This window comes from Pieris rapae, chromosome 1 (genome assembly GCF_905147795.1).
Source record: "Pieris rapae chromosome 1, ilPieRapa1.1, whole genome shotgun sequence".
Lineage (NCBI taxonomy): Eukaryota > Metazoa > Arthropoda > Insecta > Lepidoptera > Pieridae > Pieris > Pieris rapae.
The window spans coordinates 9,548,917-9,621,005 of NC_059509.1; the positions used below are offsets into that span (position 1 = coordinate 9,548,917).

The 72,089-nt window shown below is 32.4% G+C and overlaps 4 protein-coding genes and 1 long non-coding RNA gene across 5 annotated transcripts; 2 read left to right on the plus strand and 3 right to left on the minus strand.

Moving 5' to 3' along the window:
* Positions 1-4,855: 4,855 nt before the first annotated feature.
* LOC111000856 (collagenase) lies at positions 4,856-6,924 on the minus strand. Its single transcript, XM_022270449.2, has 5 exons — positions 6,696-6,924; positions 6,361-6,628; positions 5,908-5,997; positions 5,383-5,567; positions 4,856-5,133 (listed from the first exon to the last, which is right to left on the minus strand). Exons 1-5 carry the CDS (start codon positions 6,894-6,896, stop codon positions 5,029-5,031), a joined length of 849 nt encoding a protein of 282 aa, XP_022126141.2. The 5' UTR covers positions 6,897-6,924; the 3' UTR covers positions 4,856-5,028.
* A 5,360-nt stretch (positions 6,925-12,284) lies between these two features.
* Positions 12,285-15,085, minus strand: LOC111000876 (collagenase-like). The gene is made up of 5 exons (XM_045629535.1): positions 14,850-15,085; positions 14,511-14,778; positions 13,676-13,765; positions 12,929-13,125; positions 12,285-12,433 (listed from the first exon to the last, which is right to left on the minus strand). The coding sequence occupies exons 1-5, from the start codon at positions 15,051-15,053 to the stop codon at positions 12,329-12,331; spliced, it is 864 nt and encodes a 287-aa protein (XP_045485491.1). The 5' UTR covers positions 15,054-15,085; the 3' UTR covers positions 12,285-12,328.
* A 3,305-nt stretch (positions 15,086-18,390) lies between these two features.
* Positions 18,391-33,680, plus strand: LOC111000877 (hemicentin-2). Its single transcript, XM_045630890.1, has 15 exons — positions 18,391-18,635; positions 18,995-19,203; positions 22,079-22,189; positions 22,730-22,933; positions 23,686-23,837; positions 25,955-26,102; positions 26,488-26,618; positions 27,860-28,019; positions 28,718-28,821; positions 29,596-29,785; positions 30,536-30,669; positions 30,829-31,009; positions 31,422-31,669; positions 32,773-32,931; positions 33,284-33,680. Exons 1-15 carry the CDS (start codon positions 18,391-18,393, stop codon positions 33,476-33,478), a joined length of 2,571 nt encoding a protein of 856 aa, XP_045486846.1. The 3' UTR covers positions 33,479-33,680.
* Positions 33,681-54,979: 21,299 nt separating this feature from the next.
* On the minus strand, positions 54,980-59,300 carry LOC123689340. The gene is made up of 4 exons (XR_006750338.1): positions 59,191-59,300; positions 58,633-58,728; positions 57,705-57,904; positions 54,980-55,932 (listed from the first exon to the last, which is right to left on the minus strand). It is a non-coding gene; the product is annotated as an uncharacterized LOC123689340 (long non-coding RNA).
* A 6,065-nt stretch (positions 59,301-65,365) lies between these two features.
* LOC123689614 (THAP domain-containing protein 1-like) lies at positions 65,366-67,358 on the plus strand. Its single transcript, XM_045630620.1, has 5 exons — positions 65,366-65,623; positions 66,189-66,369; positions 66,448-66,516; positions 66,602-66,679; positions 66,783-67,358. The coding sequence occupies exons 1-5, from the start codon at positions 65,544-65,546 to the stop codon at positions 66,981-66,983; spliced, it is 609 nt and encodes a 202-aa protein (XP_045486576.1). The 5' UTR covers positions 65,366-65,543; the 3' UTR covers positions 66,984-67,358.
* The last annotated feature ends 4,731 nt before the right edge of the window (positions 67,359-72,089 follow it).

Sequence of the window (72,089 nt, forward strand, 5' to 3'; positions counted from 1 at the left end):
TTATTAAAAAAAATATTCATATACTAACCTAACCTAACCGAACTAGATAATAATTCGGGTTTTGAACGGCTCCGATTATTTATATACACTCTAGGGGTAGGACAGACAAGACCACGTGGATAGTGGGGTGCTTTGATTCGGTGTTGGGTACTTTTAGGTTATTAAATAAAATGTTATTAAAAAAAATATTCATATACTAACCTAACCTAACCGAACTAGATAATAATTAAGTTTTTTGATTACAAATAATTAATTTGATCATAAGTTACAAATAATCTATGGTCCATATTGGAAAGTTTAGTAGTATCGATACGTCAAATTTTTAAAACCCTTCACTAATCGATACGTGAAATGGTTGATGTTTGACATCAGTTATTTGTCAAATTCATTGTGTTATGGCGTGTTATGGAATGATATTTGTCCATTTGTATGGAAAGTATAAATAAATATATCTCATGAACCGTAAGTTTCCGCAACTTAATACTTTACAAAACGCTTTCTTATGGTGAGTACTATCTACAAAAAAAATTTGAGCATTCAAATCGACGGGTCATATTGGAAAGTTTATCCAATGAAATAAACAAAAATTTTAAACAAGTAAAATTTTGAGGTGGGGAAAAATGTGAGTGGAAAAAATTGAAAAATTTTAATAGCGAACTATCCTTTTTTCTCTGTGTTTTTGCTTTTGTTTGTGTTTGTGCTTCCGCATTCGCTTCCGCATTATGCATATGTTTTTGCTCTGGCTCTTCGCTGTTGACATCGTGTTTGCTAAGGCTGCCTTTCTTGCAAGTTACCATAATAAGCAGTGATATTGACTTTGAGTTTTATATTTTTTGAGTGTTTATTTTAAGTTCCTTTAGTGTTTTAAATTTAGATTTAAGTTATTTATTTTTTGAATGCAGACCGTGACCCTTTCATATGATGGCACGTCGAACGCAACCCATACATGTACACAGTGCAATGTCATTTAAATCATTAAAAGGCCTCAACATTCACATTACCAAAACACACAAGAAATGCCTTAGTCAAACCTGTTCAATCTCTAAAACCTATCCCATTATTGCGAGTGCGCCCACTTATGTAGCCAACGATCCAAGTCCTTTTCATACATATCTTAGCCATTTAAAAAATAGTATACCAATAGTTAAAAGAATCCCTCGAGGAGCACGAATAACTGTTGCCACACATTTGACAAAATTAATCAAGAAATGTTACATCAACAATTGTACTCAAGACTGGCAGAACCTATTTTTATTTACATACAGCACACTACATACAATAAAAACTGTTGAACAGAATTTATCATTGACACAAAAAATTAAAAATAACTGTGATGTAAGCTCCTTGCCTTCTCTTGCACCTTTAATCAAGCATGATGCCCCTCGTAATCGCAACAAACTTATAGAAAACAAAATTTGTGACGGAGATCTTAAAGGTGCCGCTCGCCTTTTGTTCTCCAACGACGTGCTATCACCAGACACCCCTGACACCCTCCAGGCTTTACGGACAAAACATCCCTCAGCTCCAATAAACCCATATTTTCTCGACCCACCAACAGCAGGTCAAGCATGCCTACACATTCAAAATAAAGATGTTAATTATGCCATTTTATCATTTAAACCTGGTTCGGCATCAGGATTGGATGGGATAACACCCCAACATTTAAAAGACTTAACATCGCATTCTGTGGGTGATGCAGGCGAGCAACTAGTAAATTCGTTAACAAAATTAATCAATTTTATGTATTCAGGTAAAATCAATGCAGAAATTGTTCCCATTCTTTTCGGCGCGAACCTCATTGCCCTGACAAAAAAGGATGGAGGCGTGAGACCAATTGCTGTTGGTTCAACACTAAGACGTCTGGCTTCAAAAATTGCTGTTCGACATATTTTACCAAAATTAAATTCAGAATTTGAACCCGTACAGTTAGGTTTCGGTGTAAAAGGAGGGTGTGAGGCAGCCGTCAATTGATGTAAAAAATGCTTTTAATTCAGTTAATAGGGATACCCTGTTGACGGAAGTAAAACAACATATACCTGAAATATATAATTATCTTCTTCTCAGTTACGCTGATCCAACAAAATTGTTATATCGTACAAATGAACTGTCCTCAGAAGTAGGTTGTCAACAGGGTGATCCCCTTGGGCCTGCAATTTTTAGTTTGGCAATAAATAAAATAATCAAAAATTTAAATTCAAATTTCAACGTTTGGTATTTGGTTAATAGTTAATAGTAATTCCCTTTACCTTTTAGGTTCTCCAATTTTTGATGAATCTATTTTTGAATATATTAATAATTCTATTAATAAGTTTAAAAATTCTGCTGATCGTCTCCTTGAAATTAGTCCGCATTATGCACTTTGCATCTTAAAAAACTGTCTTTTTGTCCCAAAATTTACATATGTGCTCCGTTGCTGCTCCTTTTGGAATCACCCAGATCTTTTGACACAAGTAGACGAGGTAATCAAAATTAGCTTAGAATCGCTTCTTAATATACAGCTGAACGAGCAATCGTGGACCCAAGCATCATTACCAATCCGTTATGGTGGTTTGGGGATTCGCAAAATTTCCAGTGTCGCTTTACCAGCCTTCCTATCTTCTGTCCATAGTTCAGCAAATCTCATAAGTCAAATTTTAAGGGCATCCCCTTCAAACTTTGAGATTGCTGGCTTGGAAGAAGCTAGAAACGCTTTCTTAATTGCATGCCCAGGTCAAAATTTTCCATTTTCTCTAAATTCACAGAGGAGCTGGGACGATATAGACAGTAAAATGACTTATGACAATCTTTTGAGCCGTAGTACAGGTTCAGCACGTGCCAGGCTTTTGGCCGTGGGTACGCATGAGGCCGGCTATTGGCTTCACGCTTACCCTTCGTCAAATACAGGAACATTTCTTGAACCTGACACGCTCCGAATCGCAACCTGTCTGCGGCTTGGGGTACCGGTCTGCGCTCCTCATACTTGTCCCTGTGGCAGTGATGTCGACAAACTAGGACATCACGGACTATCATGTCAAAAAAGTGCTGGCCGCTTCTCGAGACATGCTGCACTCAACGATATCATACATCGGTCCCTTGCCACCGTCAACGTGCCTAATCTACTTGAGCCGACTGGAATTGCTAGAGACGATGGCAAGAGACCGGACGGTATGAGTTTGATTCCATGGAAGATGGGTCGGGTTTTGGTATGGGATGCCACCTGTTCAGACACACTGGCCCCTTCCAATCTTCATGGAACTAACAAGAGAGCTGGTGCGGCTTGTGATGCGGCTGAAAAAGCTAAAGTCTGCAAATACAGGGGTCTAGGCTCTGAATATGATTTTGTCCCATTCGGTGTCGAGACCCTTGGTCCGTGGGGTCCTAGCGCATTAAAGCTTTTTAGGGAATTATCAAAAAGGTTAGTCGACATCACAGGAGAACGAAGAGCTGGCAGCTACCTCGCACAAAGAATTAGTCTAGCAATTCAAAGGGGGAACGCTGCTAGTATCTTCGGAACCTTGCCTAAAGGGACTCCTTTTAATAATATTTTTTAATAATTAAATTTTAAGGCTAGTTATTAGATATTTTTTAGTTTGTAATTGTATAATTTTAACTTATATATTGTATAATTAAGGGTCACTAATAATTTCACTTAGTTTTTGTGTTTTTATACATTTAAATATAAAAAGTGGCTGCCTGCACTTTTTATATTTCGTAGGAGTCTATTATACCGTTGCACTCCCCCAACGCTCAATGTTTTTTTGCCGTAATTGGTTCTATACTTAGGTAGAATTAAATTATGAGGGCGTCGTAAATTATATATTGAATTTGATTTATTTTAGTGAAAGTAATGTTAGTGTGTATATAATCATTAAATTTTTTGTTGTTTATTGAAATAATTGTTTAATATTCATAATTTTTGTTTCTCTGTAAAGTTTTTGTGTAGAAGTTAAGTATGGGTAGTGGAAAAGCAATTTGAAGGTGTGATATGTTACCTTATTGAACTTTGAGATTCCCCAAATTTCAATAACGTAAAGAAGGTGTGATTTTGCCAGATAACTATAATCAAGAATACGAGGAAGGCTTCGAACTATGCGTCTAAGGTAACTAATTTAGTTATTAAATTATGTATATGCGTTGTCCATGTTAAGTTATTGTCATTGTATTACTAATGTATAATATAAGATAATTTTCACTTTTCTTTTCAATTAGATGTACATTATTTACTGTTATAGGCAAATAAGGTGGAATTTTAAAATTTTTAGGTTTAAAAATTAAGTACGAAGTTTTAGCAATGTTAATAGTGAGCAATTTCGACTGAAAACACAAATATAGCTGGTTTCGCATCGTTCGGCATCCTTCCTGCATGATTTATTATTTTAATTTTCTAATACATAATGGTTAATTTTAATTATCATTCGTGATTATTTACAATGCGCCGAAAAATAAATTCTGCGCGATCAAAGACGCGTGTTTTTAAGCGAATATAATTTTTCATGTAGACGACCAGGTGTTTAATTTAGAAAACAAATCAATAGATAACGATCACACACCTTACGTTATATTTTAATTATAAATTGAGGAACCAAATATTGTGTTCTTTCGCAGAATACATATATTGTCGGCTCGCAGTTTGCATAACTATGTGAGTCCGCTTAAGTATGTCCTCTACATTTCAATAACACATGATTAATGGGGTTTAAACATTTTTGCAAATGTAATTGCAACTCTATTTGAAGAATTTTATAGTATTAAAATAAACCTCGTTATTAATGAATTTAGTGAAAAAAAGAATTTACACGCAAGTCCGTAACTGGCAAGACCATAGTAACAAAAACGTAAGAATTAAATGTAATGATCGGCCGAATTAAAATTTAGAAAATGAAAAAATATATTTATTTTTTGAACAAGGAGTAATGCCAAAATTGTATAATTATGTTTTTATTAGGGGTGAGTGAGACTATGAAAAGCCCGTGAGAAATGAATAAACTCGGGTTTTTTTATAGCATATAATGGTAATGAAATAATAACACTAGGTTTTATGATCTCATTTTACAGACGGCTTGAAATCCACGATTGGAAAGAAGTGACTCTTGAAAATGCAGCGGGGTATCCACTTTCACAGCCGGCTACATGACCGAAAGATGTAATACCAATCTGAAAAAACGTGATAAAATTAATTTAAACAAAAATAATAATGGTAACTGTAAAAATATTAAACATATGACACAGTGTAAATACATGTGTAGACAAATGGGTGTTACTTTAAAATATTTAACCTTTTTAGCTGATAAATAAATAATAGAGAAAAAACTTTATTCTCATTACTATCTGACATCGGTTATACTTCTCTCTCTCTCTTTTCTTTGAATATAAAACACATAAAAATAAGTAATGCCATCTCACCAAACTACTGCCCACTGTAAGAGGACCACCAGAATCTCCGCCGCAGGTACTAACTGTTCCTCCTTCGGTATTAACACAGAGAATAGAGTCTTCGATGAATGCGTACGATCGTCGACACTCATCGTTTGAAATCACTCTGAGATTAACTTTTTTCTGAACCGTGTTGGTGGAAATGCCATTTTGAGCTAGAAAGACCGTTTTATGGTTATATATGTTTTTCCGAAAAATGGCTTGATTGAAAAAATAGCATGATATAATGTGGCTACACATATAAAAAACGTGTATTCTCATTTCTTTGTAATATGTATTATAAAATACAGCAACTGGCAATTATAATATTTATAAGTATTTTTTAAAATACTCGCAGGTAGTTTAAGTATAAAAACATTTAACTTTTTTTTCTTTATATGACTTAGACTGCCTCTTATACTTTAATTGTTTGCTTTTATAGTAAGATATATATGACTTTTATTACTTAAATATTTCTACGATAGTATGTTTTAATAAAAATAAAAGTTTACTAACAGTCGGAGGTGACACCATAGCCTGCAGCGACTGCAAAGGTTCCAACGAAGTTATTGTTGCCAGTAGCCATTGAGATGGGGCGAATATTGTCTGAAATGTTAACGTTTCTTTTAAAAATAAAAGTATGTAGTCTAAAGAAATAACCAGATTAAACCCATATTAATATATACTGTCAATATACCAGCCTCTCTTCCGCTAGCTCTTTGAAGCTACATTTAAACAAAGTTTTAACACAACTTGGTTAATTTTTTACTTTAAAAATCAAAATATGGCTGACATTATTGACAAATGGATTGGAAGTACAACAACGCGTATTAAGTTGAAGTAGATAATTTGTTAACCAATCATATTAAATCTAAACGTACATATATCGCCATATAACGTGACGTTTAAATTACAAATTTCAATATTAACTTCTACATCAAAGACTAAAACTTTATAAAATTAACTCACTATTGTAATTAATGTAGTTCATTGTAATGACGGCAACATCGCTGCTCGCTGTACGCGGGTTCCACTGCGGATGCATAACAACGTTAGCAGTGGTAACTCGAACACCACCAGAGAATAAACGCACTGAACCAAAGACAAGTGTGAAGCGACGGGCTTGGTTGTTTCCATCCCACCAGCAGTGAGCTGCAGTGACAGCCTTAGTGTTCGTTAGGAGCGATGATCCGCATACTGAACTCCGTCCACTGGTCAAGGCAATGATAAGTCCACCCTACAAAACAAATCTTAAAGAATCTTTGTAATAACGTGAAACACATAAATTCTTGAAAGATAATTACCAAGTGCGGGTTTTCTCCTAATCTTGAATCACTCCCTCCAATAATCCTGGAACCATCGAAATCTAAAGCTTCCTCAATATGCTTAATTCTTAGAGCTTCTTGGATACCAATAATAGCATGGTAGTTTTCGGCAGTGGTTCGAGCTGCCGGTCCACCGTATGCCAGAGCAAAAAGGCCAGCGAGAACTAACAATGATTTCATTTTCAGCGCAACTAACTAAAGCCGTAGTGTACAGTGCCTTATATTATAATTCGATATTATTATTTATTTGATAAATATATATTTATTAGTATTTTCACATGTGTGTTATCTATTGGAAAAAAATATTTACCGTTGATATGTGAAGTAGGTATCTTAGTTTATAGATAAAAATTATTATTAATATCTAACGCCTTTGATTAAAATTTAGTAGATGGGTAAATAATAATGAAACATGTTTATCAAAGATCTTATTATTTAACGAAATATAATTTTTATTGGACCTGTGCCCCTGCGTAACTCGCCTTTTTAATATACTTCTATCTAAACCTAAAGTCTACCAGTTTATCCAGGGTATCTGATTAGGTTAGGATGAAAAGTTTAAATATTGTTGCGTGTGAGACGGATATATTCCACACTGGCTGACTTCACAGGAATTGTATATATATAATTAGTTATAAAAAGGTTAGGTGTTATATATTTTTGCTTTTTTATATTATGTTTGTAGGTTTATTTTTATATTAATAAGTTTTATTTTTGTAACTTAATAATTTTTGCTAAGAAAGCTTATTCAAAATACTGGTTAAGAATCAACAAACAAATAGTCATTACTGTTATCATTGATATGGTCCATAGTGCATCGTGACGATTGTATATCTATTTATTATCATATGTTGTGCTTGTCGCTGTAGCAATCCTTACACCCGAAGAAAAAGCCGTGTAGACGCAAGAACCAGAGTAAATTGACGAGCTTCGAATGTGCCATCTGTAGAGTAGTAAGCCGCTGTCACAACTTTAGTGTGAACAAGAAAAGAACATCATGCAGACGTTTATCCGTCGGTCAGGAGAACTATAAGATCACCCGGAAAATGCATATAATTATTATATCAATAAAACTAATTATTAGTATTACTATATAATTAGTGTTACAAAACAATAAACGACAAGTGTAAAAACTTTTATTTTATTTTCAACTATAATACTATATATATATAATATATAATTTTCAATTATATACTTTAATATATAAAATTCTTGTGTCACGGGGTTAGTAACCGAACTCCTCCGAAACGGCTCGGCTCATGAAATTTTGTGTGCGTATTGGGTAGGTCTGAGAATCGAACAACATCTATTTTTCATCCCCCTAAATTTTAAGGGTGGTCCACCCCTTAATTTTTTTATTTATCTTTAAGACAAAATTTTTCGTTTTTATTTTTTACGATACACCATACAAAAATACATGCAACCCTAAATTTTCACCCCTCTACAATCATCCCTTATGTTTTTTTTGTTAATTATAAACTTTAATTTTTTGGCACAAAAACATGGCAAAGCAACGTTTGCCGGGTCAGCTAGTATATATATAAATTTTGTAATTGGATACGTGTTCCAATTTAATAATTAATAATTTAAAAACTTCTTTCGATTTTGAGCCATTTACATATTTTTTCGTCTTCATTATATTTCAGGAATGGACTCTGTTAAGTATTTTAGGACATGCCGTAAATCTTAAAAATTAAAGTGGATCGATCAAAATGCCTTCTGTCGTTGATATGATTAAAAAAAATTCACGACTTAATAACAATAAGTTAAATCACTACATATTATAAAACAAAGTCGCTTTCTCTGTCCCTATGTCCCTTTGTATGCTTAAATCTTTGAAACTACGCAACGGATTTTGATGCGGTTTTTTTAACAGATAGAGTGATTCAAGAGGAAGGTTTATATGCATAATAACATCCATTAAATAGTGGAGAAGTACTGTTATTTTTGAGGTTTCTAATGTGATGTCGTAAATAATTACATTTTTTCCGCCTACATTGCAAACGCAGGCTGAACCCTACGAGTTTTATCAAAATAATGCACTAAGTATTGTACATATTGAAAAGGTCTACAGAAAAGTCCATGATGGTATGTATGTGTCTATCTCTTATGGATAACCCACATTTTTATATACAACGTTCACAGATTTTCTGTAGTGTATTTAGTATTAGCGTTGCACCCGTGCGAAGCCGGGGCGGGTCGCTAGTGTATATATATAATGTATGTGTTCGCTCACACTTCTAAAGAACCTGTTGCATAGTATAAATATTTTTTATTTTTACTATTACTTTAATAAATATGTGGGTATAAATGTTAATAATATTACATTACTTAATAAAAAAAAAAGAATTTTCATCTGTAACAGAATTTATGGCTGGTACTAAAGACATGCAGAAAATTACCAATCAATTGATTAATATTCAGTGTTTCCCAGAATAGGAGTGCCGTGCTACCTACAATGCGTGACCCAACGAAATAGAGAGCTGGTTAGTCCTTATTGATTCAGGAATACCAATGTTTCATGACAGTTTTATAATGATGTAATTTCAATAAAACGGTTAGTATAAGCCAAGAAAAGCAATTGATTTAAGCTTTCCGCCGATCTAACTGTTGATTAAAACATACATTTTAATTATATAATCACTCCTATGAAATGAGCATCGACCTACTACTGTTGGTATATTTCCGAATATAATCACCGATTTATAAAGATAAGTTTAATTCTGTTTTATTTTAGTAGATAAAGTTGTTTTTTTATACGATTTTCATGGTAATTGGAAATATATTGATATAAAAATAAAAATAAATGTAATGTAAAAGGATAGTTTTAAAACAATATTAAAACATATAACCAATGTTGCAATGAAAAAAAAACATAATAATTAAGTAAAAAATAGTTATAAAAAGTATTGAATTCCACACAATTTTATTCAATCAAAGATATACAAATGCTATGAATACTAAGATAGGCATTAATGTTTCATAAATATGTATTTTAATTTTTCTGTTGTTTACCAATTTACTTCGAACTACACAGAAATAAATTAAGAGCAAGAAATTAATTTAATTTAATCATGTAATTAATTGCGTATTCTATATCGGTCCTCAATCCAACTTAAGTTTTACAGTTTAAAATATCGGGGTTAATTTTATTCAAGATATTTTGCAAAAACACCAACTATGAAGTAATGCTACAACATATTAATTACTATCTATTCTATATCTTCCTTAATCGTATCATAATCATAAAAATAATGTTTTAATCGTACTGCTTAAACTGATATTAAATACATACGTCAAATCGCTAAATTAATCGAAGTGGGTCCGATACCTGAATATAATATGTAAAACATAGGTAGACTTTATAACTATGTAATAAGGATTCAAGGTGATTGGGTATTTCTTCCTATTGTTTAACTATTTCCCTCTTTTAGCCCGTATATTTCCTGGACCAATCCAAACACGACAGAGTAGGTAGTGAAAGGAACGAGGAACAGGGGCAGCATCTATATAATTCAAGTATTACGCCTGGAGAAAGAAGGGTCACAGGAACTGACAATGATTGTACTAGTCAAGGCGTACATTTTGTTCAGTCAGGCTTTCTTAGTATAAGCGTGATTATTCCCTATGTATGTACGTGCCAAAGTTCGTACATTTCGCTCATTCACAAACGTTATGACTTCCTTTTAATGTACGTTTCCTGGCTGTGAATTTTGATCACTTATAAGCATGACGATTTCATAAGTCGTTGATGTCACGTCCCGAGTGTATAGCTGGACGCAGGCTCTCTCTTCATCCGTTACCATGCAATTAACTTAATCATGGGAGTTACACCCCGAGAGCATTGCCAGACGTAGGTACTCTCCTCGACTGTTAAATTGCACAGCAATTAACATTCTATTATTGCGCTCATATTCTATTGTTATACGCGAGCCAATAATCTTCTATTATTTTAAGCAACCGATGACCCAGGAACCGTACAATGATCGATAGGAATATTGGTTTAATATTTATTTATTTAAAGTTGAAACGTTTATCATTATGACTTACTTTACACATTATATATTAGTAATTACGGTTTTCAACTAATTTGACTTTGATATTTATTAAATTATAATGACAATAGCAGCTGACAGTAACACCATTGCTCTGATATTAATTATAATGACTGAAGTTCCAGGTACTACAGACATCAAATCTGTTAATTTGTAGATCTAATAACATTGGCAACTCGAACTACCCACAAATCTTAACGGTTGTAAACAGTAGGACTTTGCCGTTACGATAATATGAAAACTGAAATAATAATAAAAAAATTGATTCACGTTTCCAATAATTTACGATAGTTTTAATCAGCAACTCTATGCCAAATGTAAGTAATGATTATTGATAGCCAGCCCTGTTTATGGTACTATCACGAAAATCAATGGAAATGATTTTTTTTCTTTTTAAAAGAATTACAAAATATGTATAACTATAAACCATAAAACCTAACTTATAGTCTAAAGTAACGGCTTGAGAATCGATAACGTTTTTATGACGACTAACTGACATAATGCAAAGTTGTAAAGGCTTATACCGACATAGAGAATAAGATGGTAAATGAATGTGATGGTGGTAAATGTAAATTTACGATTAATTTAATTTGTTTTTCTTGACGTTCATAAGTGTACATGTTTACCTAAATGAATAAAGATATTTTGATTTGATTTGATTTGATGAACAGTAGTACTGGGCTACACAATATTTCCACTCGACTCGTCGCCGCTCATACTTGCTCGAAAATGTTTACGGGTGCTGCACGCTGAGACTTTGTACTACATTGGTTTACATGCATGGCTTTTAATCAGTTTTAGGATTATTCCAAATATTCCAACTTAAACCATTTTAAAAGTCTCAGTAACAACGATATTCTTTGAAAAAAACTCTGATTTATTTAATTTTTATATTAAAGCTGTGCGATAACTGTTACTAGTAATTATTACTATATACTATACATATACATTACTACTATATAATAATACATGAAATTTATATTTTCCAACAGCATAAAATCTCAATCTTAATGCATTCATTTTTTAACATTACTTTGCAAGAAAAACGGTTAAATATATACCTAAATTCGACAGTAATTAATTGATTTTAAGAATTCAGTGGCAGCTGGTTCCACAAGGTATGTGGAAGTATTTCCGAACCAATTCGACTTAGGGTCCTTGAAGAAAAGAGCGGACAAATTCTTAAATGGCCGGCAACGTACTCGCGAGCCCTCTAGCATCGAGAGTACATCGGCGGTATCACTTAACATCAGGTGAATCTCAAAGCAACGGCTAGCATGTCGCTTCACTATGTTTTATTATATATCTTGTTTCGAAAAAATTTAATCAGATAAAGCTGATTAAGAGAAATTATAAATGATTAAGAGTTCATTAACAATTAATTTTATAGTACACATTAATATTTATATAATATTTAAAAAGCCACTATTTAAATTATTATGTAGTCTATGTTTTAGGGAATCATCGTGTCGGTCGTCTATTGTTTTGTAGATCTGGTTAAAATATTAAAAGATAAACCTTAAACAATTTTATTACAGCCAATTTTTTTGCGTAAAATTACATGCGGCCGCGGATCCAAGAGTAGAATGACGTAACACGGGCGAAGGCTGCGGGGTGACCAACCTGGCATCCGTCGCGATGACCGAATGATGTGATACCGATCTAGAAAGTAATTATTAAAGCTTTTAAAAAATCACAAATTTTTTCTTATTTACTTTTAGCATCAATATTATTATCATCTTCAAGATGGATATTCTAGTATTTTTATATGTAGAACACCTGTTTCCTAACAGTACAATTAAACAGTGTGAATAAATGAATATTATTTTGGTGTTTTTAAATCAATTTTATATACAACGGTGATAGTATTTACTAATTATTTATTTATTTAAATAAAATCTTTTTAAATAATTTTGATATTTATCGTTGATCACTACTGCATTTTAGTTATTTTTTTCCATACGCCAAAGAAGTATACTAAGTAAGTACTTCTAACGTTTGTACATAAGTACACACACTCTTTTTTTGAAACTGTGATTTCATTAACAACGGTGTTCTTATTTCAAACGTTGAATTTTTTGAAACAAAAGTGAACTACTGAAAGTATTTCGTTGAAACAGTACAGTTGATGCAGTATTGCATTTAGTATGAACTAACCAAAAATCTTGAGTTGCCACTTCCAATGGCCAACGGGCCACCAGAGTCACCACCGCAGGTGCTTCTACCACCGGAGGTTTCGACACAAATGGTGGAGTCAAACACATTTCGTGGGAAGGTCCTTCTGCAGACATTATTAGTGATAACACGTAGGCTCACTTTGCTTTGGATAGCGTTCTGTGAGATTCCTTGTTGTGCTGAAAAAGCCATTGAAACTGGAGTCAACACCCTAATTATGAAGCAAGTTTTTAAAAGTCTCAGGATATTAATATAATAATAATAATTTATACAAATCCTGTATACAAAAATGAGATAGAACATATTTATTAAGAAATACTGATCAATTATGTTTAATTCACCCAAGGTCTAATTACGGAAATCTTAATAACATAACGCACAAGTATTTATAAATTATAAATACATGTGCGCCGTAATTATTAATAGAATAAATATTTATATACAAATCATCAAAAAGTCATTCTAGCATTTATTTACACCTGTGAACGAGCATCTAAGAAATTATTATTATAAGCCACACAATGCCTGTTGCGACATCAATGCGACCTACCTGCACTTTTGTAAAAAATATTGTTCATATTCTAGGCAACATATATTTTTACTTTATATAGTTTATTTTAGCATACATTCATAACACGATGTATATAAATAACCTATTCTAAAATTTTCACTGAGGGAATGTAATTATTTAAGAAATAAATTATCTGTGCCCCAGAAAATTGTACTTACAGTCAGAAGTTACACCGTATCCAGCAGCTTCGGCCCATTGGTCAACGTATTGATTGCCACCAGAAGCCAAAGCAATGTTACTAATATAATCTGGAATATTCACGGAAATAAAAACCAACATAGTATTGGCCGTATTTTTATAATACACTAGTTGTACCCTGCCACGCTACGCTGTGGCACATTGTGACACGATTACATAAAAGTTCCTAATTTAAGTGTATATTTAATTGAGATTGTATGATAATTAGAATTTAAAAAAATAATTGCCGATTTAAAAAAGTGGCGGAGAGTTTATTGCCAGTTCTTCTCTTTAAAATTAGAAGCATTCAATGAATATTTCATTTTTGACGTTCATAAGTGTACATCATGTTACCTACATGAATACATTATTTTTGATTTGATGATTTTTTTTTGTAAATAAACAATATATTTGGGAACGAATATTGTTTCTCATGTGATTGCGCCCTTTCCAATGCGTTTGTCAGCGAGTGTTTTCCTCGCTTCCGGCAAATGGCGCGGCCACTGGTACATAGCTGATCGTTAATAAAACTGTTTTTCACGGTCGCGGATATGTGACTGATGTATTTTTTTTTAAAAACAAGCCTTGTTGCGAAGCTGAAATTTTATCATGCTAAAATTTCAGCTCAATCGGTGCAGAACATTTTTAAGTTTTATAAGCGTTCACAAAACAATATATATAATACGTTTTTATATAAATAGATGAATTAAAAAAATGAGTACTTAAATTAAATTTCATAAATAGTAATGAGATTTAACTTGTACGACATTCTATACTTTATAAATAGTGCCTAACAGTAAAACTAAGTTTACTTACTGTTGTAGTTGACATGGCTCAAAGTAATTACTGCAACATCATTCCTAACGGTTCTTGGATTCCATTGCGGATGCATTACAACATTGGTAGTACTGACGCGGACACCGCCAGAGAACAAACGAGGTGACCCTAAGACAATAGTGAATTGAACAGCCCGGTTACTTCCATCGAACCAGCAGTGCGCTGCAGTTACTGCCTTAGTGTGGGACAGGAGAGATGACCCACATACCGACGACCAGCCATTGGCTAGTGAAATGACAAGACCACCCTGTTAATAACGATATCAATGTAAATATTAGGAGATAAAGTAAATAAATTGTAATAAAGTCATTCGCTTACCAAGTGGGGGTTGTCTCCCAAGTTTGAAGGAACTCCACCAACAATTCTGGAACCATCGAAGTCGAGAGCAGATTCAGCCTGTTTTATCCTTATTGCCTCGTGTATACCAATGTTCTCGTGGTAGTGGTAGGCGGTGGTTATTTCAGCTGGAAACTCAGCACAAGCTACGCTCAAAAAACTTACGAGAACAACGAGGGTTTTCATCGTGACGGCCACTGTGCCTGTCCGTTCTGTGAACAGACATTTATAGCTGACACAATCTTTGGAAAGATATACAATATCAGATATATTTGCTATCGGAATTATCCTAATACGATTAATTAATATTAATTAAGAACGATTAAGTACATGTTAACCATAATCATTCTTGCAGTGTCTTTAATTAAAATTAGCAATAACAGATAACAGTACATTTGGAATTGACAGTTTAACCAATAATAATCGACTATAAATTACTATTTTTCTAATAAATAAAATATAGTAATAGCGTTTATTTATATTTGTAAAGTCGACAAAATGCATGATGAAAGGCATTTCCCTCAATTATGATATACGTGTCGTGAAAGCTAACATTTCTAAACAATAAAATATGGATATCTACCTAATTTATTCTTTAAAACTAAATTATAAGACAGAATATATTGTTGTAACACTCGTCTAATACAATACATCGCGCGTGCGTTTCACATCTGTTGGAAATACATGTGTTTATTTAATGCAAAAATTGTTTGTGGAAGAACATATTGTTTTGATAAGTATATATGTCCGAATATATGCCACCGGACCTTTACCATCATAGAGTCAAGATTTATTGATGTATTCGTTTAGTAGTTACATATTAAAACTTTAGATAGCAAAATCTGTCGCATAACGCTTTGTAAAAAAATATATCAATATGTAAAAAAAGGCTTGATATTAATAATTTAATTTTTAAAGAACAAGGAAAAGGTTTTCGTATTGTCCCGTTTTTTATATATCCGAGAAACTCCACCGTCCAACCAATTTTTAAATCACATCCAGAAACTAAATTCATGCGCCCTTTGCCTTGCTCCTTCACCTACATATTATATAAGCAATACAACCTAATAAATACGATTCTCTTTTTTTTAATAAACGAAACGTATCAAAATCAAACTCAAGATAACTTTATTCATATAGATAAACACGTACAGTTATGAACATCCGAAAATAAATTCAATTAATTCTAAATTTACATCTTACATTTACTACAAGTTCGCAAGGCGTAGAGCGAGCAACAAGAATTGTCAAAAATCTCTCTGCCACTATTTTTAATCGTTAAGTTTTTAGTCATACAATTGTGGAACTGAAGCAAATCAACCCAAAGGATTAGAATCATTTTAATATAAATTTATAAAAAGCTTTATTCAACGACAAATTTTACTTGTAAAAACGAATACAATTTCCATAAATGGAGTGGTTTTTTTTTTGGGGCCTGGTTAAATTAGTTCCGTTTTGAGTATTATACTGGTGAAAGTCACCATTTATTTTAAAATATTTTATATTTTTTGTGCATGCAATAAGGCTCTAAGAATATATTGATCAGATAGTGTCATAATATTTAATCCCTATCTATCGTAGGTAGTTTAGTAGCAGATGGGTCAAGAGTCTCCACAGGACAGGGTCTCAATAGGACAAAATCATATTCGGAGCTTAGACCCCTGTATTTGCATGCTGTAGGTTTTTCAGCCGCTTCTAATCCACACCAGCCCTGTTGTTGGTTCCATGCAGATGGGAAGGGGCCTGCGTGTCTGAAAAGGTTGCGTCCCATACCAGCAACCGGCCTATCTTCCATGGAATCAAACTTATACCGTCCGATCTCTTGCCATCGTCTATTTCAATACCAATCGGTCCAAGTGGACTTAGCCCGATGGCGGTGGCGAGGACCAGCGTATGATATCGTTAAGCGCGGTATTTCTCGAGAAGTGGCTTGTACTTTTTTGGCATGAAAAACCTTGATGATCTAACTTGTCGACAACACTGACACACTGCAGACCACAACTATTAATATTTGCATACATATATAATACTAAAGGACTGTTTCACAATGTATGGATAAAGTGTCAAATATAAGATATTCTATATATAAGGTATATAATAAGATACTTCGAATTTCATGACGTATAGCGCTATCTGACAGTCGTGAAACGCAACAATACTATTTATCCTACGAATAACTAATAAATAGCTTATTTGGAACTTTTCCGGACATTGTGAAACAGGCCCTTAATATTTAATGTGCATTTGCTTTGAAATATCAAAGTTATGTAACAATTTCAACCTCTGCCATTTCTAATCATATATCCTACCAAAGCGACCTAGCAAACCCCGAACTCACAAAATAAACTAGAATTTCCTCGTTTACAGACATTGCACTCGACATTCGGAAATTAATAGTATTTCCTACCACTTTAATATCGAGAGCTACAGTTAATTTGTTATGGTAATGAGCCTTTTCATGTTATTTCTTTAACCCATATTAATAGGGGTAGGTCTTTGCACTTATCATGATTAATAGAATTCAAGACTGAAATAGAACTTCAGTGTCAGTATATAACAACACTGAAGGGACTGTGCATTTTATGGCGTTATTAAAGTTTGTTGTTAAATGGACAGGAGAAAAATCGGAATTAGAAAAAGTTTATTTCAGACTATTGCTAGTATTTATGTATGTCTGTTAATTTTGACGTATTTTTCTGCACAAGTAATTTATATTAACAGTTTCTTGTATTATTTTTACTTATAAAAAATAATTTTAATCATATCTTGCGATATTGAGGCATGTTGGTAACATCTATGACTTATTTAATGCTGCGCGTAGGATCAAGCTTATCCGTCTCATCATCTTCATATCCTTTTTCTTGATCCTCAGTTTCTTGCGGGCTTATATCATAAAGCGATAAAATAAGTTTTTACCAATTTTACCTGAAAAAGTACTTTATTACATTATTTTTGTCGTTTTTATACGATTTTAGAAGACACACTAAATTAAAGCTTATCGATTTCGACACTTTAGCGACTTCGTAATATAGGGACGTTACATGGGCTATATCTATACTGTGTATTAACTTACTTAATTAATACAATTTTGTATAAGAAATATTATATAAAATTATTTAGCATTAACTCCGTTGAAATACGAACCGGTGCCAATTGGTCTAGAATAAACAGCTTACCTGGGGTATTGTCTCAAACCCGGGGCTCAGGAACCGGACAGGTTCGGTATATCCGGCTATTTTATCCGTGTTTGCTTTTCCATGAGCTAATATTTTCATTGCAGCTCAGAATAGCAAATACGATAAAATTTCTCTAAGAACAATGTTGTTTTAGGAATGTTAGAGGCAAGCTTAAAAATTTTTTAAATGAATTTAGGACTGTCCTTTAAATAATCGGCAATAACTATTCAATTCGCATAATTAACGTTTATATGTATATGAATGTGTAACATTAAATATCATTACTGAATTAATCATTGGGATGGCTATATTAAGTTAAGTATTTCCGTGATATTTCCTTTCGAACCATGGCTACTTTAATTTTGGTTCCCAGACTTGTAATTGGTGCTATGACCGAACCAAACCACTTAGCAACGAAAGCTTTAAAATTTATTGAAAATTGTTTTTATATCCTTTTAGTTCCCATGACGCAAGTGGTGGCGATAGCTGGCGAGCCAGTATACCTACCCTGTGACATTGCTACACAAGATGAAGAGGATGCTGTACTTTTGGTGCTATGGTATAGAGAGGACTTGGGCACGCCAATATACAGGTAAAACTACATTTATGTAATACTAAAAATCTAAGCTGATATTATTATTATAAAAAGAATTTTTTCCCATATTATGCGGGAAAAAGTAGTTACATATTAACCGATTTTGTACACTGTGTCTGTTATGCAATACCTGTCAATATAAATTATTTACCTAGGATAATCATGTATTTATATATGGGATATTATAAGTATCACATATAGAAATACATGAATATCACAAAAACAAATAAAGGGTTTTTTATTAAACATTTAGAAGGTAATTTTATGAACTTAAAAATGACGTCTAAAATTTTAAGAGTTATGTTTAAGTTTAGGATTTTGACTACAATATGTTATAACACTAACTCTTGTATCAGCGTGGACGCCAGGGAAAAAGATTTTGGTGTAGCTGAACGGTGGTCTGATGAAAGCGTCTTTGCGTCAAGAGCGTATTTCCTGCCAGAGAGACGACCAGCAGAACTTGGAGTAGACCGAGTGAAATCTTCAGACCAAGGCATCTACCGCTGTAGGGTTGATTTCAAACAGGCTCAAACAAGAAACTCTCGAGTTAATCTAACTGTAATTGGTAAGTAGTGCTTTTTCGTCTGATTTTCATCAACGAATTTTAAATAAATACATACAAACTTTACCAACACGCTCTATCAATAATTAAGTTTAACATTACGGCTTGGAAAGTCACCCCAGTACGTTTTAAAATACTTATTAATAAAATATTCAACTACAGATGTAATCATTAGACATTAATTTATAGCTTAAGTTAAATATTTTGTTTTATTAAAAGGTTAGCGGTTAGCGAGGTGTTATATGAAGCTGTTAAGACATAAGATAATAAATATTAAGAGACGAAAATACTAATGTAAATGTAATGTTTTCTTTTAGTAGCTTTGTTGTTTTAGTATCATTAGTTATACTTTTTTATTCTGTATAAATAAATGTGTATCAAGTAAAACATATTCAGCAAGGACACTTTTTTAAAAAGAAAAACCAATTTATTTTACAAAATACATGTCACAAATTGAACCAATACCTGTATCAAATACGATTTAAGTCAAAATTAAATATAGAGCTGTGTGTGATGATGAACATTGTTTGCTGCTTTTTCGTTGAAATTCTCAGAAAGCGTAGTAATATTTTATTTAAATGAAAAATATTTTGTCTATATAATGTGTAGAAAAGAGGAAAGAATACTTAAGGAACTTAGCTGCTATTCACCAAGAAAAACATTTATAAGTGTTCAGTTACTTTAATAATTCAAGTATTCAGTAGTATAGTGCAATTTATCTCGTGCATAGATATAAAATTGCATTTCCCTGAAATATATGACTCGTATGTGAACCTTATGCAAATAACGACCAATTTCAGAAAAATTTTAGTTATTACGTCTTCACTTTAGGTTTAGTTTTGCGCTTAGCTTTGACAAATATTAAAAATACGACAAAAATTATTTCTAAGTGTAACTAACATGAATTTGATTTCCTTTTTTATTTTTTTATTTATAGGCGCCGGTTCTATTATATTGAGAGGTAGTTTGCACGTCTTGTAACTTTTTAGAAGCAACTATGTATGTGTACATTTTAATTAGCATATTAGGAAAATATGCTTCACACAGAAAGAATAACACGCAGTATAACAGCTAATATTAAAATCCATTAAAATATTGAATATTTATAATCAATTATATAACTATGAGACCTTATTTCATTTATTCTAATAGTAAACTTCCCTTCTGCCAAACTGTATTTTTCCCTTTTTCAAGAAGATTTATTATTTTTATAGATCATTTTTCTTTTAAGTTTCCTTTAGAAGTTATCTACCTAACAAAATTCGACGTGAATTTGATTTAAAGTAGTCTGGTTTCTTCTAAACCCAACGGGAGACCGTAATTTGAAGGCACAACCTTGTGCTGGTTATGTTCGATATATGAAATACCCATAAATTAATCAAGGTACATATGTATTCGCAAAATCACTAAATAAATTTCAGCATATATTTTTTAGATTTTAACTATTCCTGTATCGGTAAATTGTCCTAACATTTTATAAACTTTTCATGAAAAATAATAGTTGACTAAATAAAAATAAAATCTTGATATAATAAATCGGTTTGTTATATTATCATTGTTTGTGACAAAACTATGGGAAGAGACTAACGTTTTTTGCATCATCTTAATCTTTGAGACACTTGGAGTGGCGCCAAAAACCTAACTTTCAGATATAAATTACTGTTCTATGTAGACAGAAATAATTACATCATAATAGGATTTAACCATACTATTTACATGTATATTTAAATAAAAGTATAATAAAACTTTTTTTTCTCCTTGAAAGTACCATAAAACCCAGTCTAATGAACTTACTTTAGAAGTGAGATGCCAAAAATCAACATTAACATCAAATACAAATATAAATAATAACAGTTTTTCTAACTGTATTAATTATAGACCAAATTTTTTAATTAAATATTTTTTTTCGTTATTTTGTAAAATAACGAAAAAAAAATATTTATATTATTACAATATGTAACATTAGAAAACCGCTTTGGTTTTTATTAATGTAACCATAGCAGTCTTGTTTAGGAGCGCGACAACTGCATGTAAAAGAAGTTTTTTAGTTTATAATTTATATTAGATAGTGTTAAGCTATTTGTTATTTGTTTGGGTAGACTATTTATTAGCCGCGGTAGCAAATACCGCAATATTATCTCCCCATATACGTTGTACGCTCTTGATGTACAGAGCCGAACTTGCGTTACCACTCGAGTCTGTACGTCATGCTCCACACGTTTTTTTATGTCATCTCGAAAAAAATGCTCGACTAGAAGACATTTTTTACTTATTCTGTTATTGGCAGTATTTTGCAGTGTCTAAAAAGTATATATATTTAATGTATATACAAGTAATGTATTTGCCAATAGGAGAGCATTACTAAACACAATCGCAATTTAATATAAAAAATGGTTATTAACGTAGCTTTATATAGAATCCCTTATCGTGCGTCGGATGCTATAAACTGTTAAAAATCTGTCAAATTATGACCGGAAGCAATCTTCGGCTGTACCGCTTGGAATCAATATTTATGAGGGTTCCATACGCCACGCTAATGTAAGGGTTCCCAAGAGAATAAGTTTCGTGTATTAACTACACACAAAGTAGGACACTTAAGATACTCTTTTTAGATAGCAAGTAAAATTGCTTTTTAGAATTTTTTACTTTACACAATTATTCCAACAATCAGTATTAATCATTAGCTAATTGTATGAACAACTTCACTGTTGTTTGTGATCTTAACTACATTTTATTATATTTATAAGGCAGATAAAGAATTAACATTTTTGTTTTTACTTAATAAAAAAACTACCCATACATCATACAGCATTCTAGTATCTAGCAGTAGTTAATAGTGTCCATAACTACTACTAAAAAGTCTATATATTTTTTTTAGTGCCACCTAGTAAAATGGTCATTACGGACGATAGAGGTGACGTAAAACAAGCAATAGTTGGTCCTTACGTTGAAGGTGACTCCTTCACGCTTAAGTGCGACGTCTCTGGAGGTAAATATTTAAATCTAATCAACATTTTAAGCAGTTTTGTAATTTGATTTAACAATTAAGTAGGCATTCCAGGATGTGTTTCATCTTTTAAAAACTATGACCACGGCTTAAGTTGAATATTTAAACATAGTGATTACTTATTGAAGACGAGGTGTCATTAAGAGATAAAAGGTAAGGTGGCTAGAAGCAGTTAGAAAATGATAGATTTTTTTAAAATAACTTTTCCGCTCACGTGAAATAGGCCTAATGCCCGCCTTCCTCTGCGTAAGTGGTTCCGCTCGCAGTGGAAGGCTAGCATCAGACGAACGTTAGCAATAAATAGATAATTGCAAAAATATCAACGCATCCACATCTAAAGCATATTACTATAAAAAATATCTCTCAACATAAAAAAAATGGATCCCATGGATGATGCCCATATTAAACGAGACACAAGAATGTACTGAAGTAAGAATTAGATTAATATAATTAATATAATATAATAATATCAAGAGAAGTACATTTATTAGATAAGGACAAATTACCTTTTTGTTGATTTAGGTCGTCCGCGCCCATGGGTGAAATGGTTTAGAGACGAAATTGAAACCGACACTCCAGTGACCGTACTCAAGGGAGGAGCGGTACGAGGAGTGATGAGAGTTGGCCCACTTACCCGAACAGATGTAAGAGCAGCATTCACTTGTCGGGCGTCGAACCATCTACGGTCACATCCCATTGAGACAACTCTTACATTGGATATGAATTGTAAGCCTTATACGTAATTTATTAGATATTAATTATGCTTATTCGACATTTCTATGAGTGCACAGGAATTCAAATTCTAGAAGATACTCCAATTATATTAGTGTAGAAGACCTACCTGAATGTAAAAATAATGCCCTAACATACTAACATACATTTACAATGTCGTTACCTCAATTGAGAGTTTACTTAAAATTTGCTTATATAACAAAAAATTTACAAAAAAAGGCATTTATTTTTCGTATCAACTAAATGTCACTAGATGTTCTTTATCATTATAACATTTTGTGGTAAAACAAATCATCAACTTATGTTTACGCAACGTCAAAGTATGTCTTTAAAAGAGAATTCTCGCATCTCTTCAGTCTTAACTATGTGCCAACAGCACTGGCTCACTTCTTTAAAATCTTTCGACAATTTTGACCTAAATGCTGGGTTAAAATGTTTGGCTCTTAGCTACATTTCCGAGTGCGAAACCTTGCTTCTATATTTTGCTTAGCATATTACAATTATTTCTACGGATGTTATGTTACTTTTTCTCTTCTCAAAGTGATATCAACTTTGCAATATAAATACGTTCATAAGTATTATTTTGTACATTTACTAAAGAGTATGGATTATAAAAAAATATCATAACAAAATTTAATGATAACTCGTAAATTTAATCCTAACTATGAAATGGTCTCTATCAAGTAAACTGGATGTAAAAATAATTCAGAAGTTAGCATGAACATAATTATACAAAATGCCCACAGTTCCACCTCTAACAGTACACATCCTGGGATCCAACCAGCCTCTTTCCGCAATACGAAGATATGACCTCCTTTGCCAAAGTGCGGGATCACGACCACCGGCATCCATCACCTGGTGGAAGAATGGACAACGCATCAACAACGCCAAGGAAACTGTAAGTTATTACAATAAACTTTAAAACCAATTTTTCCCATAAGAGGTGGTTTTAACAATATTAGATTCAACTAGCTATTGAAATGCATAAAAAAATTCTCAAATGAAAGTATGAACAGATTGCTATAGTCAGGGAAGAATATTCTAATGGCTACGCCGTGAAAGTAGCCTATTATAAAAACATATTAGTGTTAAAAGACTGTTTTGCTAGGTAGTATGTAGATAAAGTCAGAAAGTCTGAGAGGTCCCTTGCGTTCGTTCGGAGCAAGCCCGAAGCGCAAAATGTCCCATTCAATCTGCATTTATTACTTCTACGTGCCGTTCTTTTAGTGATGTTGTTCCTTATAATAATAAAGATAACTGATCCGTAAATTTTTACCAAAATTGGCCTCAGAGATATTGCTTTTGAGTAAAACTTTTTAATAAAAAACATTGAAAAGTTTATTCTTTATACTTTGATTAAACTTACGTATGATATATAATAATTGTAATTATTTAGTGTATACATGGATATATTTATAATCCTATTTAATTACTATGACAGTAATTGCTATATATCACAATTGGTAAATGCTTCCTGCATAATTAATACTGTAAAGAGACGCAAGATGTTTTGACACATAATTATCGAATCAGCTCGATATGAACTATACACATATATGTATAATAGGTTGGGGAAAAAATTGTTTAGCATTTTTTTTTAATTCACTTTGTTTAATATAATTTATTTACATTTGTTGATGTAAACCTGCCTCTGCCTGAAGAATTCAGAAGAGACCGGAACAGGTGAAAATCTGAAGGTTCAATGTCAGGTCTATACTGCGGATGCATAAACACCTTCCAGCTAAGCTCTCTTAATTTTTGCTGAGTGACTAAAGATGTATGAGGTCTAGCTTTATTATGATGAAACATTACACCCCTTCTGTTGATTAATTCTGGCCGCTTTCTCTGAACTTCTTGCTTTATTCTCATCAGTTGTTCGAAGTAGGGTTCAGAGCCAATGCCCCTGCCTGGTATAATGGTATGTTACTTCCAATCCCACCACATCACCATCACGTTGCGAGTTAACCCGGGTTCGGCACAGTCTGTGAAGCATGAAGCGTTGCATTTTTACCTCTTTCGTAGTATCTCTATCTTACTTTAAGTTGTCCTCGTCATGTTTACCACAGTCGGCGCCTAAACTTCGCAATGGGATTTTTTATTATTTTAGTACTTGTGACAAGTTATCTATCATATTGTTCATCACGTTATTTGTTACCCGTTGACTTGAGTTACCAATTACGTTTCAATGATACTTAATTAAATTCTTGTAATTATAATATCATGATATTATCAAACGTGAAATTAATATTACAATACATATTATGTAAGATCAAAGTAGAAATTTCGCCATCATTGTAGTGTATTAATTAAAATCTAACGATTGCTATCATAATCATAAAATATATCTATCGTTCAAAATCTGTGTATTTGTAGTTTTAGAGACTTATTACTAGACTAGATTAGAACATACGCACAATGTTAATACTCGGAACAAACGCAGGCTGCAATTTCCCCGTACTAGACTATGTAAAGTTAGTAATTCTTTTTTGGGAAAAGGGATACTCTTCTTTAAAAAAATCCCAGAGGCTCTTTTATCTCTGCCTTTTAATAAATTGAAGAAATGTATTAAAGAAAAGCTATGTAAAAAGGCTTACTATAAAGTGAGCGATTATCTAGTTGATAAAAGGGCCTGGGACTAGTGCTGGGCAGGCTCCTTCTAATTAATTTTATATATTTGTTTTAAGTATTGTTTGATCATTTGCTTTTTTAAAAGAGTACCGAGAGTTTTTTTACGCTGGCTTTTTCTCTCTGCCTACACCCTCTGTCTTCTTTGCCGATGAGTAGGGATGCCTACAGGTTCGAATTGATTGACGTGGAATAAGTGATACCTAGATGATCTTATGTTCCAAAATAAACGTATTTTATTTTTTTTTATTAAAAAAAGCAAATTACTTACTTACTAAATGCCCAAATTGCCTTTGAAAACAACATACAATTTCTGTTACAGAATTATACAAAAAGTTAACTACATTGTTTTTTTTATTTTCATCACTAAACTTAGTTTCCCGTATTTAGTTGTCTACAGACGGAAATACGACAACGTCCACCGTTTCATTGCAACTTACCAAGGCCGATGCTGGAGCAAAGTTGGCATGTCGAGCGACCAACCCGCAGATGCCTTTAGTGGCACCACTAGAGGACGACTGGATTTTAGATATCCAATGTAAGACAAATGTACTTATACTAAATTTTACTGTCTATTATACTCAAACATTTTAAACTATTTAATTGTATTTAAGTTCTAAGTAAATAAACTTTATTTACCAATAATAATCTACTTAGGGATCTGGTATAGAGTAAGAGTGTACAATTTAAGGTGACGAATTAAATCGTTTGATTACAATTTTTAAACAATTCCAGGACAAGAGATTATTATATATGGTTTATCCTGAGCATATAATTACCATACATAACATTATCACATTATATACTCAGGATATACCATTGATTCACAAACAAACGGAATGCTCTATCCCCTCGTATTTGGTTTTATATTTACTTCCCAATGGTACTTTGGTAAATTGTAGTATTATTCTACTTGTTCACAGATGTACCAGAAACAGTTGTTCGATTAGGAACCAATTTGGACCCAAGAAATATTCGCGAAGGGACAGATGTGTACTTTGACTGTATTATCAACGCTCATCCTTATATATACAAAGTGGAATGGCGTCACAATGTAAGTTTTTCTTAAACGTTAGTTAGTAAGAATAATATAACTAGTACTTAGTTTTATAATAACACCGGCGTTGGCTTATGTAATTACATGTTATATTAGAAAGCCTTCTTTGATCGTTTATTCCACTTAATAAATGTTTTAATTGTTTGAGTTCCTGAGATAACCGAGTTCAAACAAACAAAGTCTAACCTTAAAAGTATAATTGTTATTTAAAATACTTGAAGTTTTAGCTTTTAATTATATTATTAATTTGTTATCAACAAAAGTTAGATCCAAAATACGGATAAATTCATCAAACATCTTCAAAATTAGCCTGAATTAAATAAAATAACTTCAGGCTTAGATTAGCTTTATAAATATTGATTTTGTTTTTGATTTCAAATTAAGATCGTTTTCATTATGTCAACATTGCCCTAAGCCCCATATTATTTTGTTAGTAGTATATAAATTGTATTAATAAATTATTTGCTATGCTATCATTCTCTCTTTAAGCCCAGTTAGCAGTTAAAAAATTAAAATTGTTTCAAAATTTAAGTTAGGCATAGGCAAAACCACTAACGATTTAACACTGATTCCTGAAGAGGCACAGTTGATATAGTATTACTGAAAGGAGAGATTAATTTATATTGGATTGGAGATTAATTTTTATTAAAATGAGTAAATAGAAAAACATCATTTGAAATAACACAAAAAACGTTGACTTACGTTTAGTACATATATTCATTACAATCATTACATCAACTTACAATGTTACAATTAGCCTGTTTTACAATGTCCGTATAAGTTCCAAATAAGCTATTTATTACTTATTGGTAGGATGAACTAGTATTTGTTGCGTTTCACGACTGTCAGATAGCGCTATTCATCATGAACCGCAAAGTTTCTTATTCGGAACTTTTTTTCTTCCAAATAATTTATGTGTTGCATAGCTATTTAGTACTTTATCCATACATTGTGAAACAGACCCTTAGTATCATAACTGTAAACAGTATACCGATTAACAATCAAACTTTAAACGTTTGCTTTGATTGTTTATTAAATAAAATTAAGTATGTAGGCACAGCAAGGTAACTATATGTACTGTCTGTTAATCCAACATGTGCTTATTGAAGTGCTAGCATATGTAAGACGAATTAAAAAATATACATATGTATTATATATAAATTTAAAAAACGCAAATTTTTTGCTTCTCGAAGTAATTGTCATTTGAGCCAAGTAATTGCAATGCCATTTCTCAACAGGGCAAGTCATTAAGTCACAACGTGGGTCAGGGTATCATCATAAGCAATCAGTCGCTAGTTCTGCAAGGAGTTGGTCGCAATACAGCGGGTAACTACACCTGTGTCGGCTTTAACGCCGAGGGAGATGGCGAAAGCAGACCTCTGTCTTTAGATGTATTATGTAAGTACTGTGTCTTAATGTGCTTGGAATTATAATGTAAACTATTTAAAGGAACGTTTATGGTTGCAGAAATATAATAAAAAGCTTTTTATTAATTTAAAAGAATGAGTACATTAATTGCTTTAAATTGTTTAGTTGCAGATAACATTTTAGTTTCAGAGATGTGATAATTTAGACATAACAATTTTTTTCAATTATTTGTATAATGTACTAAAACTCCTTTATCTATGTAATCAGTTCATTCCACGGGTATGAATGAAAATCGAATGACGCAACCGTTAACTAAAGTAATCATGCCAGATACAAATCTGTCTGGCTATGTTTATACACAGATATACACATGAATCAGTGATGTAGTTTACTAAACTGTAAACATTAGTTAAGTTGGAACAAAAGGATAATAATATGACTTCTTGAAAATGAACGTAATTTACTTTACTTACTTACTTTAAAAGCATACTTCTATATATATATATATATATATATAGGTATTTAAATGTACATTTACTACATTATATATTCACAGACGTTTTGCATGGCTTTCAGCAGTCACTTTAAAAAAGACTGGGAATCAAGTTAAGAAATATCAGTTTCACTAAGTAATTTTAATTTAATTTGTATGTGGAACCTGGTCACAATATCGAAAGACTTTATCCTAGTACTGATAGCGGCATACAAACTATATATTCTTAATGCAGATGCTCCAACCTGCCGAAGTTCCCAACAGAGAGTACACGGGGTGGCAAAACAAGAGAGGGCTCATATCACATGTCACGTAGACTCCAACCCGCCTGAAGTTACTGTAAGTTGCCAATTACTCTGAAACCTCTGTTCAGTGTTCGGTAAATGTAAGACGATGCGAATCTCATTTATTATTGCCCTGTTTTCAATCATAATTAGTATATAATCACCATGTGTATTTCAATGTTTTCGAGAATACATTACATTTATGTATCTAATTTTTGTATAGTATTCCATAAAGGATTCCTGGGATATAAAAATACTTTCATGGTCATCCTAAAGTGCTCGTTAAATTAAAATTTTACTCTAGGGTCCGTTGCACAATGTCCGGATACGTTCCAAATAAGCTAATTATTACTTATTGGTAGGATAAACACTATTGTTGCGTTTCACCACTGTCAGATAGCGCTATTGGTCATGAAACGCGAAGTTTCTTATTCGGACTTTTATCTTCCGAATAATTTGTTTTGCATAGCTATTTGGTACTTTATCCATAAATTGTGAAACAGACCCTAAATGTTATATTATAAAGATAACAATATTAACTGCAAAAGTTGGTAAATAATTAAAGAGTTTCTGAGGAACTACACAATATAGCATGTCGACAAATTTATTTGTTTGCATTTTTTGCTAAGTTTCATAACTGTATACTGGGATTGTAGATAAGGATCAGTAAGACTTGATGTGTGTACAAAACACAATAAAATATGGCCATCCTTTCTTCCACTTGAAAACCTAAATCAGGTTAGGTATATTTCGAAAACATAGAAAAATTGGCACTGCACCTGAACCTTATCTAATTTTTAGAAATATTATGACAAATATATTTTTACAGTTCCGATGGACATTCAACAACACAGCAAATAGCAACGAAGTTAGCGACACTTACATATCGAGAACAGGAACTGCTTCTACAGTCACGTATACACCGCGTACTGAAATGGATTATGGAACCCTATTGTGCTGGGCCCATAATAGAATCGGCAAACAGAGGGTGCCGTGCGTGTATCACATCATTGCCGCTGGTATGCTGAGTTAATTGTTTGTGTTCGTCAGATAATTGTAGCTCATTATACCCCGTTAACGAGAGGCTTAATAAAATAAACAGATGTAATGTTTCTCATCGCGTAGATTTTCCTCGTATTTTATTTTGATGTATAAATCTTGGTAATTTAAAGAAAAGATTAATCATTCCTCGTAAGTTATAAGTAAAAACCAATTAAACATATCGCCATTACCATACCGCCGTTACCAGTTGCAGTTTAATAATTGTGGACTTTAAATATTAATGTCTATATATCTGGATATATTATATGCACCTCCCGACGTCATTTTTGCGTGTTGTTCCCACGAGAATGTAAGTGCGTGCATCTATTTAACCATGCCTCCTCCTGATAGACAACTCATTGTTTTGAATTTGTTTTATTATTCTTTATTACTCAAGATGTCATGGTGTAATCGTTGCAGCTCCTTACAAACGTTGTATACAAGAAAAAAAACTTGGCGATTAAAAAGAGTTGCGAAGAGTTTATTGCCAGTTTTTCTCTTCCGTTCTACGCCTTTGATTTGAGAAGTGAAAGTAAATGTAAAATTAGAAACATTCAATGTATATTTCTCTTTTGACGTTCATAAGTGTACATTATGTTACCTACATGAAAAAATTATTTTTGATTTGATTTGATTTGTCACGAGCGAAACATGCGTAAGACCAATTTAAGTTTATGTAATTTTGCACAGACGATATTAAAATAAATACACTTAATATTTTATTACAGGTCGTCCGGATCAAGTCCACAACTGTTCAGTGGTCAATGCATCACTAACTTCATTTGGAGTACGGTGCTTTGAAGGCTTTAATGGAGGAATACCACAATCATTTTTTCTAGAAGTCAAAGAATTAGTCACTCAGGTATAACTTACTCTTGTTCTGGCATAATGGCTGACACTGATTTTGAATGAATGTCTAATTTTTTTTGATAAAAAACAGAAATTTAACTGAAAATTACAATTAAACAGTATAGACGGTATACCGTACCTTAAGATATGTATATCTTATATTATTTCACAGGAGTTGGTAGTCAACGTTTCAAGCGCAGTGCCACGGTTCACAGCCATTGGCTTATCACCAGGACAAACATATGGAGCCGCAGTCATTCCGTACAACAGCAAGGGACGAGGCGAGCCTTATCTCTTGCGAGCAACTACTCTTAGGCCACCGGAAAAGCATCATGTACATGATAAAAGTTTGGGTGGGATATGTTTTCTCTCATTATATACCTTTTTTTAAGTTATAATTCTTTTGGCGCGTTAGAGAAAAAATGGTGAGACTAAATTTTTACGATGCGCGCGCACACCGTCACAAAAACCGACACCATGAAGTTAGAATAGTCAACATTTTAATTTTTTCAACAAACGTACAATGAGGCGTAAGATAAAATTTTTGAAAATATTTTTTTTCTTGTTAGGCCAAAGAAGTACATCTTCTAACGCGTGTACATAAGTATACACACGTTTTCTTTTTCTTTTTATTTATAACCTTATACACAAGCAAAAGTTGAGTCAATATTAGTTGTTTCATAATGACTTTAGTAAATTTTTGTTCATATTTATGTTAATCGTTACATTGTGTAATAATTGTAGTAAAATGTGCATTTCTTCTAGACTTGCCGCGAACAGCATTTCACATGTCCGGAGCAATGTCTGCAGCAGTTGGTGGTGGTGGTGTTATTATGGTGATCCTTGTTCTGTTCCTAATTGGCCTGAAGCAGAAATGCTTTAAAAGAAAGCCCAGGCCCGGACCACTACCTTCTTCTCTACCTGGTTCTCCTGACAAGTTGAGAGAAAAAGATGATAGTGAGAGCGATGATAGAAACCCAGATATAATACCATCGGATATGGATCATTTGCAAGTGAGCATTACATGTTATATAGCAAATAATAAGCATTACAATTGGTACATTGTTTAAAAATGTGTAAAGGTTTTTATAATGTATCAAAAAACTGACACTCAAATAATTTCATAGGAGATATTTTGATAGGACCAGTTTGGTATTTTATTTTATTGATCCTAAAACTCTAAATTTAGATTTCAATACATTTTATTGACTGACACATGGCTGACACTACCAAACAAAATAAACTACATTTAAATAAACTGAATTTTACTCTAGGAATATAAAGATCTTAAGCGATAAGACTAAATGTTTGAACAACATTTCTCTTTCTTATACAAAAGATGTACATTGGTTTTATTAGAAATTTGTTAAAATATATATTAGAGCCGTATTAATTCAAAATTTCGACATAGACCTGACTATGTCTACATACAACCTGACCAAAGTGGTGTGTTGGTCTTTGAAATGATATACATACACGATTTCTTTTGCCAGGGAATGACTTGTCCGTATAGAGGTGAATTTTTTCCCTAGTATTAGCTTTAGCACTGGGGTTACCCCTGGCAAAGAGAACTGCGACGCTTTTCTCGGGATTTAATTGGAAGCCCCATTTCCAAAACCATTCACCTAGAGACGTGGTTGCGGTCTGGAGTCTGTCCACGATGGCACCTCTTTGTCGTTCGTCTTTGTGAGTGGTATAGAGAGCGGTGTCATCGGCATAGAGGGTTAGCTCTACATTCGGAGCCCTAGGGATGTCGCCGGTATACAGCGTGAAGAGAAAGGGCGAAAGGACCGAGCCTTGAGGGACTCCGGCCCTGATTGGTCGAGGAATCAAGATGGCGCCTCGACCGCAGCCGAACTTGTACGAACTGTGTGCGTGAACTTATTGTTTTAAACTAGGAAACAATTTAACAATAACAAAACCAATCAAATCAAATTAAATAATGAATTTTAAAAGTAATACAAACAAAAACTAATTGATGAGCAAAAGTAGGAACAAAATACAACGGTCAATTGACTCTATCAGAACATTATCTATATTATATATATATTAGATATACAGTTATAATGAGTATAGCAACGATCAAGATTGTCTAAGTTTAAATATCTCTTTCAAGCAGGTAGATTACTACAGAACGCAGCACGTGTCAACCATATCACCGCCACCGGGATCTAGGATGCCAAGGGGTAGTGTGGCTGGAGTACGCGGAAGTATACCAGCTTACTGTGCGCTTAGAACTGCTCCGCCGCCCCATCAGACCATGTTTGATAATGGGGTAAGATACGCGTATCCAGTTGTGCCTTTACAAATTAAACTGTGATATAAGCTTGATTTAAGGATAGTGAAAGATTTAATTTCAGAAATTTATTCATTGGATTAACAAACTGTTAAGTGTTAACTCTTAATTAATGATTAAATACGAAAGTGTTGATTAGATGTTAATTACATGAGCCCCAGCTGAGTGAGTCGATACTGAGTCAGCCATGACATATGATCTCAATATCTGGAGAAAAGCATTTTAATTTTGGTCCTTATAATTTTTTTATATGTAAACGTCTCGAGCTTTAATTGCAGTTTTTAAGAGAATTGTAATAAATGATAGCATGTTGTGTGATCTATTATTACAGACACAACAAGGTATTCCTCCACCAGCAGCCTTCGGCAGTGGATCCTGTACATTGCCGCGCGGGTCTAGTACAGGTTTAACGAGTATTGCTCCGGCCGAACGATGTATACCATTACAGCATCTACGCACATTACCAAGACCCGTGACCGCTCCAACCGCGTTACCGAGACATCTCCCTCGCGATACACCTCTCTGACAGATCACACAACTGTAGATGTAAATATGGACTACGGTTTTAAAATGTATCGATTTTCGATTTTACGATGGATGTTAAATGTTTTTGTAAAAAAATCTTGAAGGTTTATAAACCAAAGACTGCCATGCCAGAGTGAAGGCATGTAGGTACACAAATTCAATTATAATAGGATATTTAGGATATCAAACCCAAAATAGCAAGAACACATAGTTTTTTTCTCTTTAGTTCTTTAAACTCATGTTTATTTATATTGATAAGATGTGATGGTGTATTTAAATTCTATAAATATATAAATCAATTTCTGTTCATTTATCTCGCTTAAACTCGAGAATAACTGGACCGATTTCGCTAAAGATGATCTTGAAAAATTTGAAGAAGTTCAGAGAAGTTTATAAACAATAAGTGAAGAAAAGAACTAAAAACGATAACTGAATTGAATCCAATAAGGTTTTATTGTAAAATTCCTATCTGGGAAGTATTTGATGTATTTTGTCAATTGCAATGGCCACTGGATGTTTTAGAATTTGTGTTTTATAGTTTAAGGTCCGATCTCTTTGATCTATTAAAACAAAATTCAAATAAAGAATAAAATTCAATTTGAAATAAAAATACCATTTTATGAATTCGTATAAAATACTGTGCTACAGTACATTCCTTTACTCTGGCCTAACTCCTACTGATACGAAGCAAAAGTTATAGGCGGATGGAAACATTTTTAATTAAATAAAACCGAAACTGAATTTCTACTTAAACTAACCAAATAGTTAGGATCAACTAAAAATTTAACTCATTTGTAAATGTTAATGTAAATATAGTTCTAGCTAGCATTTAAATTCTTATACGTAATTTTCGTTTATTTTTTTAATTAAAACGGTTGTGAATTTTTAAAGTATAATGACATACCGAAATTATTGTATTTGTTAATTCAGCTGTGGATACATTGAGTGTGACTAAGTATAAGTACCGACTTTTGGCTGTACTAACACTTTTGTTCGAGTTCAGACACTTGCATACATGTTTTCTATTAGTGAGTTATTAACATGATACACACGCCTCATGTGTATAACTCAAGCCTTATGTGTTACATGACGTTATCCTTCACCGGGTCAACGACAAGCACAAAAATGTCGAACTTATTATGTTTGTACGGTTTTTATTATTCGAAAGTGATGATCTTGCGAACGGTTATAATTTGGTTATGATTTTATGTAAATTAACTGAAATATAAGGAATATTATTGAAGCCAAAAGTCTTACACGCGAGAAAAGCTCCGACCGGAGGATTATATTTAATAAATGCATGTAACAATAGATGAACTCTGATCTCAGCCGCGTATTACTTGTGCTCAATCTATCCCTGACATTATTAGTAAATAAGTCGTATTTAATTAAAACTTTACTTTTGCTTTATAATATAGTGATGTACAGAACAATATAATTATAACCATAGGTTATCAAATGTGATAATAAGGTAATTATTATCGAATGTATTCTAAAATACCACAATTAATATATATTTTATATTCTTCAAAATACAACTATAGACATAAAAATGTTAGGTAGCAGCAATTAGGACGAATATAAAAAAAACACGGTTTTTCCATAACGCCCCACTGACGCATATTTGCCTATTTTTGGCAACGTGAGCCTATTTATTAGAAAGAAACTACCGAGTATTGAAAGGTTAAAAATCTACAGACAGAACTTGGAATTAAAGTGCTAAATCAAACAAAAAAATATAAAAAAATTCATAAAATTCTATAGTATTGTCAAAAAAGTAAAATATGAGTCACTCATGTATGTCGGTGTTTTTATAAAGTTGGGAACAACCTTTGTGAACCTTGCATATTACGTAAAGAACCTCAAACTAAACTTTGAAATCTGTTTATCCTTGGGGCGTTAGACATTGAAACATCCTAAGGAATAAACTATTCTAGCCCACAATAAAAGAAATCTTTTGATAATCGAAATAAAAATGGGATTAACCTAATTAATGATAAACTTATAGCTAGATGGTACATCGCTGGCTTCAAACTGTGTCCTGTAGTCCTTCGCCGTTGTTTAACTGCAATTTCCATAGTGATTGAAATAGCGACAAGTTAGGGAGATGCGGCATTTGTGCTACGAATATTTAGAATAAAATTCCACATAAAAACGTCGACATGTATTTCGCTTAGGTATAGGCTTAAAAACGCTAGGTACAGGTTGTTAATTGTGGTATTTGTAGAAATTAAATATATTTAATGATATCAATTTGTCCGTTATGGAAGAATTTGTTTATACAACGTTATGTAATACAAATTTTGTATAATTAGTTAATCTACGTAATTAAATAAAATACCAACCATGTTATGGTATAAACGTTTTTAAAAAAATAATTAAATAATAATTATTTATTATATTTATAGTGTTAATTAGATGAATTATACTTTAAATATATTTTTTTCTGTTTTGTTTTTTTTATATAAAGCTACGTCCAGACCATTGCGAAATGGTTATTTCACTTAACCTCTTAACTTAACTTTAATCCAGAGAGTTTAATTAGATATAAAGTTGTTTGTTTAAATGTCCCATTGTGCTTGAAAAGTTATGAAGATTGTCATTATAATACGAATTCTTACGTTAGGTGAGAATATAAAACTGCAAATAAAACGAAGTAATTATCACGAGTTATAGTCTAGTCCAAACTAGATTCGTTAGAGCAAACGAAACTCACCAACCTTATTTTACATTACTCAAGCCTCATGTTTTAAATTTACCAGAGAATTTGTGTAAGAATAAGAAGGAGTTTCAGTGTTTTAGGGATGAATTTAAGGTAATTCTGATCACTAGTTGATTTCAGTCTACTTACTAGTCTGATTACATCCGCCAATTGGAAATTAAAACTTTTCTCTATAAAACTAACTTGCCATTATACAGCCATTTGAGGTTGTAGCTATTAAAATTTAGAATCTGAATTATGTGAACATATTTTATATTGATTTTGTATTTATAGATATTAAATATCTAATTTCTAACCTCTTTCACAATGACCAATAGTTTTTTATTGTACTTTCAGTGTTATATTGTTGGATATTGTGAAAAGGTCACTAGTATTTAAATGTTTTTTCTATAAGCCTAAGCGTTTTGTTAACAATGTGTAAATAGTTTGAATGTCAAAAATGTTTCTGATAAAATGTGAAATGAAAATAAAATATTCCAAAATATTAATTTGTATGTTTTTATTTATACATTGCCATATTATGATATTGGTATATTATTATTACTAACCAATGAGACCAATTATGGTTTATCACAAGTATTATTTAATACTTAGTAGGTAAGCAACAACAGAAAAGTTCAATAATTATCTATTTAAATTTCCTTTTATTGTGAAAATCCTATATATAACATTATTTCTCCATAAACCGCTAAAGTTATGATCCTTTTCGAGTAGTGTGGTTACAATAACATATAAAGCTTATATGTATAATCTTGTTAAAGATAACACCCAACGTGGATGAGAATATTCGGAATCGAGCGCTTAAAAGGTAGGAACTAAAACTCATGTAATCCTTTCAAGCATTCACTGGGCAATGCTGGCATTTACCGATATATCCCAGCCGCAAACCCACATTTAAGCCGAGATAATCGTTTTTTGTTCCACATTCCTTAAACTTATCCGGTTTAAGTCGTATTGGAGGATATATCACTGTTCAAGGCAGAAGTTTTTTATTTGCGGCATCGGGTGTAATGATAACTATTATTACTTAGAAAAACGAACAGGCAGTGCCTTCCACGTGAGATAATATAAATTATAATAAGATGGAACATAAACCTCTCAAAATTTTCGTTATATGTTTATTTATTTCACGTAATCTTTATATCAGAATATTATGACTTTTATACGTGCAATTTTTGCCAAATTTTCGTAGCGTACTCTAGCAATGGCCGGATCTTCTCCAAATCTCCAAGGAGCGAATATTCTCAGTGAATTTACGAGGGAATATTGCGAGTAGGAAAATCTGGAGGTAATTCTGGGCGACTTTGAATCCGTAATAGAAGGAATCGGTTTACAGTTCAGGAAGGTTCTTGAAGCAGCTTCAAATGTATTTGAGTTGGTAACTATTTATATTCACGATTTTCAGACCAACTTGTAGTCTATACTTTATAGAATAGAATATAATATAAATATCCTATAAGTTCCACTATGTGTTTGATTGCTCATTGCGTAACAAGTGATCTATTAGAAACACATCACCAATGTATTAACTACATTCCAAAAGACTAAAGAGATTTAATTTTCAAGACAAAAACTGATAAAAATTGTTTCTTATTTAATATTGCTCTTGTTTCTTACATCAAAATGTTTATAAGTATGATTGATGGACAATGTATGTACATTCTTTATAAAATACTGTTATTTAAGTTTCAGTTTGTTTAAATTATCTGAGTTGAGCTTTCTTCTCTCTGAAAACCTTGATTTGTGTACGTTTTTAATTTGCTTCACGTTATAAAGCATATTCGTATGTTGTTAAGCGTACGCACATATTAAAATAAAATAATGAAATACATATTTTATTTATTTCATATTAAGTCGATATAAACAATGTCACGCGGACTACGATTTGGTACGCGTGTATATTACGCTCGTTTATCCAGGCCAGAGTCGTGCAGTGGCTAAGAGTTAACAACTTTTGTATTAAGTTTGTATCCGACAACGCGTCTGTGCTGATGGCGCTAACAAACAAAACGACAAACAATAAACTGGTACTCAAATGTCACAATGCACTGAAGGCAATAACGCTGACAAACAGGGTTACCCTACAGTGGATTAGAGGACATAGACGGACGGACGAGGAGAGGCTCGGATATGTTGCCTGCTGGCCCGTAACCCCTCCTAACCTTGCCCTTCTCGCAGGTGCGTGCATGGATTCCACAGAGATCAGAGGAACTCCAGCAACAACGTTGGTCACGAAGTGCGGACTGTAGGCAATCCAAAATGGTTACGCCAGTAGCTAACCCAAAAATGACAAAGCAACTACTAAACCTAAACATAACTAATCTCAGAACAATGTTAAGTACAATCACGGGCCATTGTCTTAGTTAGCCAGGACTTCACGCACAACGGATCTATTGAGAGTCTAAGTGCGGAAACGGAGTCCCTACATACATACATACATTCATACATACATACACGCTCGTTTATCACATTCTAAACGACTAACCACAATGGTACTGCGTCTCCTTTCCGCTTGCCCATCAACAAGCGATTAAACCATGACTGTACCAAGTTTTTTTTTGAATGCCGTAAATTAAAATAACGATTTTCCTTTTAAGTATATTTTAATGCACAAAGAACTTCTCTATATTATCTCCTGAAATTACTAATTTTGACATAATATACACACAAGTCATACCCGACAGAAAGATGCTTCTGTGCCTTCTTACTAAATCTATTTGAACACAAATATACTAAAAAGGTTATCAATTTTATATAAATTAAACCCAAAACTCAAAATCTTTATCTATCTATGTTCTCATTAAAAGATTTTTTGCATAAATGGGGCCAGTTATTTTATATTTAAAAATGTTTTGGAGGAAAACATCCATTCGAACTAGAGTTAAATGCGCGCATAGAAAGGAAGTTAGAAACCTACGACCTCAAGGATAAGTGACTCTGCGCATCCTAATCGATAATCACAATCCACTCAATCACAAATCACATAGCACCCAATTCGGCCCAGCTTCTCATAACCACAATGCTCCACTCAATACTCAATCAGAACTACCTTGCATTCCCTCAACGCATTTTCTAGTCAACATGGCGCCTCGACCTCACTCGATTGGTCGTAACAATATTCCTACTCGTATTCGTTAAGTAAAGATTCTAATTGATGATACAATTAAATTTAATAAAATCATATCTATTAATCGACTTTCTTTTTTATGTTCGCAGTAGCGATATTGTGTATATTATGTGTTTAATTTTTATGTACTTTATTATATTTTAGCCTGTATGTATTTCTGAAATACATAAATTTATTATACATTCAATTATCATTTTAAAATCAAAGCAACAATAATAACCAACGGTCATTTTACTCGATCGGAACATTTCCTGATAATCGTAGTATTCCCTGACATATATTTAATATTAGCGAAATTTTCATTTTCAACTGAAAAAGGTGCGATGGTTAATCGTATTCCCAGCCATACCTTTTGAACTTAAATGAATTGTAACTCAATTTAAAAAGAGATATTGCATTTGTATGGTCCATATAACAAAGGATTTGGATGTCATGGGATTTCTTAGAGTTGCTTTTGTTAAATGTCATACGTAGTTTAACACGAGCATATTAGTGATCTCTTCAGGTACTTGTCATGCAGGGCTGGGTTCGATTAAAGTAATCGTGATAAATAATAAGTAAAATATTCATGTTTCTCATTTGAATAATAATACTTAGTATTGATTATATTTATAGATATATGATTTTATTTAAATACATAGGTATAAGAATCATTGTCGGCACGTTGTGTTCATACATTAATAACGGTCACAGAGTTGTTACAAAATACACAAAAAATACAAATAAATTGTAATCTACTTCCTCTCTCAATGTTTTCAAAGGAACAAATAAAAATATTTTAACAGTGCTTAGGTTCAAAATTTTGCACCACCTGTGGGATGCGATATCCATAAAAATAAAAATTTGAATAGCGTCACATGTAAGGAGGGATCTTACTATCACATTATATTAAGGTCCTTAGAGGTAAATTGTATAATGCGGAAATGTTGGAGAGACTGGAGCTGGGTGTGCCCAAAACCAGACTCGTCGTAGTAAGCGGTCGCAATTGTTGGCAGTGCATCGGGCGCGTACGAACTTACTCAGAGAAACACCATTTACGCGTGTCGTGCGCACCCTAAATATTATTGCTTGTGAGACGGAATATATTTAGTTGCACATTGGCTGAATTCACAAGAATTTCAGTATTTTTAATAAGTTATAAAATGGTTTAGGTTGTAAGTTTTTACTTGTAATGTTTACATTATGTTTTTAGTTTAGTTTTCTATTGTATTAGTATAAAGTTACTGTAAAAATAGGAAATTAGGAAATAAATAAATGTTTTTCGATAAATAAAAACGGTATCATACCATATGGCATGGGTCAGTAAGATAAACCTTTTACACGGAGCTGAGAGCCAGAGATCGAAATAAAAGGATATTATGTATATCCTTTTATTCGTAGTCCGTTGTTGACGTTAAAACCGTAATTGAGTTCTTCGTGGCTTATTATGTAAGTTATTTTATATGCATTCATAATATATTGCCATGTTCTTTTTTGCTACGAAACATAAATGGCCATAACCAGGCATAAATAGAATAGAATCTATTAAAATAAAATGTATTTTTATAGTACATAATAACATCTGAATTAATAGTTAATGTGGTGTCATTTATTCTATTGTTCTACTAAATATATACATAACTTTGCATTTAAAGCAATCTCAAATTAAAATGATCTAATTAATGTGAAGACATCATATTTCAAAGTCTTTCTATAGGATAATAAACTTGAAATGAAGCGAAAGCCCGCCGACTAGATTATACGCAGAGATGTAACATGAACGCTACACATAAGGTGGCCTACATATATTACTTGTCATTTCACCATTTGTTTTAAATGATTTTAAAACAAGTGGTGACTTTCACTAGTATAATGTGTGACCAACTAGGCTCCAGAAGACGGAAATGTGTCCAATTGAACATTGGCTGTAGACATTTTCAATCTTTATGGCGTTATTCTAACTAAATAAATACTGTTATTATTTTTATTTCCAATGGCTTGTTATGACCATACATATTATCAATATGCAAAATACATAAACAAAAGTATTTAATCAACAAAAAGCAGGGAAGAATAAAACAATTCATGAACATAAATCACATTGGGATCAGTTCTCAACACGTTAATGTCAGTGTAATAAACATGTGTATCAATAATTGCCAACTGGAAAGTTACAGTTAATTTTTAATTAGTTGTTAGTATTGTAAACTCATTCACTCTCTGTCTGTGATGTCTTCCTATATATAGTTGTTGAACTGGAGTTATATGTGTCGATATTATTAGAAGTCTAAACCCACTAAACTTATTAAATAGTTTATACATAGTTCAAACTTACTTTTTATTGTAGTTATTTTTTTAAATATTTGAGTTTGTTACTATTTTCCTTTATTGTAAATATTGGCAATATCAATGTTATCTGTTCACTAAATACATAAATTATAATGAATGTGTTCAATATCATTGCGAATACCCCTGGTTTTTAAGTAAAGGGATCAATGAACTATCATGCATAGATACATATTTTGCGTAGCATACTTTGATAAATTAATTGTATTATACTATAACCTTATATTTTTACATTTCTTTCTAAGTGATGTGGTTTTCCTAGGTTGTTAGAAGTAATTATTTAATTATAGTACTTATTTTTTTCTATTTTTAAACAAATAACACAATTTCCGAAGAACGTCAGAATTTCATAGCTTTTGTAGAATAATCTACTGTTAAGCTACTAGAAAATGTAATTGTACAACGTACGAGCGTCACAAAAGGGTGTAACTTAACGTAGAATTGAGCGCCTCCAATTTGCATATATTACCTTCGTGTGCCATTGTCTCTGGTCCGTAAGTATATTCATCGCATAATCTAGGTTTAAAATGTAAATTGCTAATAAGTTAATCTTTTGTTAATCACACGAGACTTTTTCGTATAGTATCAGTAACAATGATATTCGAGTAAACTGACTTTTAGAGTACCAACTATGGAAAATATAATTACTTTAGAAACAGAGGTTTCTTTAACGTGAACTAGGTTAAATTATTTTAATAATTGGAGAAAGATTTTTATAAATAACAAGGCAAGTTTCCTCTTTAGTACCAAAACAAAATTTGGATCCTCACATACATTGTCTGTAAGGTGATTTATCCTTTAAACGAAAAGTTTAAGTTTTTCCTCTTTCTAAGTATATTTCCTTTTAACTTATAACAATCTTTAATATGGCAAATGATCAGAATGCCACTCAATTATGTTGACAAGTATGACGACAACACGATTATGGATTTTAATACTACTGGCAAGAGTACTCGAAAAGGTACTTATTTAGATTTCACTTGAACATTGACCTTCATGGTCTTTTCAAATTTTACTAGCTCAAGGAGCAATAATTTATTCATTCAGGTAACCTAATGTATACTTATGAACGTCAAAAAAGCAAAAAAGTGAAATGCTTCAAATTTTACATTTGGAAGAGAAGAACTGGCAATAAACTCTCCGCCACTCTTTTTATTCGCCATGTTTTTTGTTATAGCCAACGTTTGTAAGGAGCTACAACCATTACACCATGTTCCATGTGAGGTCTTGAGTAATAAAGAATAATAAAATAAATTAAAAACAAAGATTTGTCCTCTATCAGCAGTAGTCATGGTGCAACACGCACGCACCCGTGGGAACAACACGAAATTACGTAGTAGAAACAACTAATAACACCCCATCCACGAATTCAAGTACGACCACTCAACACAAGTAGCACCCGTTCACGAGTATGATGCATGGCCTGCCATCGGCCTCCTCGCCATATTTTAGGGAGAGAGACAACCCGACACATGGACGCCGCCATAAGCGGCAAATTCACATTTAAGAGAGCATGACGATCCTTCAAGTGTGGACAATACACCAATAGCTCACAAAAGTAATTTTATATATGTGTAAGTGGTATTTAACACGTCGCATTCGATGGAACCACTGAGAAAAGCAGTAGGCCTTTAGGGGCATTTACATACGCTTTCACCGCATCTTCAGGCTCGTAAGGCGAATAACTCAAATTGTATCTTTAGTTCTTGGGACTAAATGAAAGTCGCAGGGTGCCAGATCAGGACTGTATGGCGAATGACTTATTATATCGATACCTGCAGTAGTCAAATATTCAACAGTCCGCTTAGCGGAGTTCACTGAAACATGGTCGTGGTGAAGTCTGGTGTCGTCGTCTTCAGTAACAGTCCGTCCATCTTCTAGCACAACTGTCGTAAAATACGTTACGGTTTCGACCAAACAATGAAGCAATCATCTTTTTTTTTTACTTCTTCCTTTTTTTACCTTAGTTTACCGATCCTTAAAAGGAAACCCACTGAGCTGATTGTCTTTTGGTTTCGGGTTCCTAGCTTTCATCAGCTGTGTCGGTGTCAATTTTTTTTCAGCATTTGAGTCACTGCTGTTGAAGTTATCTAACATTTGGCTGCACCAGTCCATGCGAAAGTGTTTCTGATCGTCCGTTAAAGTATGGGGAATCCATCTGGTACAAGCTTCCTGACGCCTAAATGTTCCTGTAATATTTTTTGAACTTGACTCATACCGATGCCTACGCTTGCTCGTATGGGATAGGTCTGATGTATGGCATAGGTATGATAGAACACTCTCTTATCTTCCTGTATCATGCGACATACACCACTGATGTTATCTTCAATAGTCGCTAGACGCAAGGACGTCCCTCACGCGGAACATCATTGAGATTGCTACGTCCAAGCTTAAGCTTGTTAAACCAATTGTAAATAGTGGCACAAGATGGAAGTTCATTAGGAATATTAATCGCAGCATATCGTACCTTTGTTGTTGAGTAAGCCCACAGCAGAAGTCAAAATAAATCAAAGACCGAAAATTTTCTCGCGTTAGGATTATTTTCACGTGTATCAAGAGTTTTAGATTTACAGCCAATTCACAAAAACAAATGACAAATGAATGCAATATTACATTAGGTTACCAAAGAGTTCTAAAATTGAAATTCAAAAAAAGTTTTCATTAGCAACCTACTAAATCTATTTAGAGATAGTTTAAACAGAAATTCTAATTAACTCTATAGCAAAATTCTTCATCATCGACTCATAAAACATTATTCATACCGTGGCATCTCATAAGCTTTAACAAATCACATACATATATTACTATCCATACTAAAAAACATGCCTCTGTAGGATAATAATATATAATAAGCCTTGGCACAGAAAACTCACAATGAATATAATATTTTGTAACTTTATTTATACATCTGGCTGTCTGTCTGGATTGTATCCGCTCATTGCAGTGTTATAAACCAGACTTGCGCGATATTTTATTCAATTATTAATACCTTAATCTTAGTGCTAAAATCTTTTTAATAATTTGCATTCTTAATTGTCACTCTACTGTAATATAATAACGTTTTTATGGAATTAATTTATATTAATTAATTATCATTTAACAGAATAGTGTAATAGAAATTAACCATCAATATCAATTTATATAGGTGCCTATGTAGGGTAATATACTCGCATAATATACCCGCAACCTCAGAGGTTGGGTATCCGATTGCTCGTGTCTCTTCTCCTTGTGTATCGACTTTATATTATTGTTCTATCAATTTTCCATATGTAATTTATAATAGCTTAAAATGAATTACCCTAAAGTATTTTTGTTTTCACAACATTCATTCCATTCATCACAGATTTTACAATACAATATTGATAGGAAAACTCCACTGAAAAAGATTGTCCATATTCATTGGAATATAATTTGGCGCCAATATGCATCCAATCTTTTGTAGCCCCGAGGCCTCTAAATCGGTCATTGTACATATTTCATTTAAGTTATAGTTTTTTTCTGTCTACATTTGTTATTACCGCTCTAAAGCATATATTATTTTCATCGAAAAGAAACATAGTGAACTAGTCATGTTTGGATCATTTCCTAAATCTGCATTTCGGAGTCTTTGGTATCGTAAATTTCGTATTCGTACTGTATTTTTACATTTTAATCCTGTTTGTAATATTTTTTAATTGAGTATTTTATATCCAGTTTTAATATAGTACGTACTGAATTATTTTGTGTTATTAATTTGTAATACATTTATAATAAGCGACGTTCTCTTCCAACTCCGGGAAAAGGTGACATGGCGTTTTCCCAGCCATACCTTTTCATCTTAAATGAAATGTAACTCAATTTTAAAAGAGATATTGCATCTACAAATGGTCCGGATAACAAAGGGCTTGCACGTCAGTGGATATTTCTCAAAGTTGCTTTTATTAAATGTCTTACGTAGTTTGTCACGAGTAGAATAGTGATACCCACAGGTATTTGCAGCGAAAAGGTAAGTAGCTGGCTGGGTTGGATTTAAGTATTGGTGATAGAAATTATAAAAATTTTGTGTGTTTAATATTTCTTATATAATTACTTAAACATTATTTAAATACATAGGCATCAACTACTGGGATTTTTTACCGGCACGTTTATTTCATCCTGTAATAACGGTTCACAAACGGAGTTGTAAGAAAATGCACGATACGTACAATAAATAATAATCTACCTCCTTTAACAGCTTTTGGAAATAAAGATTAGGTGCTAAGTTTTATTGTATCTCTATAATGTACGTAAAATTGCAGTGGGAGATCGATGAATGTAAAAAGATTAGAATGATATCACATGTTAAGATAAATAAAAATGATATCATACCATTTGGCATGGGTCACTAAGATAAAACTCTTTTACGCAGCTGAGAGCCAGAGATCGAAATAAAAGGATATTATGTATTTTTTATTCTTAGTCTGTCACAAGGAACATTATTTGCTTCTGTAACATATTTTGTATTCTAAGTTATTTTATATGCTTTCGTTACATGTTACTATGTTTTATTTTGTAACAGACTATTACTATTTAACAAAACATAATTTGCCCGAACAGTATCTATTAAATAATAAATGTATTTTTTATAATCAATTATATTATATTTATACCTTAATATATAATTTAGTGTCTGGTTCTACTAACAATATAAATCACATAATGTACGAGAAGATATAACCAAATTATATTTCAAAAGCTTTCCATACGATAATAAACACGAAATGAAGCGAACACCCGCAGACGAGATTACATGAGATGTAACATCAACACCACCGAACTGAATAGGTTTTCGATAGCATATACCGGCTAAGCCACACAGCTCTGGAGCAAAGACAATCAGGTGGCGAATACACAGAATATTGAAATCTATACATCCATACCCCAAATAGGTTCTTGTTAGTTTTATTCACACTTACTAATAAGAATCAGTATTAAAGCGATATTAATACTGATTGATGTGAGTATGAGTACTTCCGAACCAATTCGACTTAGTGTCCTTCAAGAAAAGAGCGTACCAATTCTTAAAAGGCCGGCAACACACTCGCGAGCCCTCTGGCATTGAGAGTGTCCATTGGCGGCGGTATCACTTAACATCAGGTGAGCCTCCTGCCCGTTTGCCCCCTGTTCTATAAAAAAAAATATTGCTAGTTTTTTTGGTATTTAAAAATATTCATAACCTCTATCGCAAAGTGCATATAATCTGGTTATACCCATGTCTGAGACATAGGACGGGTTCCATTTTCGATGAAACTGCGATTGTTTGATACAAAAGGTAAACTTTCAAAACATACCGAAGCCGACAAGAAATGTGTATGCCCAATACTTTCGATCGATATTTTTATTTATTTATCATATGGCTAGAAATCATTCGTATATACAATTAATACTGTAAATATTAAAGTGAAATTGGCCAGTCTGAATGTGTTTCTTAATTAAAACTGTGTTTCATGTACCAGCTGAAATTAGTCTATAATACCCCGAGCTCAAAAGTGGAATGTGCACTTCGTAAAGTAAATGTGGCGTAGGATTAAATTTACACTCAAGTTTGAGAACAGTATAAGCAGTAAGAATCTGTTTAAGTTGCTCTGAGTAGCCTTGTATAGCACGATAGATGCGGCTAAGCTGTAATAAGATCATTTCTTTTAATGCAAAAAATCGGTTGTCTGTAAAGTTGGTTTACTGACAATAGTTCAACGTGACAATGTCATAAAAAATACTGATGGTTACATTTTATTTAAAAGAAAATTTTAATTTTATTTTTTTGATAGATATTCTGTATGGATATAAAGAAGGAGGTCAATAGATTGTGCTTTTTTGTCGGTCGTTCCGCGCTTTCGCTTGCACTTCAACCCTTAAATGGAACGCCTCAAAGCGAGGTAACGCCGCATGCGTCATGTTTTTTCGTGCCTGCAGCCGGTTCCATCTGCATGGCTGCATGTTCGCTTACATAAAAAGTAATATAGAACCAATGAAAAACTTAATTCATAATATTAACGAATTGTTAATATGTGAATAAAAACGTTGATATCACACATCCATGACGTGAAGCTAGGTTTTAAAAGCATCGGTTTCTACAAAATATCATTATATCTATTGTCCTAGCAAAATATTATTTCAATAAAGTTAACATGATAATTGTGGTCTTACAAAAGTATTTATAAAATTAATAACTGCCGCGCTATTTGATACGCGTTCGTATAAATTATTCGACGTCAACTATGTTTTTAAAAGCTGATTTTCGTTTTAGTAAACTATAATACCTATATATTATGATAGTTCTTTTATAAGTGTCATTGATGTACATCTCAATATGTTTTGTACACATATACTAAATAATATATAATAAAAAAAATCAGTGGCGCCACAACCTCTTTAGGTCTTGGCCTTAGATTTCTGAATCTGTTTCATGATCATTTTTAAATCTAATAGGCAAGTAGGTGATCAGCCTCCACTGCCTGACGCACGCCGTCGACTTTTTGGGTCTAAGACATGTCGGTTTCCGCACGAAAAGGTGAAGGTAAATATTTCCGTCACCGTTCCAGCAAATGTTAAATACGCACATAGAAAGTGAAACTACATTGGTGCGCAGCCGGGAATCGAACCTACGACCTAAGGATGAGAGTCGCACGCTGAAGCCACTAGACAAACACTGCTCAAATAATATATAAAATATTCTGAACAATATTCTAACAATGACCAAGATAACAATTTAATACTATAAAGCTAATTATCAAACGAAACAATGGGTGCTGGCAAATTAAATCAACCGTACCCTTCCCATGTAATGGCCATATCAAAATGGCTACGGGCTACTAATTAATCTTATTTACAACTCAAATAATGTTCATCGCACGCCGGCCGCATTCGAATGTAAGACAAAGATTTCTATGGTTACCATTGGATTGGTTTGTTTGATATCTGGACTTAGCTTATACTAGTTGTTCTCGAATTTAAGGTTTATTACATGAAACATAAACATTTATGTAAAAAACAATACTTGGTGTATTTAGAGAAATCATTTGATGTTATTTTGTTCAATAAACAAACTGTTTAATATAGTCCATTTTCACCTGGAGCAATTAAAATTAGTAACAGAAGAAATAGTATGTGTTTAATAGTTTTTAATAAGTTTGATTTAAAGCCTCTAATATTAAATAGGTAGCTTGTAAATGTATGCAATGTATTACCCCAAAGCATTTTCGTGATCATAGTAAGGGATTAGAAGAGGTTGATTTATTCGACCATTAATTTAAAACGGTCGGTTGTAAAGCGAAAGGTTATACTCGGGTTTTGAAAGGATATTTGTATCGAATGTATCTTGGTTCTTAAATAACGACCCGTTGCAAGTTATTTTCAACTGAAACACAGTACAACAGGGTGTATTCTCCAATATACAGTTTTTTAGTTCTATTCAAATTTACTACGGTAATAAATTGAATTGATAAAAAAATTCCACTGATTTTTCAATCTGCTGGTCGATGTTTACTGTAATCCGTATTAGTTACAGGTTTAATCATTTATAAATATTTCAAAATAATTTCAAAAAAAGATATAAATGAATTTTGCACTAAACTGTAGGAACGTACACAAAGAGAAATTATCAAAGTTGCCAATCGCATCTGTTTAGATACACTTCGGTCAAACTCCACCTAGAAACTAAAACTTATTCAGTAAGAAAGCTATGTATATTAACGATCTGTTGAAGTAATTGCAAAGTCCATGGACTAACAAATCTGGACACATTGAAGCACAGCCGTTTAGTATTCTTAAACGAAAGACCAATTTGGCCAATGATTTAGAAGCCCCTTACTTTATAACAATTTTTTAATCTGAATGAATTTTTTGATAGTCAAACTATCCAGATCCAGACTCACAAATCCCATAAAAGTCATGCTATCTGAATTTCTAATCTACAGAGGTCTTACTACATACCTTGGCATGACTCTGAGAATACAAAAACTGACACAGACACAGCGCACGCTTATATTAACCGTCAGCCACACTCAAATACATACGTACTCACACCCATTCATACGCATTCTCTCGTGTCTTATAAGAATTGTGTTTGATTAACTGAAACAATTTGTATGACTCAAAACTTAGCGATTTAAAAGAGTGGCGGAAGGTTTCTTGCTAGTTATTCTGGCCGTTCTACGCCCTTGACTTGCAAACTGGTAGTAAATATAAAATGAACAATTAATTTTTTTTTTTCACGTTCATAGGTGTACTTCTTTACCTATATGAATAAAGATATTTTGAGTTTGACTAAAACCACTGTTTTTTAACTGTTTTAAACATATATACCACGGAATATTATTATTATTTAGTTACCCAACACAGGGCCTCCTGAGTGAGGACTAGAAATGGATGAATTTTGTCACAAGCTATTTCAGTCATAAATAAAGTTTTTATTTGTTTAATAAATAACTACTCATTTCCGGATCGATTCTCTGGTTTATAGTAGTTTATCTAAATAACTACTACTTTAATAGAAACTAAGTATATCAGGAAATTAAATATTTCTGAACGGATAATTTAGTTACAGTTCATTTGACAATTAATTTTATTAATGATTTGAGAGTTTTCTTAAATAATAAATAATAAAAAAATAAAATTTTCTTTATTTTGACCCAAATCAAATACAACATTCCACATATTACAACATTCATTGTGGTCAACCTTATACATAATATACATCTATAAGCACTAGCGTTTAAACTAGGCCTAGCCTGTACCTTAAACGCTAGTTTCTTTCAGGAAGGAGGAGGTTTCTTCCAAGAAATAATTGTGTATTATTAGTAATCATGAAGAATGAGACATGAGACGTCAGAAATAAAAACAAATAGATGTATAATTTTATCAATCTTCGCTGTCATCGATACGCTATCACTGTCACTTTCTGTAACATTTATTATTAATGTGTCTGTGATATTGTCAATTAACATATTATCTAGCTTACTCATTTTTTCCTCTTCTTTGACAACATGGGATATTTGGATTGGATTTAATTATAAATTAATGATATTATAATCAAATACAATATAAATCGATACTAAAGCACAATTGTCAAGATAATTCTTAGGTTGTTCTTTAATAGAACTTAGATTCTGTGACAAAACACTATTCTATACTATCTTCTATATTGTCTTATATCCGTGTTTTTAACAAGAAATTGTATCATAACTAGCACAAAGTATATGTGTGGTATACCGTCTTAAGAAAGTATCAATGGTGAGGTATGACACAAAATAAGACTCGGCAGCACTTCTAATGCCTTCGAGGACAACTTTTGATAGCTCTTAAATTTCTTATCTCCATCATTAAAGCTTGTCATACACGAAGATGTTTAAACATTGTCTTTATTAGAAATACGATTCTTTTACGGAGAAATATTATGTATACTTAACATTAACGAGTATAAATAAAGCAAGGTATCCTCAAAATGTATGATGGTTTTGAGTTCAAAGTATATCAAACAAACATGTGAATGAAACATTTTTTTTTTCAAGAATTTTTAGACATTTACGCGCGTTTATACGTTCGGGTATCAATTTATTTATACTACTCCCAGGCGGATCTCTAAAAAATCATTAAAGAACACAAAGGCTGCCTCAGACGTGCGCCGCTTTTCAGGACGCTATTCAGACATGCCTTTATGCGAGAGACTTTAATTTTACCGTACTTTTTAAATTTCAAAAGAATGTCGTATGTGTTCTTTAATTAACATTAAGGTACCTTAATCTACTTCAATACTTCGTAAAAAGAATTACTACTAATGAGTTATTCTTAATGAATTACGTTTAGAAAATTTAATGATATTTTGTCGTATAGGTAGATATGTCAATTATTTATAATAATTTGTGACATTCCCTACAACCGGTGTTCCGATTGGTGGTTCCGGTTTGTGACATGTCATTTCTGCATGTGTTTCATTGACTGTAAATTGAGCACATACATAGGAAGGAGAATTCGCTGTCACACGGCCGATATTCAAACTTTCGATCTCTGCTTTGATGTTTGAACTAGTGGCACTAACAAATGCTAATTAATCAAATAAATATTATAATCAAAGTTGTTTTTCAAAATACTTATTTTACAACATTAAAAATTTATAAAAAAGAAAATATATTTATTTTTAACATATTTCATATTGTCCTTCCACCAGCAATAACTTGACACGTTGAGGGCGTTTCGGATGTCAGTGATAAAACTAAGGAAACGTAGACACTACCTGCATTTAAATAAAAAGTTGTTCATATTCTATTCAAATCAAAATATCATTTATTCATACACAATGTCACAAACATAACGACGATATATATATATATATATATATACCTCGTCTTTAATAAATTTTTCTCTGTATATATACATATGCGTGTATCTGTATGTATGTGTGACTGAAAAAACGAGAAAATTTGAATAAAACGTCGCACACTCAGTGAGTGCACACTTAGCAACCGATCGGATCGAACAATTTTGTCTTGCACTAAGCATTTGCTTTAGGCCGTCCAATTAAGTCGCCCAAAAAGGACACCCATTGTTGCAGGGTGGTTTTTATTTTTGTATATTTTACTTAAACGTGTATATTCAGCCTAAGGCGTCCAAAGAAGCATCTTCCGCTCAGTCTACAAATAAATCTAACAGCAAATGAACATGTCCGGACAAAGATCGGATATAATACATCTCCAATTCGGACCTGGAGTCGAAGCATAAATTGTTATGGAGCCAGCAATAGAACGCTAACAATTTATTGCCTTCAAACGATGTTTAGACTGTGTGCTTTCAATTGTAACAAGCTAGTTCTTGTCAAAGGCATAATTTGTAGGTTCCTTCTTAGTTAATACTAGTTATTAATTCTTTGAAACTCAGGGAATGTGTGTTTAAAATGGGCGTTCCGCGAATTCAAATGCGATACACATTTTAACATTTACTAACGAAGTGTATAGAATTTAAATAATTAAGACTTAAACAGTTAACATTTATTACAGTTAATGTGCCTCACCAAAAAAATTGACGCTAAAGAAAGTTTTACTTTAGATATAACCCTTTCCTAAATTAAAATCAACAAAGACCGGCCCGATCGATTGGGACAAAATTTGAAAGTATAATTTCTTAACTCCGTATTCTAAATCAGTGGGATCTTCCTCAGTTTGGTGGTAATTATGCCGTGAAATTTACATATTCCGTGCTTTTCATTGAAGATTATAATAGTATGGTCACTTTGAGCTTCTGCAGGTCCTTTGAGCTACCATTTTAATCATCTCATAGAGGAATTTGAATAATTAAATACTTTCAAAAATAGAATGTGTACAGCACAGAGTAAATAAATGACTGCAATTTACTTGAAATCAAATTCATATTACATCTCACATATAATGGAATATGTTGTACAGTGAATTTTGGCATTTTCGTACGCTTTCACTGCATCTTCAGAGCTTGTATAGCGAATTCCTCGAATTTTATCTTAAGTTCTTGGGAATAAATAATTATGTTCCTGTAATATTTTTTTTACTTTTGAACTTGACTCATACCAATACAATACGTCCACGCTTCATATTAATAATAGTTACACAAGATGGGGCTTCATTAAGAAGTGCTAATCGCAGCCTATCATAGCTTTGTTGTTGAGTAACGCCCAAACCCAATAATCCATCTCAATCCATTTTTGACCATCTGAGATAGACGTCATAAACCTAATATTAATAAAAGTGTGCCAATAACCAATCTACGGATTGTCATCTGTCGATACAAGCTATCCATGGTAGGTTGGATCGGTGTATGTAGATAGACCTTTGTATAATAATGACAGTTGAACTGTGCCAATATCATATCTTAAGATTTTACTTACCAAATTTCAAAATTACAATTTTAATAATTAAAAAGCTACTTGATATGTTTGAAACATAGACGTGTATTTAAATATTATTTGTACGGTTTTATTTACTTTATATTGATTATCAAATATGAGTGTAAAGAGCGAATATATTTCATTCTATCCGTCATCAAAAATGCATTCAGTTTGTAGGGTTTGGTTAATGGGATGCAGATAGGAGATCGATCGAATGTCACGGTCTGATCTCAGATTGCTTTCAATCTGAGATTGTGGATTAATAATTAGGTTCGTGCTTAAGCCCACAACGACAGTGATTATAAATCATTGACCGAAAATTTTCTCACGTTAGGTTCTATTTCATGTGTTTTAGATTTGCCGCCAATTCACAAAAACAAATGACTAATGAATGCAATATGCTACAATAGGTACCGAAGAGTTCTTAAACTGAAATTAATTTCCATTTGCAATGTTTCTAACTGGCCAGTTCTAAAAATTTTCAGTGTTACCCACGTATATAAATTAATTTAATGTTTTTTATTTTCGTGTTTTAATTAATCGAGTTTTTATTATTACTAATATATTATACTAAGATATATTACTAAACAATAACTCAGCTAACTTTAAAAACTGCTACCACGGTATAAACAAATATTTAAACGCATCTTTTTTGGTCAAAGAAGGAAAGCAGATAAATTTTACATCGCTTATTTATATATAGAATGAAGTCCTCTTTTAATCTGTTTTTTTAGAGCTTATAAATGCTCGGGTAGTGGCGTGTAAAGGCAACATTTTTCTTGTAGCAGGTGTACTAGATTAGTTCGCCGATACCCCCTGATCTTGTAGCTTTGATAGGGTGACCATCGTTTAAGACTCAATAGTCTTTTTTTAAATATACATTATTGTAGAAAAAGAAACCTACTCAGTTTGGACAGAGTTTGGAACATAACAATAGTTATGGGAGAGTAAGGGTTGAAATTATGTTTCATACGGCGCCTTGCAGTTACCGCATTTTTCTATCTTTTGAATCTACAATTTCTATGTTAAATTACATTCTAAATAATTAGATTCTAAATTACATTCTAATTTCAAAATAATCAAAACTACGAATAAAATTATTCTAAAGTCGTTGATGAAATGAAATCATAGCCACTATAAACAACATAAATTCAGTTGAGTAGTTTCGAATCGTTTCGGAAGAAATTCATTCTATTTCTTTACTTCTTACATGTTTAAATTTAATTAAGTTTTACAAACATAACTTGTTACGCTTACTTTAATTTCCTTTTTTACAGTAACATTATACAATAGAAAACTCAAATAAATAAAAACATAATATAAACATAACAAGTATAAACTTAAAACCTAAACCTATTTATAACTAATTATAAATAAAGCAATTCTTGTGAATTCAGCCTATGTGCAACTAAAGATATCCGTCTCCCGTACTTAATTCTCACGAGCGATAAATGTTTATGTGATGCGGCCTTTGACAAGCCAACACAACTAGGCAAAAATATTGTTTACAAAAACAACTTAAAAATTAACTACCATTGCTAGCCTTGGATTTGCACGTCGAATTACATGCTAGATTATTTTGGTCTATTATGAAACCGGTATGCATTAATATAGCATAACTAAAGAAAGCAAATTCTACATATATAAATGAGTTAAGATAGAAATTATATGGAACAGCATCGTATTGTTTAAAAAGGACAACGGTAAACAATAAAACACTTTTTGACAATTTAAAGAATCAGCTATAGTTAATCTTGATAATAGTCCGTAAAATGTTAATATACTAAAAGCTCGCCTTCTGGGGTCAGTTTGTAACAGCAAACAGGAAACAATTTTCGTGACACATTACTGTAATATTTTAAATTTTACAATTCGACTTATGATAAATAATTCAATAATTCTTATGCTACTGAATCTTGTTACTGATGTGCGAAATCTATTCTGTGTTGGAGTGGCATTTTTACAAAATACCTACTTGAGTAATTTGTATAATTTGTATGTAATACTACCATGACTAACAGTGTCACATTTTATATTATATACACATATAGGATATCGAAAGTTGTTGAATATATGACCATTTACAATCGATACTAACTAAACCTCCTTAAGTATACTGATGGTAACATCAAATAAAAATAGTATTTAATTTATATAATGAGTCAAATGATGTTTATATATTTTTATATAAGTAATTCCCACTATTTTTAAGAATGTTCTATTTCCTTGCTTTCTGCAACCATACTATCCTTTTTCAGTCATCGTTTTATTCTATTTTCCTATACGCCTGCAGCTGCTTTGAATATTGTTCACGACTTTAACTTGGCTTAAGTTTATATTTTCAATTACCTTCTATTTTTATTCAACAACTAAAGAACGTGGTGCAACATATATAATCGTTGAAACCTGAAACTGAAAAAATATGTGAAAAAGTTTTAAATGTAGAAATAATATTTAGCATTATTTTTAAGATTAACTAAAACTGCATGTCCATTTTTTTTATTTCATTCCTCAATGTTATAACATACGATTCGCTACCGGCGTGGGGTTGAATTAATGCTCAACTAACATTAACCTAATTTAAACTGGCACTAACCCACGCAATCCACTTATTTATCGGCACTTGCTAGCAAAATGCCCAGTTAGTGTACTTTCTTATGCTAAATAGGCCATATAATAAAAAAATCCACAAACATCTGGAATATTAAAATAATATTTTCAATCTATTTGTTTGCCGGCTTAGGACATGAACTGTGTTGGTTACCAAAATACCTTTTGTGATGCGTAAGATAGACACCATTTATATATGTATGGACTGCAAACACAACGACATGAAAGTCTACACAGGCAAACATCACGGAATTGCGCTCCATAAACCAAATAAAATTGCTACTATCCAAAGTATGTGGAATTATAGTAAGTCTCACTCAACATCAGTCATTCTTTGTAAGTCTCAGTTGCGATATGGATTTTCACTTCTGATAAAGTTTTTATACCACGAGTTCCCGAGATCAGGCTTACGGAGGTTCAGAAAACTACACCTAGGCTGCATAAAAAGATGTCAACCGGTATCTACAACAAGATCATCGAATCTCCTGACCTTGCAAATTTAATTAACAGATGTTGGAACGTCGCCAGGGCATGGCAATGTACAATGTAAAAAGAAGCAACCTATAAGGAAAATAAAAAAACATAAATCCCAACAACTCGACGACAGATAGAAATGATAGCTGAAGTTAGGATGGAACGAGACTGCCTCGAGAACTGTCCCTTGCGTCTAAATATCAAGTTAGTTATATAGTAGTAGATATAATAGTGGTATATAGGTAATATTGTGATTAATGTAAAATTATCCTATTTTGGTAGGGAAGAATTGTAAAGATTATCTGGAGTTAAGTTATTTCACTTCAGGAAATTTATTCTATCTAAAATCTGGATATTCAAGTTGTTGGCGATATTTAAGAAAGGCCCTGTTCTAAAATTACTAAAACATACTTATTACTATACGTTATTATTATTATACGTTTATCATTTGACTTTATAATAAGCAGACGGCCTTTGTTGAAACATTACTCAACTCGGAGAAAATATTTCCCTTTTAAAAATGTAATCCTGCTAATCAAAATCAGTTGGACATAATTAGGACGGCGAAGCTTTAATTTTAAAGCAAGTTATTCTGAAAAAAGGAAATTATTATAATGCCCCAACTTTGTTTGAAATTTTAAATACATATTTTCTTAACAAAACGCTCTTTCATAATATGTTTAGTCATTTCTACTCAGACATCATTTGAACCCGTACCCTAAATTAAAACAATCCAGAATTTTATTTACTTTTGTAGCGAAAAGCGAAACTTTTTTCCCTGTCACAGGTCTCTGACTTACTAGGGAGGCCTCAATCTGAATCCTATTGTACATATTGCTAAACAAATAAAGAATTTTGATTTATTTTTTATAGATATTTTCATTTGACGAGCTTATATCTAATTTGGTTTTTATCTAAAAGAAATGTCATAGAATTAGTAAATTAGTAATTTAACACTATACCAATTTGATCTTATAAGATATAGCATAAATATTTTTCTAAACTGTAATTTCAGCCCGTTGTATCGTTTTATCGAAAATTTAATCAAGTAAAGTTAAACGAGTTATAAACAATGGCACCTTTAAAAAATAAAACATTACCTTATTTATCGATTTGAAACAGCTCTCAGTTCTTTGAAGCCAAAGATTAATATCCTCAATATTACTCTGGGTGAGCACTAAAAACTGGTGCAATCTTAGTGTGAAAAATTCCAGCATTATTAGAGCAATCTCTCACGGCGGCTAATGACTGGCCATTTAGTGTTCGACGTGTTCCGTCGATTCCTTTAATGTTAGCTCAACTGTTAAGGCCAAGTTTATTCAAATTATTCTGTTTTAAAGCACACCTTCTGTATTGCATTATATAAATCAATTATTTATTGTACTCCACACGTACTTCCCAATTTTGTTTTGGTCGTTTTGGTTAAGGTTTAGTTTTGCTAGTACCGGCGGATCAATAAGAGAAACACGTCTTAAATTTATGAATGACAACTAAAAACATAATCACCATATATTGATATTTAAAGTTAAAAATAATCCCCGAAAGAACGTAACAAACATCAAATTCATCGTTTTTTAACCTTTAATCTGTTATTGACAATTAATTTGAATTACTATGATTAGGTGTCGAAGCGAAAGCTAATTTTCTTATGACCTGGAAGCCGCAAATAAAAACTATGCCTTAAAAGCTGCTTGAAATTAATATAGAACTGGGATCCAACAATAAACGAAATTATTCATTATCATATATTGAAAAATTAATTGGAATCAGAAATTGCTAAAACAAAAGACCAGATGATGTAAATTTTAAATTAAGTCCTTTACAATTTTATCAATGAATCTTTTATCTTGTTTAACGATATTCATCAACGATATTAATTAACGAATGGACTGAAATTCATTATTGTTTGCATTAGCAGTGTTTCCCATATGCTAATAAATAATAGAAATGTATATAATAACTAGCAGCCCCCGCGAATTTAATTTGTCTTTAATGTGATTTTACATATCCTACCTTTTTAGTACTTACCAACGTGGAACATTTTGATATGCTACCCCAGAGACCTCAGAGAGAATAAATAGGGGTAGATTGCATAAAATTTACGGTTTTATATATTTTTATATGCTGTATCATAAAAAATAAAAGTTTGTATTATTGGTACCATATCAAAACATTTAGGGTAATGAAAAATAGATGTTGGCACACAAATTTCACGGGGAGTTAAATACAAACACCGTGACACGAGAATTTTATATATTAGATAAAAAGGGTAAGCAATATTTATCCAATTTCGGTTTGAACAACTTTGTTTTGTTGTTGTTTAACTCATCGATAATAATAGCTTAAAGTATTAAAAACTAATCCTTTCAGTTTCCTCAACAGTAATTTTTACCTCTACTTTAAAGGCTGCTTGGGCATTCATTACTTTAAATATCATCCTCCCGAGAACCCGATAAAATAAATATAATACTAATCTGTTTTCAATGAAACTGTAATTACAAACCCCTTTGCAGTAAAATTTCAACAAGTTGGAAAAAATATAGTTAACTTAAGTAAAATCGAGTTTTAAAATGTTTTTTTACTTACAACAGGTTCTAAGTTCATCTAGCAAATACATTCCTTCACGGTAAGTGCTCATATTTACATATTCACGAATAAACAATTTTCCTTATCTTCTTGTTATCCATATTATCTTTTATATCTATAGATGTAGATTGTAGATGTAAAAATGGAAATGTATGTAATCTGTCATTATTTCCTCGGAATAGTATCTAATTCTTATATCAATCTATCTATATTATCTAATCTATACATGGAAATAATTAACACGTTTATTTACACAATTTAATTATTATTTTACTTGTAATATTATATTTTTAAATTCATTTAGACCGGCTTAGTAAGAACCGGTGATGAAGGATTAACGATTCAAAACCGTTTGTACAAGTTTAAAAGTTCAGTTAGGAAGGAAAGTTTTAATAGTTATAGTTTTTAATAAATGTTAGGCGAATAATATCAGTCCGAAGTTAAATGAAGATAGTATGCACATAGTCTGGATGAATCGTACCCGTTTAGAAAGCTGTGTCAATGTTAAATAACAATATCACAGCTTTCCTTTACAACAGTTCCTATGTTTGATAATATACTAAATGTTTCTGGTAGCAAATCGGTATCGACCTCTGCGTTAATTTGTCGTGTCATCCAAAATCTGACTTTTCAGGAGAGCAAAAAGCTTTCACTGTATAAACATAAGAAGTTTTTATTAAAGAATCGAAGTCAAAGAGAAAACATGTCAAAGAAGAAAAATTCTAAGAATTTATGAATAAAAATAATTTTTTACTAACTTAATCATCAAAATTAATATTGTACTAAATTTAGATTTATTATACAGAGGGATTTCCTATTATTATGGCACAGTATACTAGACACAAATTGTACATATATTTCTGACAGTGACCAGTATCTTTTCCAAGTATTTGTAAGTCTGGTCCAGTTATTTGCACACGCATTCGTCATTATCCTAATTATGCATAGTCATTTACATATTCTTCTTCATCTTCGTTCACGTTTATTGGCTACTAATATACTATTGAACTGTCATCACTTCAGTCCTTGAGATATTCAGTGATAGTCCTGCTTTAGCACACTCCGCCGCTAGTTCTTGTCGCATGCTTTCTAGTTGTCTAGGGAATTCAGAGAATATAACAATGTCATCTCAAATCAAATCAAAATTCATTCATTCAATTTAGATGCGTCTTAGAGTATGCTTATGAATGTCATAACGTTTGACAGAGATGGGATTGTTAAGTTTGTTGTAAGAACATACAACATTCACCAATGATAAAAGACAATGGTGTATGTTATTATTTTAACTGCAAAGAATGTTCATAAAATCACACATGTACACACAAAAATGCATTGTTCAGATTGCACATAATCTGTTAACCAATATTGTATCTTCCAATATCCAACCCTTAGCATACATGAATAATGAATATATTGTGATATTCTCTTGTAATAGATTTGCGGTTGGTTTGTTGTATTCATGAGTGCTCTGGGCTGGTTCGCAGACACAATTCAAGTTTGTGGTTATAACATTTTTTACTTAATTTTAATTTTTAATTTTAAACGCTGACCACGCTTATATAAAACATGTGTTTCAATAACATTTTTGTAAGAGTAAACGATACTTACGTAAACTAGGATTCTTATTAGGTTAATAAATAAAATAAAGTATAAACAATCCAGCTTCTTTTTTTACATCTTTTTTATTATTGCGTAGTATAGTATAATTGTTTATCACTTTATGCATAATTTGTTAAAACTGAATTTCTATTGTCAAATACTATTTTAAATATTATCTTATAAAATCCCTAGTCTTTTATAAAGAAAACAAGTTGTTTGTCCTGCTCTGTTATAGACTGAGAAGCCCGGATATCCGGGTATCTTTCGCCGGAAGTAAACACCCAAGCTCACATACAGACTAATTGTTCTTTGTTGGCTTCTTGTATCTGTAATGTGTATTATTTGAGATTTTTCTGTATTCTGTTCACACTCGTAAATTATTATTGCTAAGCGCATTTGTGTAGTTATTTATATAATCAATCTCAAGGAACAAATTTGCACATTGTGCGATGGAAAAAGATATACAATAATGAGTGTTACTAATCCTAAGACAACTTTGTTTAGTACGTGTAAGTTTACGCTAATCTCAACTAATAAACGTATTCTTACTTGTCTATAAATTGATTTAGCTTAGCCCAAAGCCCTTATTACACTTTCATTAAAATACAGGAATCATTCTGGAATGATACTTTACCAAACGCCTATTAGAAGGCCATATAAACAAACGTGTATGTAAAAGGACAAGGCGCATATTCATAGTACAAAAAAATTATATTTAATAACTTTTGTATATGCGTATAATTATTTAAAATTAGTTACAATTTCAAAAAATAATAATATGTCGGTAGGTACATACTATAATACTGTGGACTACTTTAATGGATCTCGAAATAACAGTTAAAAGATTATTAAATATATGAAATAATTAATATCCATGTCAAGTAGATAATATAATATAGCAAACCAATAGTTAACGGAGCAGTGAAGCGTAACACAAAGATAAATGTATAGTTTCGCTCGCACTCAGACAATGACAGAGTATTGTCCTAGAATCGCCTCATTGAGCAAAGGTTTTGTCTAAATATAGCTATTAATCGTGTATCTGTATATTATCTTTTTCGATCACAGTCTAAAATCAATTCGAGAGAAAGTTAGTTCAAGTGATGGACGTATTTACGTTCATAAGTGTACAGTGCTGGGCAGGCTACTTCTAATTAATTTAATATATTGGTTTTAAATATTGTTTGATGATTTGTTTTTTTAAAAGAGTACCGAGAGTTTTTTACGCCGGCGTTTTCTCTCGGCTTACCCCCACTGTCTTCTTTGCCGATGAGTAGGGATGCCTACAGGTTCGAATTGATTGACGTGGAATAAGTGATACCAGACCGTGGATAAGATGATCTTATGTTCCAAAATAAACGTATTTTATTTTATTTTTATTTTTTAAATTATGTTACCTATATGAATAAATGATTTTTGACTGTGACTATTTGACTTAGTAGAAGATATATAACATAATGGCACGTTTAACTGGGTTAAAACACTACCCATTACCCTCAACGTACCTATCGTAAAACTAAATTACAGTAGTTTCCACCGTTCCTGCATTATAATCGTTCTTATGAAAGGTTGTCTAAGACTGAGTGACATTAAAATGTCTGAAAATCTTAACGTTTCCGAAACAACAGTTGGATGAATTAAGAATAAGAATAAATATAGTTTTCCAAGCAGACAATATCCGTCAAAGAATCTCCTTAATAATGAACATTACAAACATTTGTTTCATTGCTATAAATTTAAAAGTTATAAATACGAAACAAGGGGCATCTGAGAATGAACTTATTTCATTTGGCACGCAATATCACAGAAGTTTCTTTAAGAGAAAATTAAAAATGTTCGTTCCTTCATTATCGTTAAGTAACATAGCCGTAATGAATACTAGTACAGTATAACTTTATAAATTAACTGCAAATTAACTTGCACTGTACGTTGTATTAAGCAGACCTTACAGTAGAAACTTCAATTGGAATAAAGCATTGTTACAAATTAGTTATTTCAATAAGAGTCTTCAGTAATTATAATACCTACCGTGTTTCTTAAGATATTTCTTTCGAGATCATGCTTCTCTTTTGAGTAAGTTTACTTTCTTCTCGTAAATTGTAAAAATAAATAACGGTTTTTTTTATTTTTACTGTACACCCCATCGTGTAACTGCCATCGTGTCCAGGGATATAATATATCTCACACTTTTTTTTATTTTTTTTCAACAAACAACTCACTCACTGCTACTATTTATGAAATAGCATGAATAAATAACGTTTCAGAAAGTGACTTTTTATTTATTGTATTATAATATATAAGGAACAAAAACAGTGTTTTAGTCATTTCCACTGAAAGTTTTTTTTTAAAATTAGAAGTTGAACTTCAGATAGTTTCAATATATAAAACAATTATCCATAGACGAGAAAGATATCAAGCACGGCATTCTATACAGCACACACTGCTCATAGTTAGTAGGATGATCCCTTTTTTATTTTAGGAGATAACTATTACAATTACAATTTATAGTCCTATTTATATTAACTTTACCATTTATGTATTGATGTACGGTTTAGATACAGCACCTGAGTTAAGATTAACTAGAACATCTATTGAGTTGATTTAGGGCCTAGACTATCGTCTATAACAATCTCTTACAATATAGTTCATACCCATAGCATTATACTGCACCACAAAAATAAAGAATATATCGCTTTCTCATTAATAACATGAGGATACTTAGTAATAATGAAATATGTATATGACTTTTAATTAGACGTTGTGGAATTATTTTTCACAATCTGCCCTGTTCAACAATACAATTGTATACGTTTTTAAAATTATTAAATAACGAATTTCTCTTTATGTTATACTTGTTATCTTTTTCATAAGAATCTAGACAATGCTCAAAAGATAGGTTTATTTTCGAGGTTAATTATTATTATGTATTGTGGTCTTCTAGGTATGTTGGCTGTCATTTTGTAGACTTTATAAGTTATTGCTGGTTTATTTCTTAAAGGTGCGTCCACATCTAGCGAATGTTCAGCTCGCAAGCTGTTTGCGAGCTGCCCGCGTGCTGGCAATGACGGCAAACGCAACACACGGCAAAAAAATCGCGTAGCGCGCTTAGTTTGCGAGCGAATTGCGCGCGCGCAGCTAAATAACGGCTCGCGAGCTGTGGACGCACCCTTGGAAATACAAGACTAAATAAACACTCTTGACTTAATTAATGATTGATTAATATATTTTAATATTATTTACTTAGGTTGAGTGATTGAAAGTATTAATTAATATTGAAGTTGAGAAAATTACAATATCACATCAAATCAAAAATATATTTATTCGTATAGGTAAACAAGTACATTTATGAACGTCAAAAAAATTAAATTAATTGTAAATTTACATTTTCTACCAGTTCGCAAGTCAAGGGCGTAGAGGGACAAGAAGAACTGACAAGAAACTTTCCGCTACTCTTTTCAATCGCCAAGTTTTTAATACAAATTGTTTGAACTGGAGCAAATCAAGCCCACAGATTAGGATCATAATTAATAAGACATTTCTTTTATACAATCTGAAACATAGGTTATCTCTTTTTACGGATAAATGAAGCTCATTACGTTCTATGGGATTATTTTAACTGAATGTGAAGCCTTCGGTCATAATAATTTTAATTCATGTTTACTATGAACAACAACTTGTATGCAGTAAAAATGCTATGGATAGTTCTCATCTCACACACTTAAAAACGGCAATACGATCTTGCAATTTTGTGTGAAGTGTGTGAGAAAATAAATAACGTAGTGGGTATGTTAAAAATAAGATGCCACGCGGTTCGATCGACGTTTTCTGTCTTACCCTACTTACCTTTTGAACCCTCAGTCGATTTGTCGCCGTGACCAAAATTGGTTATGTAATTCGTTCATGCACAGGTGCAGATTTCATATGCGCCGTATTAATCCTAAGTCCCATCCAAATCCCAAGTCTTATGAATAAGTTTGTGATATGTAAAAAAATAATTAGTGATGTAATAGTGGTAGTAGCTTCAGTACCTAAGGGTAGAAACACTTGTAATTTTTTTTTGTCTTAATGCGGAAAATGAGTCCACCAACCAACCATACCATACCATGTTTGCTAAAAAATCAAAAATAAATTTTTCGTATAGGTAACACAATGTACACGTATGAACGTCAAAAAAGAAATATATTACATTGAATGCTTCTAATTTTACATTTACTGCCAGTTCTCAAATCCAGGGTGTAGAACGGAAGAAAAGAACTGGCACTAAACTCTCCGACACTCTTTTTAATTGCCAAGTTTTTTTTTTACACAACGTTTGTAAGGAGCTGCAACCATTACACCATGTTTTATATTTTTATATCTTGAGTAAAAAGAATAAAATAGGCTAACAAGATATATGAACTCTTCTTCTTAATTATAACTAAAAGTTATATTTTCCAAAAGTGGATTTTATTTTAATGACGGAAGATTGTATTTAATAATAACTCATAAATTACAAACATTTGTTATGGTAGGTAATCCTAATACAACAAGTTTTAAACAATGCACTAAACTCCTTGGCGTCGCCGACAGCCAAAGACTATATAACCACTTGACTGCGCATACGGTTCCCCGACGCTCGAAAACTATTAGTATTTTGTCGCCTATGTGTAGGCTGCGGTACAAGTAACCATTTTAGTTGTGTCCAGGCGTTTGACCTGTGTGCACGATAAATTTTAGTTTTTAAACTTTTTATGCAATAATTATAACGCATCAAAATGCCTTCATGCGCGGTGAAATGGTGTGGGAAACATTCCAAGACATCTAGTTACAAAAAGGATGGCATAACTTTTCATCGGTAAGTAAATAGCACGATTTTTTTATTTTATTTAATATGATTATGAGCCACCGCAGGGGTCTGTTTAAAATGGTGGCTGGGTAAACGAGATGCGTCGCGCGTTGATGTCTTTTGGAAAAGTCTCGTTCTTTTATTAGACAATTCTAATGCGTCTATCCCTTTCTTTCCCTTTGTACGTATATCGCATTAATATCGTAAAAATTAGTGCTGTTACCTTTAATAGCTAAAAGTCGATATCGAAAATAATAATAAAAAAACAATTTACATACTATGATAAAAATAGAGATCATAGATAGGAGATCTACTTTTTACCGACTATTTTTGATAATTATATATAATATTCCATTAGTTGTTATTTTTTTTATAATAATAATATTTATTTGCAAGAAAAAGATACAATAATGATTTGGTGGTACAATCTAATGTTCGCATATTCTTATACACATACAATGGCGTGCATTTTGTGTAATTATTGTTCACTTTGTAGTTTTTGAGGGCGGTACGGTGGTCTTTGATGTTAAAAAGGTTTTTTCATCTGTGTGTTTGGCATATGTTTTAATTTTAGATTTCCGAAGATACCGGAACTAAAAGAAAAGTGGATAGAGAAAGTTAATAGGGAGAATTGGTTTCCAACAAAGTACAGCGCTGTATGTTCAAGGCACTTCACTCCCGATTGTTTTGAATATTTAAAACAACGCCGCCGTCTGTTTAGTTCAGCGATACCAACGATGTTTTTGCCTATTTTGGTATGTTTTGTTTTTATTGATATAATGTTGGTTGGGAAAAGTGAAATCATGTATATAAAAAACATTATTTCTTTACAGGCTTCACCAAATAGTATAACTGACTCTAATGCTAATGTACCTGTGCCTTCGCATCACAATATCGCCGCCGTAAGTTAAATTGTTTCGACGATAAGTCCATGGGTAAATTTTTTATGTAATTGAGTTTATTAATACCCGACATTTTTAATTACAGAGTTCATTATCGAATAAACAAGTGCATGTTGAAGCTAATACATCAACTGAAGACCAGACTCCTTTGCATGAAATTTCTGTAAGCTTCATTTTTACATTCTTCTTAACAAAATACTTCTGCAAAATTCAATATAAATTTTTCTCATTACCTCTTTCTTTTCTTATATATTATTATTTTGCAGAGCTCAACAAAAAGTAACAAAGAAATAGACCCAGTGATTGTAGACCTGACTCCACGTAAACGCAAAATGAAACGACACATAGACCATCTTATATATTCTCTTAGTAAAAAAAAGAAAGAGGTTAAGAGGCTTCAAGATAAAAACAGATTATTGGCAAAAAAAGAATGCGAATCTAAAAGAAATTTTGAATATTTTGACTAAAAAATCTTATATTACTCAAGAAAATGAAGACATTTTAAGTCGCATAGGTGTACAAAACCAAGAAATTGTTAAACGCCAAATATTAAAATCAAAAACAGGACATATACCCAAAATTAAATACTCACCGGAATTACGAGCATTTTCCTTAACATTGCATTTTTATTCTCCGAAAGCGTATAATTTCGTTAGACAAAGTTTCAGCACATGTTTACCTGCTACAAGTACTCTGAGAAGTTGGTATCAATCCATTGACGGTAAACCCGGATTTACAAAGGAGGCAATAGATACTATCAAAATGAAAGCCAGAGAATCCAAGAACAAAATTTTCGCCACTATCATATTCGATGAAATGGCAATCAGAAGCGGTGTTGAATATCATCCTCAAGGCAGAAGGTACTATGGCCACGTGAGTTTTGGCGCTAGTTTACAAACGGATTGTCAAGACGAAGCTAAAGAAGCCCTTGTTTTCTTGCTGGTGCCAATAAATGCATCTTGGAAAATTCCAATAGGATATTTTTTAATAAATGGAATTAATGCAGAACAAAAAGCCGCTCTTCTAACAGAGGCGATTCATTTGGTAGAAGAGGCTGGTGTAAACGTCAAAGCCATTACATTTGACGGCTGCCCAGCAAATATTACTATGGCTAAAAAGTTAGGCTGTTCGTTTGAAGTTAATCAAATAAAGTCCACTTTTAAAAATCCTTGCAATGCTTCAAACATAGCGGTGTTTTTAGATCCGGCACATATGATCAAGTTAGTACGAAATGCATTTGAGTTTTATAGGAATTTGAAGGACGAACAAGGCAAAATTATATCGTGGGAATATCTCGTTAAATTACATAACCTACAAACAGCGGAAAAATTTCATCTAGGCAATCGACTACGGGCTGCTCATATATTTTTTAAAACTAAAATTATGAAGGTAAGCTTAGCAACCCAAATTTTTAGTAAGAGTGTACAGATGCACTCAAATTTTGTAAAGATAAGCTTAATTTATATGACTTTCAAGAAGTCACACCCACAACACAGTTTCTGGACATGATGAATGACCTTTTTGATATTCTGGACTCGCACACCCATGGATATGATTTAAAACGAGCAGTCAATTCAGAAAACGCTGAGAATGTTATATTTAAATTAAAGACAGCCAGAGATGCTATACTTAATATGACCGCAGACATAATTATACGAAAACTAAAACAGGAAGTTCAACTCGTTAAATCACCTCGATATACCGGATTCATAGGATTTTGTGTGTGTATAGAAAGTGCCATTGCTCTCATCCAAGACTTGATCCTGAACTCAGAGTGCACCTTAAAATATCTTCCTCTACATAAAATAAGCCAGGACCACTTGGAACACTTGTTTGGAAGTATAAGGTGCCATGGTGGATCAAACAACAATCCTAGTGCTAGGGTATTTGAAAGCATATACAAGAAGCTCCTGACCTATGCGCAAATAAAAAATAGTGGTAGTGGCAACTGCAGCGCTATTGGTCAAATGTCAATTTTGCAATGCACTTCTGCAATTAACCGCATTAATATTACTACAAGGTACAAAGACCAAAACATAGATCTTGAGACTGAGAGCTTAGATTTTTCAAGCCTTGAAATATTGTTGCCTAATTCTGAATTCGGTGAAAAAGTAGTTGAATATATGGCCGGCTACGTTGTCCATGCTCTGATAAAGCAAATAAAATGCCAAACTTGCATTGGGGCGCTGATTGGTGTACCAAATCAAAACGCGTTACAATTTCAAAAGGACACTAAAAATAAGTTATTGTATGGATCAATCACAGTAATAGAAATTTGTCGTCGTTGTGAAATTTATATTAAGAGGGCGATCAACGAGAGTGGTTCGAAAGTGCTGTCTTCGAAATATAATACCGATTTTTTTATAAGATCGGTTTTGAAATCTCTGATTGGGTATAATTTATTCCCGGATATTAATTTTCATCAATTTGAAATAGAATCAACAAATCATTTAATTGAATTAGCTAGATGCATAATTCAGAAATATGTAGACGCTCGTTTATCTTTTTTTACAAAGAACAACAGGGATCCTAAAACTTTAATTCGAAAAACATACACCAAATTAATTCATTTTAAAAATCAATAACAACAGAATAGTTACTTGTTTTTTTATTTTGTAATTGATTGATTATGATTAAATATTATTTCTATGATTTTGATTGAGTATTTTTATTTAAATTTGGTTGATAAAGGTAATCAATTTTTATCGATATCGCCTATTTTCCCTTAATGAAGTAGAGCAGCCCTAGCGATAGGCAATACTACGCAACTTGACCTTGAACTGGCCAATTGCAGTCGCGCATTCTCCTTCGTCCCCCGGCCCGCAGTAGTGAGTCGTGTGCTTAGAAGAAATCGGCCTATACGCTCTCTAGTGGTTATATTCTCTATGCCGACAGCCATAAGTCCTGTTACAAATGCAAATGCGTTTTGTTTAATGAAGTACTGTAATATTATTAAAAATATTCCTACGTATTTATTATTCCGACGTGTTTGGCCACGCATTTATGTATTAACGCACTGTTTCCAAGGGAATTTCGCCAGTGGTTGCTACAAATATTTTTCAGATACTCAATGTCGCCGTGTCGTTTAGAGCAGACCATAATTTGAAGTCTAAAAGGTTGAGGTCTGCTGGGCTTGATGATGGCCAGTCTTCAGTTCTTTTAAAGTCCGGAACCGGAAGGGTTTCGACGAATTCTGGCTTTAACAGCATTAATAACCTTTGTAATTCTAACAGCACGCGGCCGCCCTTATCTTTTCTGGTCTTTGACAGACGAAGTGAAGTTTGAAGTCCATTTATATTACTAAGTATATACGAACATACGGCTGCTATCAAGCAGTCAGTTGAAGTGTCAGGTATATGACCGACAACCCACTTTGTTAGTAGCAAAAAGGCTACAGGCGTGCGAGCGAATGAAAAATCAGGACGGCCTGACGGGGATCGAGGCCCGAAATAACCGGTATCGTCTAAAAAAAACTGGGCAAACAATTAACCTGTACCTATGCTCCTGGTCTCACCACTGACTGTTAATATGGAGCCATCCCTGCTTATTGCTTACTCCCTGATCTGCAAGGGATAAGTATCAAACATAACGAAACCATCCGTAAAGTATCGCCTTCGGAATTAGGTTTCTAATTTTGGCGTTTGCCAATAGAGGGGATGTCCATACAAAATCGGCGCTGTATACTGTCTTAATATTCATATCATCATATTAGAGAGCGTATACGTAATCATACGTAAGTATTCATACGACTAGTTCAGACCATAATGATAACTAGAAAATACATTCATAACCTAATTCATTCTAAATATGTTATGATTTAAACACTAACAAACTTAGAGAAAATATTTATATCCCGTAGGTATCTCGTCCGTCTATGCGCGATGTTACCATTTCTGATTGTCGTCTAGTGGGTGCATTTACTATGCTGTTTAATTTATCGACTAATTTTATTCCGAATTGATTTTTTGGTACCCCTCTTATTAATAAAAAATTCATATTACACCCATGCATTATAAAAAAAAATATAACGACTTTTGCGGCCCGGTTCTATATTATAAATTTGAAATGTAATATTACTAGCTGAACGCAAAGTAGTATTTCGTTTTATTTCAAAATTATCGTTTATTAAGTTAGCTTAGTTTGCTTACTATTGTTAATAATAAAGAGGGTACAGTAAGTTATTATTAGTTTAGGCGATAAAGTTTAAAGTAATTGGTTCATGGTTCTAAAACAAATTTGTGTATTGATTGACATCAATAAATATGGGGTCTATTTTTTATATTACGAAATGTTAAATAACGTATTATGAAATATTTTTGATGATTTTAAGGAAGAGTTGGTTGTGAGCTGTTTGTTTAAATATTAAATAAATAATTGTACAATTTAATTAAAAATATCAAACCGAAATGTAATAAGAGCCGATTTATGGTAGCAAAATATTTAGTGCATAATCTGTATGCAAGACCATGTTACTATCATTTGAAGTAAATTTACTTGAAATTGTGTTTTTTTAAGGAAATGAAAAAAATAGGTATTATAAGGCACTTAGCATTTGCCATTTTGGCTATTCATGTATTTGGGATATCTTGGGAAGGTCAATTATGAATAAATAACGCTAGACTAGTCCTTTTGATTAGGTATTTACGTACCTTGGGGCTTTCGGCAAATGTGACGTTGGCTTGTGATCTGCATGCTCTACTTGACTAGTAAATAACTACTGAAATATGCTGTGGAATATAAGGGGTTAGATTTTTACTTACATTCTACTTTAAAGAACGAAGAACGGCCTTTAAAAGGGGTATACTTCTTTTTGGATGACATTCATTCTAGGCCAGTGATTACTTTGTGGTTGCATTTTGTGGCATGTCTTAGTCTTTTGTAAATTCAAATGAAACCTCCCCCCATGCTATTCAACATTGAAAATTTTTACACACTTAACAATTTTAAATGATAGGTTTTAGGAAGAAATTAGAATTAAATTGTTAATAAACAGTATGTAATTTTTCAAAATATATAAGGTTAAGACTAGAATAACTTTATTTCTCATAAGAATTGCTTACTGAGAAACAATATAAACTATGATTAATAATTATTAGAGCGCACAGATGTAGGTACGTTTATAACATTACAAAACAAAACAGCAACAAAAATGTAGCTAGACATAATAAGAAAATGAAATTTAATTTCTCAGTAAATGTTTGAAGACCCTCTTACCAAAATAGAATTGCCGTAAGAAAGAAAGCACTAAAAATACTGTTCTACACTGTAAATTACTGACTTCAAAGCTAGTTCTTATAATGTTTATTGTAGTAGGAGATCATATTGTATGTATATTGTAACAGTTGTAGTAGCAAATCAATAAAGCTTTTTTTAAAGAGTAGGAAAGTGCCAAAAGCTTACCATACAATTGTATAAAGTACAGTTTACTCCGAGGTTTTTTCTAGACGTAATGTTATTACATCATTCCTAACCGTATGTTTTCCTAACACATGTCAGTCCCTGAATATTTGAGTAGGAGCATATCTCACGCAAATTGAGTTAGGTGGCAAATGCGACACTACACCCATTCTTAG

Coding starts and splice junctions, on each gene's coding strand:
- LOC111000856 (XM_022270449.2), bottom strand. CDS start 6,896: ATGAAATCATTGTTAGTTCTCGCTGGCCTTTTTGCTCTGGCATACGGT. Junction 5,998..6,360: donor GAACTACATTAATTACAATA/GTGAGTTAATTT, acceptor TTAACATTTCAG/ACAATATTCGCCCCATCTCA. Junction 5,134..5,382: donor TTACAGTGGGCAGTAGTTTG/GTGAGATGGCAT, acceptor ACGTTTTTTCAG/ATTGGTATTACATCTTTCGG.
- LOC111000876 (XM_045629535.1), bottom strand. CDS start 15,053: ATGAAAACCCTCGTTGTTCTCGTAAGTTTTTTGAGCGTAGCTTGTGCT. Junction 14,779..14,849: donor TGGGAGACAACCCCCACTTG/GTAAGCGAATGA, acceptor CGTTATTAACAG/GGTGGTCTTGTCATTTCACT. Junction 12,434..12,928: donor GTGGCAACTCAAGATTTTTG/GTTAGTTCATAC, acceptor ATTACTTTCTAG/ATCGGTATCACATCATTCGG.
- LOC111000877 (XM_045630890.1), top strand. CDS start 18,391: ATGGCTACTTTAATTTTGGTTCCCAGACTTGTAATTGGTGCTATGACC. Junction 28,822..29,595: donor CCAACCCGCCTGAAGTTACT/GTAAGTTGCCAA, acceptor ATATTTTTACAG/TTCCGATGGACATTCAACAA. Junction 30,670..30,828: donor TCAAAGAATTAGTCACTCAG/GTATAACTTACT, acceptor ATTATTTCACAG/GAGTTGGTAGTCAACGTTTC.
- LOC123689614 (XM_045630620.1), top strand. CDS start 65,544: ATGCCTTCATGCGCGGTGAAATGGTGTGGGAAACATTCCAAGACATCT. Junction 65,624..66,188: donor GATGGCATAACTTTTCATCG/GTAAGTAAATAG, acceptor TTTTAATTTTAG/ATTTCCGAAGATACCGGAAC. Junction 66,370..66,447: donor CGATGTTTTTGCCTATTTTG/GTATGTTTTGTT, acceptor ATTTCTTTACAG/GCTTCACCAAATAGTATAAC.